Genomic DNA, 72089 nt, shown 5'->3' with positions numbered 1-72089 from the left:
ATCTACCATGATTGTGACTCTCACTGGGTCCACATTTCATTGGTCTTCCTCTCATTATCATCAAAGTTTCAGCTTGCTGTGAACTTACTTGTTTTTCTTTTTTGTTTTTGCACCGATTTTCTTCTTCTAAGACAGCGGCTGCAATTTCATCGAAAACTAGACTGTCTGTATTATTCGTCAGGTTGATGATGAGTTGATCATACGAGTCAGGCAGACTTTGAAGTAGAAGCTCTGCACGTTCAGTCCCCTCTATTTTGCAGCATATTGTTGTAAGTTGCAAAAATAGAGTATTCAAAGTATTGATATGTTTAGTAACCGACATGGACTCTGTCATTCGAAGAGTATACAATCTTTTTTTAAGAAGATTTTATTATGCAAAGACTTGGCCTCATACAACCCTATAGGAGTATTCCATATTGTTTTCGCCAAGTGTAGATCAGCAACTATGTTATTGTCTATGTCATTCCACTTGCTGTCATCAGTAAAATTTGTGGGCCTTCCTTCAATTGCAGCTAAGCAATTGTCCTTTTTTAATATCGCTTTTATTTTTATTTTCCATAATGAGAAATTAGTCCCATTGAATTTTTCAACGTCAAACTTTATTGTACTAGACATTGTTATTTGCTTCACACCCTTCTAGATCATTTCTGAATATTTTTGCGAACAATTATGACAAATTGTATCGTCACTAAAATTTACTATTCACGTGAATAGTATTATTCAACGAATTTACTATTCATGAAAATTTACTATTCACAAATAGTAACTTCGCATAAAATAGACAGAATAATCGAGGGCTCTGATACTACTGTTGGAGGAAGGAAGCACCACACTAAAGTTTGATATGACAATTCATATCAAAATAAATTGGACACGAGAATTTTACGTGGAAACTCTTTTAACTAATAGAGGAGAAAAACCACAGGGTAGAAGAATATCACTAGAAAAATATAGAGTACACTGCTTTCAAATACAAGGAGAAAATAGCAATTAGCACTTCTCTCTTGTAAAAAAAATAACTACTAAAGAGGACACTCAAGACTACAATATTTATCTTGGTGTATAACTCTCTTTGTATTCTTACTCTCTCTTTCTGGGATGCATTAAATAAGGGCTCGAGGCCCTCTATTTATAGGAAATAATAACGCGTTAAATTTATACGCGTTTTTGTTTTTCAAACAACGCGTAATGTTTCTTTTCAAGCAACACGTAATTTCTGCTAACTTTTGAAATTTTCTTTTCAAAAGTTGCATACTGTTTCCTTTTCAAACTTTGAAAAACTTGCATTTGGTAAAAGTTGTGTACTGTTTCCTTTTTGACTTTGAAACAGGAATACTTTGAAAATCTTGCAATATCAAGAGATGAAGGAAAAAAAATGAGAGAAATTAAACAAACTCAATTGGAATTTTTTTCTTGTATATTTCTATAAACTATTGTATACATTGTGTATTTATTTATACTTCTAAAACTAGGGACTGAAAATATAAATTCTATACTGTACAAAGAATGTAAATAAATAAAAATAAATCTGCAAATTATCCTAACTAACTTTGTCTCATTCAAGTGCCATTTTATATTATATGTAGAGTGTATGTTAATTATATTATGTGTCACATTATTGGGATGAAGAGAAAGTAATTCAATTTGTGTGTACCGGAGGCCCAAGTTTGGACCAAGTTTAATATGAGCCCAATAATGTGTAAAGTTCAGAAGCCCAAATGTGTTTGGTCCAAAAATTATTGAACTTGAGTCAACATAAGCTCTTGTGTTATGTCCATCTTTTTCAAAAGCTACTTAGAAGCTTCTTGAACAATGGAAGATATTTCATCAGCCTACCTCAAGTTGGTGTCCGGTGATCGAATACCCAACTTGACAAGAAAATAACGATGAAGGGGACCAGCGAGAGCCTTGGTGAACAGATCTGCAATTTGGGAAGAGGAAGGTAGAAAGGAGAGAGAGATAAGACCACTAAGGAGTTTTTCACGAATGAAGTGACAATCAAACTCGATGTGCTTGGTTCATTCATGAACGGCGGGGTTTTTTGCAATATGTATGGCGGATCTGTTGTGCAGTGTAGGGGAACAGAAAGAGAAGGAGAGACAGTAAGATCTGAGAAAAGACGAACGATCCAAGAGATCTCGTCTACTAAACGATGCATAGAGCGGTATTCATATTCTATTGAGGAAAGAGAAACGACTGGTTATTTCTTGAATTTCTAAGACACTGGTGAGTCACCGAGACTGATGTAGAAGTCGCTGACGGAGCGGCGAGTGTTAGAGCACAAGGCCCAATCGGCATCATGGAACCCAAGGACTTGAAGAGAAGGAGAAGAATTCATAAAGAGGCCCAAGCTTGGATCTTTACGGAGATAGCGAAGGGTATGGAATGTTGCCTGAAGATGACCAGTGTGAGGGTGTTGCATATATTGGCTGAGAGTCTAGACTACAAAAGCAAGATCCGGATGAGTGTGCATGAGAAAGTTGAGTTGACCCAACAGACGACAGTAAATAGTGGGGTTTGGTAGTGGGTCACCGGAAGTTATGGTTAGTTTTAGGGTAGGGTCCATGGGAGTGGAAGCAGGGTGGAAAGGGAGAGTGGGTGTTACATCTCGCACTTTTGCGCATTCGGAAAGAAAAAAAATTGACTTGCAAGGGAAGATGTTATGATTTATTTTATTTAATACCGGTGTAATGTTCAAGGAAAAATTAAGGTAGAAATACGGAGGAAGGCTGAGGGAAACATTTATGTGGAAATTTAAATTTTGGGAATTACATAAGTAAGATTCATAAGTTTGGGTTAAAAAAATAATAATAATGATAGAAGAATTGAGGCCCAACACAAGAAATGGCCCAAGTTTGGAAATTAGTTCATTAACTAAGAAGGCCCATTACCCATATACTATCTATATAGATATATCCTCTAGTTTTTTAGAAACTTCAAGAAGTAGAGAAGCCAAAAGATGACTTAGTAGTCATCTTGTTTCAATTCCTAGAACTTTCAAGAAAGTTGGAGAAAGAAAGAAGGAAAAAAAATAAGAGAGGAAAATCGGCATAGCTAGGGATTTTATCCCTTGAAATCATGTTTCAAAAATTATCTCTTCTAGTATTCCAAGCAAGTTGAAGGCTTTAATCAACATAGAGGGATTGTTGGTACAAGAAGACTATTCATTCTTGCAAGGCACAATTCTAGCCAAGTTGAAGAACTAAGTGGAAAAGGTAAGGTTTCAATCTTGTTTATATGTTATGGATGGTTGGTATATATTGTAGAGTGAAGAAATGGATGAAGTATATGAAAATAAGTGTGTTGGTGTTGGCCGTGTATGTGTGATGTTGTGTAGAGAGAATGGATTAATTTTATGTAGTATGTGGTTGTTGTTGTAAGGTATAGAAATAGATGAAAAATTCATGAAATTATGCATGTAGGTGTGTGGCCAAATATGAGGGTGGTTTGACAAGTTATGGTGAATTGATTCTATTTAGTGTTTTAGTTGTTGTTATGGATTCTCTGTTGCTAATAAAAGCTTAAGGATCCTTATAAAGTTGTAGTAGTTGGAGACTTGTTTTAGAAGTTTGTAAAGTTAATATGATGTTCTTGCATATATGGAAGCTAATGTTGTTAGTATGATGTGGTTAGTGTGTAAATTATTGGGTTGTCGTAATTGAATTTGAAAGAAGGGATTAGATTGTTATTGTTCTTATGGGAGTTGGAAGGTCTTGGAGGAAGTAGTATATTGATTTGGTATTGTTGTTGGTAATTTGACTGAGTTGAATTCTCGGATTGTTGTTGATAAAATTGGCCGAGTTAGATTCTCGATGATAGTGTATTTACAGGAGAAGTGTTGTCAAAATTTCGGTAGACAAAATGTTAGTTTAGGATGAGGTTCTTGGATATATATAGCTAATGTTTGCATTCGTTAACCTTGTTATAGATTTTGGGAAGGCCAAGAGTTAAGTGGGATTGACTAAGGAAGCGGACAAGGTATGTAAGGTTTACCCTTCTTTCTCTTGGCATATTTTGACATAAGTATATAGAGCTACTCTTTATTTTGGCATGAGTTTTATGAAACAAGTATATGACATTTTATACAATTTCAAGGAAGTCCTATTCGTAGAGCCACTAAGATGGCCAATTTTCTTAAGTTTTCAAAGAATATTTTCTCGTGCTTAGATACGTGTATATGATTTCAAAAGTTTTATTTTGATATAATCCATGGTAATTTTCAAAAGGTACTTGCCATGACTCTTATCTTAATTTTTAAATTATAGCTCATTCCGATTATTCTACGAGTCTTGAAAATTGATCCTATGTGCATATGTATATGATTTGGCGCCTTACGAGATTGTGACCTTATTCTAATATTCTCTTAATATTATCCTTTGTTGATAGTCTCATCTTATAATAATTGTTCCTTTAAGGTGAGACAAAGCGACCATGGTTAGTCTATAATACAATCAGAGGTTACCGACTTTCCGTCACTCCGATAGATACAAGGCTTTCATTAAGCTCTCCTGCATGCTGTCTATATGTATATGTATATGTATATGTATATAGGGGATATGGGGAAGGTTCATATGTGGCACTATAGATGCATTGTCACCTGGTCAGTTGGCGTAATTTTCATCCTGGACGCGGGATGCCCGGACGCAGGACATATGTGGGCGATATGACATGTTCTATTTTCTATATATATGAAAAAGAAATGTTTTAAAGAAAATACAAGCATGCATGGTATCCAACCTAAAAAGGCACTCATATGTACAGGTTACTCTCTTATCTGTCTTGTCTTTATGTTCTAAGATTCTATGATAGAGTTGTTCATACCTTATGTTCTTTATTATGCTGATTTTTATGCCTTACATACTCGGTACATTACTCGTATTGATGTCCCTTCTTGTGGATGCTGCATTTCATGCCACACAGGTAGGCAGGTAGATGAGTTCGGTCCTTAGGAGCTCCACCAACAATACATCGAGAGCGCTCCAGTTGTTTCAGAGCTTCAATTTATCGGTACTACTTTTGTGTATATATTTAGGCACGGCAGAAACCAGCCCTCTTTGTGGTCATATGTATCTTGTTTAGAGGCTCGTAGACAAATATGTATAGTTAGATGTTTTGCACCTTTGCCCGTTGTTATATAATATGTTAGCAAAGTCTGTGACACATGGTTATAATTATGCTTTTAACAATGGTATCACTTATTCGGCCCACTCAGTGGTAATAATAGGATACGTTATAGTAGGTGTTCGGAATAACACTTTCAGGTACCCATCGCGGCCCTAGTTGGGTCGTGACAAAGTGGTATCAGAGCAGGCGATCCTAGGGATTTTCTATGAGCCGTGTCCAGTAGAGTCCTGTTTATGGGTGTGAAGCGCACCACACTTATAAACAGGAGGCTGCGGGGCATTTAGGAAATATGATCTTCTTTGTACTGTAGATCGTGCGATAGAGCTATGTTACCAGGTTTCTATGTCCTCCTCTTAATCTTGTGTTATGGTTTCAGTAATGTCGGTGTAGAGGAAAGCTATGGCGGCCCTGATGGGCAAGACGATGGATGGGAGAAGAGTTGAGCGAGAGCCACCAGCGGAGGTAGAAGAAGGCGAGTCTCATAACAAAGCTTTTCCCCAGGCTTCTCATGCTCTCCTCGGGTCGGCAGAGCAAGAAGGAGCTCCAGCTCTAGCCCCAGTACCTCCAGTTTCGTCGCCAACAGCTTTGGGCCAGCAGATAACAGAGACTATTCAGTTGCTGACCTATTTAGTTGCCGCACAAGCTCAACGGCAAAGTAAGGGCCAGGGAGATAGGACGGTGAGTGCGAGAGCCCGAGATTTTATCACCTTGAAACCACCGAAATTTTATGGATCAAAACCAGAGGAAGACCCGCAAGGTTTCATAGATGAGATACTGAGAACACTGAGGATAATACATGCTTCGGATACCGAGTCAGTGGAGTTAGCTTCATATAGATTGCGGGATGTGGCAATCCAGTGGTATAATAATTAGATATCTTCACGGGGAGAAAATGCACCTCCCCCAGTTTGGCAAGAGTTCACGGAAGAATTTCTGCGACATTACTTACCACCGAAGATTCGATGGCCTCGAGCCGATATGTTCTTGAATCTTAAGCAAGGAAATATGAGCGTTTGGGAATATAGCCTCCGTTTTAACTCCTTGGCCAGGTATGCCCCAGCCATAGTGGCTGATATGGGAGATTGTGTACATCGGTTTGTGAGTGGGTTGGGGCCACATTTAGTTAAGGAGTGCTTGACAGCTTCACTCTAGGATGGGATGACTATTGCTCGTATCCAGGCCCACGCCCAAAACCTAGAGGAACAGCATCAACCACAAAGAGGTGAACGCTATTTGGATAGAGTTTCTAGAAAAAGAGGCAAATTTTTCGAAACTAGAAGTGAGTACAGAGGAGGACAGGCACAACAGCATTCCGGGTATTCAGGACAATCAGCGTCTAGCGCACCTCCTCGATTTGCGGATAGAAAATTTGACTGTCCTACCTATTTAGGACAAGAACAGGGTTCTAGAGTTTCAGGGTCCCAGTATATAGCTGATTTTAACAAGACAGGGCAATCCCCACTACGGTGTCCTTGGTGTGGCAGGCCACACGCTGGGCGATGCTACCTAGATACAGGTGCATGTTTTTCCTGTGGTCGGACTGGCTATTTAATGCATGATTGCCCACTAAGGTATGAAAAAGACAGAGCCCAACCCGTCGGATCAGAGTTGGTTTATCATCGACTATGCGCCCTCCTAGACAGACTTCCCAGGCTCCAGCAAGCCGTGGCCGAGGCAAAGGAGGAGGGGCACCCAGCTCATCCGGTCCTCCGCACCGTATATATGCATTGGCAGGACGACAGGATCTTGAACCTTCCTCAGACGCGACTACAGGTACACTACCGGCATTTTTCTATGATATGTATGTAGTAATTGATTTAGGTTCCACTTTATCATATACCGCTCTTTGTATTGTTGAACGTATTGGGAATTGGGAAATCTAGGACAAAAGGTAGTTGTATATATAAGTAAAGGGTGAATACTGGGGATTGCGAAGGCTAAAATGGTAATTAAAGGGAAAAAATGTGTTACGAGAGTGTTTCGAAAGTTGTTATGACCCTAACCTGCTCCAGATTACGTGATAAAGGTCGTGCAGGGGAGTGGAGGCAAATATACTAGTATTAAGACATCGAAATGCATTAAAGTTTCGAGATTAAGCATGCCAAAGTGAGGGCAATTTTAAGATGGGTGACCCCCTGAGAAATGGACTGAAAATTTCATAACTGTAGGTATAGGAGACGAATATGAAATTAGGTTAACCTAATGTAAGTTGGGGTATGTGAAGCGGTTAGAAACCCTGTAGGGGTCATGTAGGCTGAGATAGACTAGACTGGGGAAAAGGAAGGAAGCGCGACATGGCTTCAGATTAAAGTGAGTTAGAATAGCATCTGGAAATATTTATGAGTGAAATAGTAGTATATATATATATGTATACGACATCTCATTCGTGACTAATTGATTGACAAGTGAATCCCAGCAGTCAGTGTTAAGATATATAGAAGGCACTAACCGGACGGAATTCAAGAGGCAGAGTAAAAGACATAGACTGGAAAGTCCTAACACAGTGGTATTTGGGAACAGAAAGAAAGTGGGTAAATAGAGATTAAGGAGCTTTTAAAATGGATGTGTTAAATATTTATATATGACAACTATAAAGGAGACATCCCCGACGTATTATAATACACCATAAGGCCGGTTCAACATTCGGGGATGAATGTTCTAAAGGGTTGGAGGATGTTACATCTCACACTTTTGCGCATTCAAAAAGAAAAAAAATAAAAGAATAAAATCGGCATAGCTAGGGATTTTATCCCTTGAAATCTTGTTCCAAAAATTATCTCTTCTAGTATTCCAAGCAAGTTGAAGGCTCTAATCAACATAGAGGGATTGTTGGGACAAGAAGACTATTCATTCTTGAAAGGCACAATTCTAGCCAAGTTGAAGAACTAAGTGGAAAAGGTAAGGTTTCAATCTTGTTTATATGTTATGGATGGTTGGTATATGTTGTAGAGTGAAGAAATGGATGAAGTATATGAAAATAAGTGTGTTGGTGTTGGTCGTGTATGTGTGATGTTGTGTAGAGAGAATGGATTAATTTTATGTAGTATGTGGTTGTTGTTGTAAGGTATAGAAATGGATGAAAAATTCATGAAAATATGCATGTAGTTGTGTGGCCAAATATGGGGGTGGTTTGACAAGTTATGGTGAATTGATTCTATTTAGTGTTTTAGGTGTTGTTATGGATTCTATGTTGCTAATAAAAGCTTAAGGATCCTCATAAAGTTGTAGTAGTTGGAGACTTGTTTTAGAAGTTTGTAAAGTTAATATGATATTCTTGTATATATGGAAGCTAATGTTGTTAGTATGATATGGTTAGTGTGTAAATTATTGGGTTGTCGTAATTGAATTTGAAAGAAGGGATTAGATTGTTATTGTTCTTATGGGAGTTGGAAGGTCTTGGAGGAAGTAGTATATTGATTTGGTATTGTTGTTGGTAATTTGACTGAGTTGAATTCTCGGATTGTTGTTGATAAAATTGGCCGAGTTAGATTCTCGATGATGGTGTATTTACAGGAGAAGTGTTGTCAAAATTTTGGTAGACAAAGTGTTAGTTTAGGATGAGGTTCTTGGATATCTATAGCTAATGTTTGCATTCGTTAACCTTGTTATAGATTTTGGGAAGGCCAAGAGTTAAGTGGGATTGACTAAGGAAGCGGACAAGGTATGTAAGGTTTACCCTTCTTTTTCTTGGCATGTTTTGACATAAGTATATAGAGCTACTCTTTCTTTTGGCATGGGTTTTATGAAACAAGTATATGACATTTTATACAATTTCAAGGAAGTCCTATTCGTAGAGCCACTAGGATGGTCAATTTTCTTGAGTTTCCAAAGGATATTTTCTCGTGCTTAGATACATGTATATGATTTTAAAAGTTTTATTTTGATATAATCCATGATAATTTTCGAAAGGTACTTGCCATGACTCTTATCTTGATTTTTGAATCACAGCTCATTCTGATTATTCTACGAGTCTTGAAAATTGGTCCTATGTGCATATGTATACGATTTGGCACCTTACGAGATTTTGACCTTAGTCTACATTCTCTTAATATTATCCTTCATTGATAGTCTCATCTTATAATAATTGTTCCTTTAAGGTGAGACAAAGCGACCATGGTTAGTCTATAATACAATCGGAGGTTACCGACCTTCCGTCACTCCGATAGATACATGACTTTCATTGAGCTCTCTTGCATGCTGTCTATATGTATATGTATATGTATATGTATATGTATATAGGGGATATGGGGAAGGTTCATATTTGGTGCTATAGACGCATCGACACCTGGTCAGTTGGCATAATTTTCATCCTGGATGCGGGATGCCCGGACGCGGGACATATGTGGGCGATATGACATGTTCTATTTTCTATGTATATGAAAAATAAATATTTTAAAGAAAAGACAAGCATGCATGGCATCCAACTTAAAAAGGCACTCATATGTACAGGTTACTCTCTTATCTGTCTTGTCTTTATGTTCTAAGATTCTATGATAGGGTTGTTCATACCTTATGTTCTTTATTATGCTGATTTTCATGCCTTACATACTCGGTACATTACTCGTACTGACGTCCCTTCTTGTGGATGTTGCGTTTCATGCCACGCAGGTAGGCAGGCAGATGAGTTCGATCCTTAGGAGCTCCACCAGCAGTACACCGAGAGTACTCCAGTTGTTTCGGAGCTTCAATTTATCGGTACTACTTTTGTCTATATATTTGGGCACAATAGAAACCAACCCTTTTAGTGGTCATATGTATCTTATTTAGAGGCTCGTAGATAGATATGTATAGTTAGATATTTTGCACCTTTGCCCGTTACTGTATAATATGTTAGCAAAGTCTGTGACACATGGTTATAATTATGCTTTTAACAATGGTATCACTCATTCGGCCTACTCAGTAGTAATAATAGGATACATTATAGTAGGTGCTCGGAATAACACTTTCGGGTACCCGTCGCGGCCTTAGTTGGGTCGTGACAGTGGGATATTCTAAAAGAAGATCCATGGCAAATTTCTGTTGAGTCACAAGCAATCCATCTGGTAAGTGCAACAATTTCATACCAAGAAAATAACTGGCAATACCTAAATCTTTGATTTTGAATTCATTGTTGAGAAAAACCTTAAGCTCATTGATTTCTTATGGATTGTTCCGAGTCAGGAGTATATCATCAACATATACTACGAGGATGGTGACAAGATTCCCAGAAGACTTGTAAAAAAGGGAATAGTCATTCAAAGAAGAAATGAAACCCCGAGATCCCAAGGTTAAAGATAACCTTGCATACCACTGGCGTGATGCCTGTTTGAGCCCGTATAGGGATTTCCGTAAATAGACCACATGTGAGGGAGAAGGTGGTGTCATGCCAGGAGCGTAGAGCAGGAATATTTTTTCATCTAATTCGCCGTATAAAAAGGCGATGTTCACGTCCAGTTGAAAAAGTGGCCAGGATTTTTTGACTGCAACTGCAAGTATGCACCGAATTGTGGTTATCTTAACAACAGGTGAGTAAGTTTCTGTATAATCGACCCCTTCTCATTGTATATCACCTCGCACAACTAAACGAGCTTTCAATCATTCCAATTTACTATTTGACTTTAATTTTACCTTGTATACCCATTTGCAGGGTAAAAGTTTCTTACCTGGGGGCAAAAGTACCTCTTCCCATGTAGAATTAGAGATGACAGCTTGAATTTCATCATCCATGGCAAGTTTCCAACCCAGATGGCATATGGCATGTTGGTAAGTCACTAGTTCTGTGATATTCTCAATGGAATGTAAAATTTATTGGTTTTCTGTGCTTAGAAGTGCAAAGGAAAAAGAATGCAGGGGTAAAGTAGATGGATTAGGGGAAATAAATGAAAAAGCATTATAACATATAAAATCAGACAAATGAAAGGGAAAAACAGATTTTCTGATTGTTTTGCGTAAGTCTTCTACTGTAGATGATACATACATTGTAGGAGCAGGAGTACGTGGTGAGGTAGAATGAGAAAGATGTAGTGAAGTATCAGGAGATTGGGCTGAAGAATGAGAGGGACTAGAAATTGATAGAGGGGAAGAATTGCTGGGAGCATCAGATGGCTGAGATGAATTAGAAAAATCAGTAGATGAAGCAAGGGAATAGACAATAGGATCAAGTGGAATGGAAGCATTAGACTTATAAGAACCAGGAAAGAGTTGTGACATAGGCACAGTGTGGGCAAAAGGAAAGATATATTCATAAAACTTTACATCCCTACTAATAATGACTTGTTTGGTAATAAGATTGAGCACTATATACCCTTTTTTTCCAAATGGGTAACCTAGAAATACTCCAGGGATAGTCCTTGGAGATAGTTTGTCTCTATTTACAGACAATGTTGACACAAAAACTAGGCCAACGAAAGTCTTTAAATATGTGTAACTGGGGGGGTTTGTGGAAGAGTTTCTTATATGGTGTGAGATGATTAAGAACAGTAGAAGGGAGAATGTTAATAATGTGTGTGGATGTTAACAGGGCTTCCCCCAGTAGCTTGATTTTAAATGAGATTGATACATAAGTGCCCTACATATCTCTAGAAGGTGCCTGTGTTTCCTCTTAGCTACCCTATTTTGTTGTGGGGTAGCAACACAGGATGTTTGGTGCACAATCCCTTGAGAAGAAAAAAATTCTGTAGGCAAAGTTCCTAACCCCAATTCATAAGCATTGTCTTATCTCACAACCTTAATTTTCTTTTCAAATAGTCTCTCAACATAGGCTAAAAAGAATTTCAAAATTGGGAAAGCATTTGATTTTGTAGACATGAGATAAGTCCAAGTTGTTCTAGAGAAATCATCAACAATAGTAAGGAAGTATTTCTCCCCTTTATAAGTTGGAGTTTTGTAGGGTCCCCATGTGTCTATATAAATCATGTCAAAACAGTCATGTGAAGTAATACTACTGGTAGGAAATGGTAGCTTGGATTGTCTAGCCATAGGACATACATCATAGGAAAAATCATGGTACTTGGACTGTTGCAAATTTATACCATGGATATTTTTCAATGAAGCATAAGATAAATGACCTAATCTAAAATGCCAAAGTTTGTTAGAAGAAGTGTTTGTTGAATTTAAACTTCATTAATGGAAATAGGAGTACAATCATTTGAAATAGTACTTGGTAAGCTAGGCAAAGACTCAACACTAGAAACTGCAGGACTATTGGCAGAAAATGAACTAGATTTGCTATTTAAAGAGATTGGGGGTTTAGAAAGAGTGGATATAGATGTAGATGTGTTATTCTTCAGTAAATATAGACCTCTAACAGCTTCACCAAAAATCTGTCTCCTCTGCATTGTATGTCCCTGTATAAAACACCTTATTTTAGTGAAAAGAATTTCTAATTCAGTTTCCTGCACAAACTAACTAACAGAGAACAGATTATGCTTAAAAGAAGGCACATAGACAAATAAAATAAGGTAATATGTTCTATTAGACTAATATCTCCAATATATTTGACTGTGACCTTGTAAGAATTTGGTAAAGTGACAGAAATAGGACTGGGCAGTGATTTGAAATTGTAAAAAAATATTTTATCAAAATTCATATGATGTGAGGCCCCTATATCTATTATCCAGGGGCTTGATTGGAATTTTAAGAGAAAGGAAGTGTAGGCTATAAAAAAAGCAGAAATACCAGACATATTTGCACTATGTTGTTCCTCTGTACCAGCTCCATTCTGTATTGATCTGAACATATGAATGAGCTATTCACATTGCTCCTTAGAAAAATCCTGAATATTAAAACCAGTAGTTTTCTTGTGCCCATTTATTCTAGCTCCCTGAACATCACTAATAATGGCATTTCTTTCTTGTAAAGTAGGAATAGGTCCTGAACTCATGTCCTTAACCGCAATTGCTGCATTTGCTCTAGCATTGTTGAAAGACCTATTTTGCTTGTTTGTAAATTTGAAATCTGGGGGTACCCTATTAATCTGTAGCAGCCTTGTCTAGTATGATTTGTCTTCTTACAATAGGTGCAGAACAAGTTGTTACCAGAACTTGTATTCTGAAAATTCCTGAGATTAGAGGACTGTTGGTAAAAAGGCTGTGGGTTCTCCTTCTTAGAATTAAAGTTCCTGGGATCATTCCATTTGTTGGCACTAAAAGCAGATGATTTAGGTGTAGAGAAGTTTTTGAAATGCACCTTCCTTTGTGATTATTGATTTAGCAAGATTGAGTAAGCCTGACTTGTGTTGGGCAGTGGTTTCATCATTAGTATATTTGCCCTAATTGTTGAATATGCTTCATTCAAACCCATGAGAAATTGCATGAGTTTGATGTCCTCATTCATTTTGTGATTATGCTCTTTTGCTCCACACTTGCAATCACAGGTACAATTCATAAAAGTGTTGAGAACTCTCTGTTGATCCCATAGATTTTTTAATTTGTTGAAATAGTTTGCAACATCACTTGTTCCTTGTGCAATGTTGTTTAAGTCCCTCTGTATTTGAAATAATTTTGAACCATCTGGCTGACCATATCTCTCCTCCAATTCATTCCACAGATCTGAAGTTGTCTGTGAATATAATAAACTTTCTGAAATATCTTTCGTCAAAAAGTTTAACAACCATGCAATGACATGGTCATTGCATCTTCTCCATTAGTCAAAAAGGGGTGAGTTTACATCTGGAATTTCAGATTTTTCATTTATAAAACTTAATTTGTTTTTGGCTGATAGTGAAATCAACATTCCCCTTTTCCAGTTGCCATAACTTGATCCATCAAAACTCACATTCAAGAAATTCATTCCGGGTGAATCTGATGGGTTCAAGTAATAGGGGTGATTGGGAGGAACAACATCAGATGTTTTCTTAGCAGATCCACTCGAGATCTGACTGGATGAAGAGTTTTCTCCCATTTTTGAAGTTGAAAAGAGAGAAAAAAATGAAGAACAGATCTATATTTTAGAGCTGCTCTGATACCATGAAGGAAAAAAATGAGAGAAACTAAACAAACTCGATTGGAAATTTTTTCTTGTATATTTCTGTAAACTATTGTATACATTGTGTATTTATTTATACTACTAAAATTAGAGACTGAAAATATAAATTCTATACTATACAAGGAATGTAAATAAATAAAAATAAATCTGCAAATTATCCTAACTAACTTTGTCTCATTCAAGTGCCATTTTATATTATATGTAGAGTGTATGCTAATTATACTATGTGTCACATTATTGGAATGAAGAGAAAGTAATTCAGTTTGTGTGTACCGGAGGCCCAAGTTTGGATCAAGTTTAATATGAGCCCAATAATGTGTAAAGTTCAAAAGCCCAAATGTGTTTGGTCCAAAAATTGTTGAACTTGAGTCAACATAAACTCTTGTGTTTTGTCCATCTTTTTCAAAAGCTACTTAGAAGCTTCTTGAACAATGAAAGATATTTCATCAAGAGGAAAGATTCAAATAATTTGGATCTCGATTTGAAATATCCATTGTGGCAAGGCATTCATTTTCCAGCAAAAAATGACCAAATTTGGAGACTGCATTGCCCTTAACCACAATTATAAGTTTGGAGGTGGTGGTGGCTGCTTATCATTAGGGGTTAAGGTGCTTACATCTCCACCATGACCGTAACTCTACCACAGTACCACCGCCCTCGCTTCCACTATGAATATCAAAATGCTCATCACAAACACCGATTTATCCACCATATTTGAACTGAAATCCGACATTAATTCTACTAATTGCCTCATTAATCCGGCTTGTACTACTCTAATTTTGTTCAACTTCACCATAGATAGGCAGAAAAGTGCCGGATTCTAGAAGGTTCACTAGCGGAGGTTTTGTGCCGGACCTTCCAATTGCGGTTTTGTTCTCTTCAGTCTGAGCAGATCGCATGCTGGATTCTCTTTACAGTGGAATTGCCCATTTTCTAAGCTTAAACTAACAGTTTGATTGCTATAGTTACCCAAAATGGCACTTTTGACCGTTAGCTAACATGTCGAAAAATCAAAATAAATATGATATTTAATTTAAGGCATAATATATAAATATATTTTATTAATTTAATTTTAATTGACATCTAAGCCATTTAAATTTGGGGGTATATAAATAGATATTTAAACATGTATAAAATTGAATAAATAGACACATTCGTCTTATGCCACATAGGATACTTGTTCAACTTTTTATAAGTTTAAGCGCTTACTTGTGCACTTCCAACGTTAGAGGACAGACTTGGGTACCACGTAAGATGAATGTGTCTATTTGTTTAATTTTATACAAGTTTAAATGCTTATTTGTGCACATTTAAAGTTGGAGGATATAGATCTCAGGTGAAGCCAAGTTGAAGGCCTTCCAAGCTAAGGCCAAAAAAAGAGTGATCCCAAAAGCAGTGGTTAAGTCAGAATTTTGGATTCAAAATATGAAAAGTAAACACACAAAGAAGTCAGGGGGATTCAATATCTGTTATATGTATATAAATTATAAAAAATAATTTTAATTATGTGTAAACCATGTAATTTTTTGCCAAAGAAGATTTGAATGAACCCTTGGGTCCTTACTAGCTCTGCTCCTCCACATAATAAGGGAGTTCAAAAGTGTCACGTGCTTAAAAATTATAGGACTTGTGGACCCCCCCCCCCCCCTTACACACACAATTTGTAGTGCTGGATTAATCAACCACCTTATCCTTTTGGCTTTTGAGATGTGCATTTTCTTATGAACAATTTGAGCCTTCACATTGAACAAAATAGTTCAATGACTAGCCAGTCCTGAAGAAACCAAGCCCCGTCGACTAGGCAACAAGAGTTGGTTATGCCTAAGAGTTGGTTATGAAATAGCCTTTTGGTCGGCTTTCTAGCATTTTAATTCTATAGAGACTTTGAATGTACAGAACAAACTGTTCTTCTGTAAAAGTTGCAGGTAAATGTGATTTTACTTTAATACTCTAACTGTAAGCTTTTGGTTTTCCTTTGATGATGAAAATGAAACTATAGACCTAAAATGAATAACAATTAGTGTAGTTTTAATATTGCCACTCATACCTAATCCTTCAAAAATGCACTATTTTGAAGGATTCAACATGCACTCACCAACATTTTTGATGAGTTAGAGCAACATAACACTTGGATGAGTCGCTTCACACTATTTAATATTGTACCACTTAACTTGATGTCTTATTGGTTTAGATAACGGTGTAGCATTTTTATAAATCGATAATCAATAACATTCATAATCAAAACGAACCGACCGATAAACAACCCTAACAATCAGAGCAAGTTTCAAGTCTCACAGCACACATCAAGAAAGAAAGTACTCCTAACTTGTATGGCCTCAATTTGAACTGATTTGTTGCAGATCTCAAATTAAGCGAGTATATATCTATTCTCTTATAGCTTAAACTACAGAAAAGACTACAACAACATATTCAGTGAAATCTCACAAATGGGGTATGGCGAGGGTAAAGTGTACACAGACCTTACCTCTACTTTGTGGAGGTAGAGAGACCGTTTACGGAAGATCTTCGGCTCAAGTGGAACAAATAAAAGGAGTTAAAACTAGAGAAAAGACTCTTCACACAATTCATTAGATATAAATGGAGAAAGAAAAGCTACAGCAATTTTCCTCCTTTTGAAAGATACAAAGGAAAAGCCTAACTAACAAGAAATTTCTTTAATACCTCCTAAATGAGATTGTATTATTCCCACCACTGTGTTCAGGCCACACAATACAAAAAGGCCCTTGAGATTAACTTGTACACCACTTGTCAGCGTCAACTTATAGCACTCATCGACATGAATGGATTTTGGGCAATCATATCTCATATTTATTCTACTTTCAGAACAATCTTCATGAACTCATAAACGAAATAACTTATGGCAGCTGATGGCAAAACCTGAAGAGCAAAATAAAAAAACGCATTTTGTTACCATAATTTTACTTAACAAGTAAAACTAGAAGATCAAAGGAACTTTTCTAAACAGACAAAACAAAACAAATGTATCACAATGTTAGCACAAGAGAACTACCAACCATATCTTGACCAGCAGACCACCCAAGGTCATGCCATGCCCTTGGGTGCATATCCAAGGACTTTTTATTGAAACAGGGTCCTATATATCTATTCCAATTTCCTTATGATAGAACTACAGTAAACAAGAGATTGTTTGTTTGATGTACCTGTAATAAGCTGGGAGTCAATCCTGCATAGAGGGCAGGAATACCACCTTGCTCAAATATCTTCAAGCTAGTTGCCAATGCACTCATCTTGGTGGCCCGGACCTGCATTTGAAGCTGTCTCCTCACAACTTCAAATGGGTATGTAGCGGCTTCAGAACAAGCACCAGCAATTGCTCCATATACCAAAGTTCTAACTGTACCCAATTCCAGTTGATCTAATGCATTTAGATCTTCACCTTGTTTCATATTTTGTAGCCTTTTCCTCCCTTCTGGTGAATGCAAATAAGCTGATTTTAGTATATCATAAACACCATAAAAAACCGCGCCTGAAGGTGCCATGCTTATGATGGAAGGAACTAGGCCCTTGTAAAGAGAGAAGAATCCCTCAGTGTGAATCATGTGGCTGAAAGCATCAATTAAGCCTCCCAATGCTTCTCCCCCAGGTGCTACCATTACTGTCCTAATCTGGAATATTGACATTTCCAAAGTTTAAAAAAAATGAAACACGGTCAGATTATCGTCGAACGGGTAGGACTTGAGGTATTTCTTGAATGTTGCCATAAAGAAGAGAGAGACAAGGACTAGTGTTTTGTATAATATAGGACTCGCAGAAGAAAGGTTATAGCACATGATTAAAAGTCATGCAGCGTGCTAATATATTAAAGCTAGAGCAATAAAATGATTCTATTTACCAACGCATCAAAAATATTTTCAAATGATTAAATTAGCAGTATTTGTTACAGATGAACTGAATCTTCAATGACATTCACCACAGCTGCTTCACTCGACATAGTCTCTAACAATTATGCTACTGGCTTTTCTTTTAAGTTTAATTAAGCCCCCAAATCATATTCTGACTTTGCTAGTTCCTCTTAGTTCATTCAGATCAGTGACATAGAGTCAAAGCAATCAGCATGACCATGAAAGGAAAACCGAGAAAATTTTGATCACTACGCAGAGGGTGCCACTAGAAGAAAATAATTTGTCAAGCTAAGCAACCTGAAAATGTCAAATGGGCAAAGTAAATTTTCAAAAGCCCATATCAACTTGCATTATTTTTCAAAGCATACAACCAAGGAAATCCAAGAGCTAGCTTCACCATATAACAGGACAATAAAGATAGTTTCGCGTCTAGCACCAACTTCCAAGCTACTTTAACAGTTTAACTTCCCTTCCCTGATTTAGTAGTACAGAAACAGATACATATCCAACTCAGCGGAGTTCAACTCATTATGCTTTTAAAAAGAAATCAAGAAGCAAAACAGGTTGACTATACTAAAATATATCTCACAGTGTCCATAGGTATGCAGAGCACAGTGGCTGTAATTCCTGCAGCAGCACCAGCAACAAATCTTTCGAGATTAGTTGCCTCCTCATTACCAGTTAAGTTAAGGAGATGATCCCTGTATTTTTCATACGAATAGAAGTTGATAGCCTTAAACGGTGCCGTGCGTAGAATATTGACAAAATTCCCTTTCCAAAATCCCTTGATGCCTTGAGTGGCTGCAATCGTCTTGATGAGCTCCAAAAGATGCTTTTGCTCACCACGAACTATATACTCCAGCTTTAATCTCTCAAGAGGAGCAACAAAAGTTCTGAAACAAAAACAAGTCAGAAAAACAAAAGTCATTCACAAATAATCAACATATTACAGGTTATATGCAGTTTGTAGGGAACATAATCCATTCAATTCCACTAAAGTACAAGGCTTCAAGAAAGTATAACTAAGACTCACATTGCAAAATTCAAAGTCACAACAAGGAATAAGGAGAGGGGCTTCATAGAAACTTTCATTCTAAAGGAAAGCGAAGAACCAACAAAAGAAGCATTTTGAGCATATAAACATGTTTTGTTTCGAATGCATCAAACTTATTCCGCTAAGATATGACATCACATTGATCCATTTTACAAGCAAAAAGTAGATATATGCCCGGCTCAAGTAACAAGAATCTAACTCTATATTTCAACATTCATGTTTAAATCCTTCCTAGCAATGGATATCCTTTACACTCAACTCTTTCCATGAGGCTTCTAGAGTTTTTGTTACTTTGCAGTAGGTTTAGGTGGACAAAATGGAAGGAAAGAAATCACAGATACTTTGGAGGCAAAAAGGAGAGTATTTGTAAGGTTTTGACTTGGCAAGGAGTTTAATAAAGTAAACAAGACTTTTGAATCTTGTGGTCTTAAACTAAAGATATGTAAAAAAGCTCCAAAATGACCTTTAATCTTATGGTCTTAAACATGCCATGTGGAAAGTTACAATTAAAGAGCTACCAAAACGCCAAGAATACATACACCATGTAGGGAGGGAGTACATGTTTAACTCTTTTAGAGCACCCAAAAAAGATGTGTCCTAGTAATCAATGAAGTGAGAGCAGAATTATGAGATCTCAAGTTCAAATCCCAGCAGAGACAAGAACACTAGCTGATTTCTTTCCATCTGCCTAAGCCTTGGTGGACAGAGTTACCTAGTAACTCTTGCTAGTGGAAGGTAGCAGGTATCAAAAAAATATATTTATCTCTTTAGGCTTTTTTTATGTAAAAACGAAAATGTACAAGAAGCAGATAGGATGACTAATTTCCTTAGTTCTATTCACATGCAGCTATTGTACTAACATGCATATTGCAAATGGAAGTACTACTCATCATTGCTCTCTCTGGACCCTATTCTTTAATAAAATTTTCAGTGCAATTTCAATGTTACTTTGCAGTAGATTCTAGTTTTGTTTGTGTATAAAAGATTTGATGTACACTACTTGATTTAGTCAGAAGAAAAAGGAAACATACAAGAAGAGCCAAAATTCTTTTGCAGAATATTTATTCTTTACAGTAGATGATAAGTTGGGAAAACGAAGAGAGAGCTATAGAAGATTCATATAACCAAGCCTAACTAACTTGGGTTTGAGGCAGTGTTGATTGACCTGACATTGGGGAAGCAACCCCTTCTTAATCAATATTATTATTTATTATTAATAAGAAAGGAGGCTCCAACATATTCAAATAACAAAGTGAGACCCTAGGTTAGGTATTTTCTCCTTTTCCAAGTATTCACACTTCATGATTCTTATTAATTAATAAACAAACATATTAAACGGATTTCTAAGCTTAATGTTATACCATATAGCAATAATTACAGTATAATGTTTAACAGCTCATGGCTTTACACAGAGAAAAGATCAACCGGGCAGTATTCATATCTAAGCAATTCAATAATTCTTCTATTAAGTAGGATAAGAATCTTCAATTGTTTGTTTTCTATTTTCTTTTGTTAAATAAATAAATAAGGTAAGGTTAGGAACAAGAGGTCATGGATTCAAGTCATAGAAATAGCCTCAATGTAGCGTACAATAGACCCAATGTAATCCGGTCTTTCCCCATGCATAGCGGGAGCTTAGTGCACCGGCTGTCCTCTTTTAAGTATCAACTGATCTAATCCCTTTGAATCCCAATTAAGCCAAGAATAAATATACCACGTAGTTATCCATCCAAGTTAAATGACAGAAAAATCACCATCAAATAGTCCAAGCATGTCCATGACAAACCAATTGATCCTCAAATAATTAAATAATTTGAATTTTCAAATGGACACTATTTTCTCCATGCCATCAAATTTTACCTCACCACAATGAAGCATTTTGAATAAGAAATGAGCTGAATAGAGCAAAATAGAATAGCGGATTCAAATAGATGACTTCAACTAGTTTATAGTTGAGTCTTCATTGATTGATACAAATAGGCATTCCAAATATCTTGACTTCAACAATACAAAATCATACCAAAACCAACAACAACTAACGGATATATATAGCTGACTTCAACTAGTTTATCGTTGAGGCTTAGTATATTGATACAAAAAGGCATTTCAATCATCTTGACTTCAACAATATATAGCTGACTTCAACTAGTTTATCGTTGAGGCTAGTTGATTTATACAAAAAAAAAGTCATTTCAAATATTCTTGACTGAAAGCAATACAAAATCATGCCAACAACAAAATCTAGCCTTAATCACAAGTTCACAACTTAAATCCGTTATAAGTTAATTATACCAATCTTCTATATCCATTCGGCTCTATTAAGGCTCATTCATTATAGCAATATTAAGCAAATATGTTTGTTAACAAGCAAGAAATTACAAGCAAGAAATTACTGATCAAAACCAATTCAAAACTGAAAAAAAGTGCTCATTTTTTAACCTTGAGACAGCTGCAGCAACAGCTCCAGCCCATAGATGCTTAGTAGTATTCAAAGCTGCCCCTCCACCGGTTAGCACTTTCTTCTCCTCATCCACCTTTTCAACTTGCCGCCGACACACTAGCATTTCACTTTCCGCCGCCGTTTCACCGGAATCCTCCTGAAACCCTTCATTCCCACCGCCGTTAATTGACACCGTCACCGACAAAAACCGTCCGCCGGTGCCGCGAACCTCCAATCCCAACCCTCTGCGCCGATTCTCCCAAGAACACAAACTCTGGTTCCCAATCAACGACACGAATGATCTCGGAGCCGAATCTTCTAGAAACAACCCACCATTCAACCCGATCGAATTCAAACACAGATCACTACTGCTCAAACTCGAAATCCGAACCCGACCCGGATCCGATGGAATCACCATTTTCACAGCTACTTTCACACTGTAGCACCAAAATGGAATTTGAGAAAAAGGGGATATTTAAAAGAGAAGAAAACAATGGAAAATGAGAACAATGGAGGAAACAAATGCATTGATTCCATCGTCATGAAGAAGGGGGAAAAAAAAATTCCTTTTTTACTGTACAAGTTCTTCAACTTTTATTTTTATTTTTGATTGGAAATTTGTGACACAATACCAGAAAAGGAAAAAAGAATGTTATTTTAATGTTTTCATGAATTGATGGTTTATAGTGACAGATAACTGTTGATGTATATTGTTTTGTTTTGGTTATAGTGACAGATAACTGTTAGGCCAAAACGGAAACAATACGTGTGTGATGGACTTGGATCGTAACAAATGTTACGGTCGAATTTCATCAAATTGTTTTGTTGTGTATGTAACATCATGATGGAGGATGGGTCTCAAAGAACGACCTAGCATATGAAGAAGTAGTGCATATGAAATGTTAAGCGAGTTACACGTTAAAATGAGAAAAAAACGTAAGGAATTTAATAAGATATAACACAAGTTCACATGATATGCGTGCTTCTAAATGATGGAGTAATATAAGAAACAAATATGTGAGGCTTGTTGGTCAAAACTGACAATATTTGACGTGAATTTCGATAGTGACATCATATTAGTTTGTTTAAAAAAAAATCTATATTTGAAAATTTTAAATTTTAAGCTTTAAATTACTCTTAGTGAGAAATTTTTGGAGCCATTTAATCACATGTTTAAGATGACAAATTTTAAAAATCTTAAGAATATTATTTTCTTTTTAAAATATTATTTCAAATCAAATTATGTGACAAATTAAAACACAGAGGAATATTTAAAAATAAGATCACATTGAACACATTGACTTAGCTAAAACTTTAAATTGTGATTGTCTTTATTAGTAGGTGTGTGGATAATATTTATAAAAATGTATTTGAAGTTGAAAAGAAATTTGGAAGTTATTCAGTTGCAATTAGTATAAACTTCTTAGAGTAATATTTATCAAGTTAGGCTCTAATAAATGGCATCTCAACAATTACAAGGCCACTAACATTAAACATGGATTGTAATGAACTAGTAAGTATTTCTCTGTTTTTAATTAGAGATTTTAGATTTGAGATTTGGATATTTAGAATATTTTATCTATTAATATAAAATTTTTCGATGCAAATTTAAATTTAATCAAATTCTAAATATCAATTAAAAAACTTAAAAGAAAATATTAACTTGTTATATGGGGAAAAATGTTACATTTTGGAGAACTTTTTAGAAGTTCCTTATATCAACTTGCTGAAGACTTGCAAGAGAATATGCTAAGATAATTCTATTTAAATAACATATTCCTTGTGCGATCTCAATTTCCAAGAACAAGAGCAACTATTGCCTGTGAGGAACTTGTGGAAATAATAAAGAATATGTCATCATAGTTCTTAGCAATAGAATTTCTCTCTCACACACACACATATATATGAAAGTCTATAAAGTTTTTAACAAATATTAGATTTGAACTCATAATTTCAACAGTACAATAAATTCAGTGCGAAAAATCTTAGATTAAACTGGAAATAATAAAGAATATGGCATCATAGTTCTTAGCAGTAGAGTTTCATATATATATATATATATATATATATATATATATATATAAGTCTACTAATTTTTCAACAAATATTAGATTTGAACTCATAATTTCAACAGTACAATAAATTCAGTGTGAAAAGTCTTAGATTAAACTCATTAAGTTAAAATCCCAGGCACGCCTATGTTTGCACCCGTCCGCTATTTCAGTTTATACTAAGGAACTTGAGCTTGTGTAGACACAAGGTGGCATCACAACAAATTGAAATGATACTACAAATACCATTTCATCATACTATATACTCTGCTCACGTAATAGGAAAAAGTGAAAAAGATTCCTGAACTAGGAATCGCATCACATAGTATATAATCACAAGTTTTAGTAGTAACAACAGAATTGTCAGCTACGTCACCATCAGAATTGAAAGAACTTGTTGTACAACATGAATAAAAACCCAAAATTGTTCCAAACCTCATAATGATCTAACAAAATGAGCTAATTGAACATCTACATATATAATGATAATAATTTGATGCAACTGTCCAACTTCTTATCTCTCTCTTGTTAAGTACAAAATCTAGCATGCACAACCTCCACCCTGCTGCTCTGCGTGAGATGAACTTGTGGTAGGCTTCAAATTCACATCCACCATATCTTCTTGCTTCGTGGACGAAAGGGCTTCCATTCCTGGTAAAGCAGCAGCAATCTTTCGGAACAGAGGCTGTAATATTCAATCACATAATAGGGTCATCATCAGTTAAATAACTATGAAAAGCATGATGTTATGTGCAAATACTAAGTGATGAAGAGGAGACTGTACCTTGATATTGAATCCAGCTTTAGCACTAGTTTCTATAAACATTACATTGAATTCACGAGCCTTGGTTTCACCTTCTTCGATGGATACTTGTCTGTTTAAACATCATCGTCCCAATCAGAGAAAGAACGGAAAATATTGACATCAATATTATAGCGGAGTTAATCCAATTTCCCCTTTACAATAATCTTTTTTAAAAACCGGTTTTGTTTTTCTGAAAGAAAATAGGAAGAGAGAAGTGAATTAGCAAGACTGCAAGAGCACATGCCCAAAACAAAGTGTCGGCTCAAACTCTCTCCAGCTACAAGCTCTCTACAAGAATGAACAAAATTGGAGGTCCTTGACTCTTCAAATATAATATTCAAGGGTAGTATAGTCTGCTCTTTTTATTGCTTGTACAACTTTCTCTAAACAAGGAATTTCTATGGAGTCCTAGTCAGCTAAAGGCACAATGGCCTTTGGTTTTGAATCCGACTAAGGTGTGAGCAAGTGTATCTTCTTTGGGATCCATCACCATATCCTTTTTCTTTAGCTATTACACTAGCCTTCTAATCGGCAAAGGTGGAATTTGCTTTTGCTTTAGTTGTTGTCGTAGAGCAATGTTCTGTTCTTTCAGTTGTGTACATAGCCGCATACAAATACGGATGCTGAGAGCAAAACTCTAGACATGATTATGAATCCTAAAGAAACTAGAAGCTAAAAGGTTTACTAGGACTAACCAGAAACAAAGAAGTACATGGTACGGATCATGCCAATGTTAAATAAAACAGGAAAACGTAAACCACGGAAAAAGGTACAGCATAGATAAGTGGTCAAAGCAATTATCAAAAGAAATAAATCGATGAAAGAAGCAATGACTGCAAACCCCCACCTTTTCTCAACAAGATCAGTTTTGTTCCCAACAAGAACGATTATGACATCAGTTCCCCGTTCAGTACGTACTTCCTCAATCCACTTTGAAGTGTTTAGAAATGATTGACGGTCTGCCAATGCAATGATTTATCAGAAAAACATGTGATGGAACATAAAAGATAAATGAATAATCAAAGACAAACACCATACTACATTGGATAACCAATAGACTGACTTCCTTAGAAACTTCTACTCCCAGCTTGCTCAACAATCTTAATATTGTCGAGTAGGTCACAAAAGGCACAGATATATGTAGAAACATTGTATAAAGAATATTCAATCAATTACTCACTGGCAACATCAAACACAATTACAGCGACCGAAGAATCTCTAATGTAACTCGGAATAAGACTCCTAAATCTCTCTTGACCAGCAGTATCCCTGTACACATGAAGATACTACATTTATAAAAGAATAAAATGAAAGGTCAATAAACAAATAAGATCAGTCAGTGAGATGATTATAATCCCAGGTGCAACAGCATATAACAAAATCGCTTCAGAAAGTTAATAATTCCTACAGGACTTCAATTCTATTTGAGGAACAGATTACTTTCTGTACTCGTTTGTATAACGTTTTGCCAGTAATAGGGAAAACTAACCTCTGTCCTAGCTCTAGGTACAGAAGTTTGAATAGGCATGGTCTGATAACATTTCATCTCAACTGTACCAGTTATCATTTCATCTTAAAGAATTACATTTCTAGCATAATCAAAAGATTTTTTTGCTCCAAGACTTATAAAAACACCATATCCTAGATAATCCAGATTCTCAATTGTGACATGTATGAACATAAAAAAAGTCACCTTATACAGTATCCATGAAATCTTCAAGCATAATTAAAATTATTCGTCTCTCAAAGGGCAGCCCGGTGCACTTAAGCTCCCTCTATGCGCAGGGTCCGGGGAAGGGCCCGACCACAAGGGTTTATTGTACGCAGCCTTGCATTTCTGCCAGAGGCTGTTTCCAAGGCTTGAACCCGTGACCTTCTGGTCACATGGCAGCAACTTTACCAGTTACTCCAAGACTCCCCTTCTTAAAATTATTCGCCTATGTTTCTCCTAAACCCCAAATGATAGTAAGCAAGAATCAATGATAGAATTTTGTAAACTTGTTTGTTGTTTAAATGTGGCAATAAAGGTTATTGTAGCTAACTATACAATTCTCAGTTCCCTTTCACATTATCAAGCAGTATATTCTTAGGCAACAAATCCGAAAACAAAAGGTTGCAATTTTAGCCAAGCAAAAAAAGAAAATAACAGAATATGATATCCATCATATCAAACAAATAAATTTAGAAAGGCGGTCTACCAGAGCTGCAAGCGAACTGTTCGATCTTCAAGGTACATTGTCTTCGACAAAAAATCAATACCAATGGTAGCCTGAACATTTAGAAACACGATAAGCAAGAGGGCGATACTAAGTCAATTGATCAAAACTTCAATTTCCCAAATTACTTATTGCAACGCAAATTTTTTCATTTAACTGAAAACAAAGAAGGACATGAGAACTGAAAGTCAACAGCGATAGGACTCAAGATCCAACAATTGTCTTTTAAAAGAGCAAAAGAAATTACTCAAAATTTGACAAAAATGAGAAACTGGCAAAGCATTATCTACGGAATTCTCACTAACAACTATTATGCCTTAGTGTCAACCAAGTTAGGATCTGCTATATGAATTCTCACTGACCATGTTACTCCATTTAAACTCATCTGAGGTCAATATTATACAATTGATCGACATAAACGATTGTAGAAAACCAAAAAGTTTTTGTGTTGGAACTTCTAAAATATAGAATCAACTCCACCCATGTGTGCTTTGTTATAGACACCCTAAGCCCAGATCAAAAGGAGAGTCGTTTTAGTTTGATAACTACCGAACCAATAGAGTGGAATTTATACAGAGGATAGGGACAGAGAGCTACAATATTAGGTACAGGTTCTGAACAATCCAATAGCTTTTGCTTAGATCCTCTATTTGTACAAGGAAATCCATTAAATAGGCATAAATATTTAATTACGAAGCCAATAACTAAAACGAGTTATGAAATCTGTAGCAAGTTCAGCACCCATAACTTCAATTACGGGCTCCGCCTCTGAAGATAAAATGTCAATATCCAAATACATATAGAGGATCCATAGAATCAACCCCAACTAATTTGTAATCCAATCTAGTTTGATTGATAGAATGTCAAAATCATAACAAAAACACAATAAAAAAGATATAATCTTAACCATGATTTCGAAAAATATTGAGAATCAAATATTTATCGCAATAAAAAAAAAGAGAAAAAGGAATTTGTCATTGAAACTTAAGTGATTGACTATATGATCCAATGTAGAAAAGAAAAAAAAAGACAAGGAAATACCAAAAAAGGAAAAATTTATCGAGGATTTGATAAAATTGAAACAGTAAGGAATATAAAATTAAACATTGATAGCCTACGAATGAATTAACCTAAATAGCCGTACATCCACCGATTAAACCAAAAATAGCCTATAAACCGACTAGAAAAAGTAATCAGTAAATTCATCTGGCTATTTGTGCATAGATCCTTAAAAATAAATATATTGTAATGTGGAATGAGGATGAACCTGGTAGGTTGTGTCGAATTTATCGTACATGAAGCGAGTAATGATGCTGGTTTTTCCAACAGATTGATCTCCCAAAAACACAAGCTTGTACTTTGCTAATGGCGATACGGCCGCCATTATTATTCAATTTTCTTCTTCTTCACTCTCTCGAAGATTTGAGATCTGGATCGGTGGAATGAGGCAAGAGAGAGAGAGAGAGAAAGAGAAGAGAGAAAATTGAGGAAGAAAACAGGCAACAAAGGAAGGAAGAGAGAGAGATCAACGTTTTTGAAATGTCAATTTGTAGAATACATACCACTACGAGAAGAAACCGCCAATTTAACGCGATGGACATTTCCTTCCCACGGAAAATGTGTTAAAAGACATTTTTGCCCTTCAATGACCTATACGTGTTTGTGTTTTCGTTTAAATCTTATGATTTTAACTTTATCGAATATTGAAATTGAAAAACTTAATAAATATAGAAGGAGAAACTAATTTTGAGACAAACCCAAAAAGAATAGTATGACACATGAATAGGGAGGGAGGGAGTATATTTCTCAAGGGAAATTGTTTCAAATTTAGGGTGTGTTTGGTATTGAGTATTATACTTTTCAGAAAATATTTTTTAATTTTCTCATATTTAATTGGTTGTTTTTGAAAAAAAAAATTCTCTAGGAAAATAATTTTTTAAAAAAAAATGAGGAAAACAACTTCCCTAAGAAATTAAGCAGCGAAAACAAATTACAAATGGCATTCCACATTGATTGTGTCTTCCTCACCCTCCAACACCTTATTTTTTTAAATCCCTGTAAACCTCATCCCCACGATCCCCCACACCTACTCGCGCCCCTACCTCTCATAATATTAAACTAAATTATATATAGATGCTTTTCGCATAATATTTTTTACTTTTATATGAAACACAAATAAATAAATTAAAAACCTACTTATTTTTTTTAGGTAGTGCGCTTAAGTATTATCCATTTTTGAAGCTAATTGATTTGACAGATAAATTATTACACATTCTTTATCGAATTTCGACTTCTATAACTACCGTCATATTGTCTAAATCGACATTCGACCAACACCCTTTGTGGGTCTAGGTTATCGCATAATTTGACACTATAATTCGAACTTCTCATTCATCCCAACCCACATCACTAGTTCTGCTTATAAGAAATGGGCCACTTGGAGCTTTTAATTCCGTGGTGCGGCTCAAAAAGCAGTCGCACCAAACACATCCTTACTCTTAAAATATTCAATTTCTATTGCACTTGTCTTTTGTTTACTTTCGATCCATCGAAGCTTGTATCGTTGGTTTGGTCTCATTTTTGTCTCTCCCTCAAATTGGTGGATATATATATATATATATATATATATATATATATATATATCGTACGCAATAATTATTGGCATAATACATAAATAAGTTATTTAACTTGCTTTTAGCTGATATCTATATTCTTAGTTTTTGAGTGTGCACATATAAACACTTAAATTTGCATAAAATTGAATAAGTAGACACATGTGTCCTATGTTGCATAGTACGCATATGATGCCACGTAGAACACAAAATTATCATGTAGGACGCCACATAGGTTAAATGAGTATACAAGTTTAAGTATTTATTTGTGCACATCAAAAGTTAAAGGACATAAATGTCAGGTAAGGCCAAATTAAAAGGCACATTTATGTATTATGTCATAATTATTTAAAGCATGATCCTAAATAATTAAAAATGTCCAAATATACCCTTATGCAACTTCCACCATATAAGTCGAATCGATCGGACCGAACTCTCTCACGATGAAAGACAGTTAGTTAAAGACGATAGTTAAGACAAAAAAAAAAATACTATTGTTAGGACTTTCATGAATCAAAATGTAACAAGAATATATAAAATAAAGGCATAAGTCCTTAATTTGATCTCATTTCATATTTATGTCCTCAAATTTTGGTGTGCACAAATAGACACTTAAATTTGTATAAAATTGAACAAGTAAACACATGAGTCTTACGTGACATAATACATGTAAGACACCACGTAAGACAAAAATTATCATGTAGGATGTCACATATGACATGTATGTCTATTTATTCAATTTTATATAAGTTTAAGTGTCTACTTGTGCACAACTAAAGTTTGAGGGCATGAATGTGAGTTAAGACCAAGTTAAAGGCCATATTTGTGTATTATGCCTAAAATAAACTGCAAACGTTAAAAGAGTCAACCTACTTATTTAAATAGCATTCTATCCGTCTCAATTTATCTGTCTTCATTACCTTATTTGACAACTCTTTAATTAATTCCAACTTTTCATCCGACTTGTTTGAGATCACAAAATTAAAAAATATTTTGGTACATTCTACGTATCTTTAGTTTAAGACTAGAAAATTGAAAAAGTCTTTTTGTTGTTGTTGAATTCAATGTCAAGTCAAAATCGCATAAACAAATTGAAACGGAAGAAATATAGTTTAATATAAAATGGAATTTAGTCAAATTTATTAGGGACTATTATTTGAAATAGTTCTATATTGACAAGAAGGTTAAGACAAATGGGGCAGCAGATGTTTAGCTGTTAATTTATTCTTCATATTTTCACTTGATTCTCTGTTTAAACTATGTCTTAGTTGTAGATTAGTTACCACATTCTTTTATTAAAATAGATATATTGGTATAGTTATGAGCACATTAAGCAAGAAGGCTTAACATAATATGTGTCAATTTTGTTACGGGGATAACATAATTACTAATCCCAATTATAAATGTAGATTATTTTGCAAATCACAAATGCAATTTTAGACTTTTCCAAATGAAAAAAAGAAGTGTGTTGCACGTCAAAAGGTGAAGGAAATGATCGAGGATTTGTTTTTTTAGATATGCAAGGCATTACTTTGCATGGTTACTAATCAATCAATTAGAGATATGCCTACCACCAAAAGTCAAACTGATATTAATTTATTTAAGAGGTTAAACTTAATAATTATATATGATATACATTTCAAATTATATTATCATCTTTATGAACCTTTTTGAAATCTCAAATTTTATGGACTTCAGCAAAATTCACTTTGCTTCATCTTTAATTTATGTTTCATGTTATGTTTATCGAACGCAAAGACTTCACTTGATGAAGGATGGTTTGGATCTTTTTATGTTGTTTTCAAAATAAACTTTATAATATGCGCTTTTAAATTTAGTCAAAAATAGACCTCTCAATATGCGCCTTTAAATTTAGTCAAACTTTAATATAACTACTGAACATCAAATTAATAGAAAAACTTCCGTTTATTAAGAGGCAGCATTTGGCAAAACTACCTCATGGTTATGCTTTAAAATTCATATACTATAACTGTAGGTCCAAGATAAAAGAAATATTTTTTAAAAAAATGAATGTTAATGTATCCTTAGAGCATAAAAACGAAGGTTAAAGTCATACTGCGCCAATTAAAATTTTGTAACATTACACTATTATGTCATCGAAAGGATATCTTTAGTACTCTTTCTTTAAATGTGGGATTTAATCTTAATTAGAAATAAAATATGTTAATGGATATTTATCCTATATCTAGCAGTGAATGGTAGACTTGCGACTAAAGACAGACTTGCTAAATAAGGAGTCACACACTTTCCCTTGTGCACTTTGTGTCAATAGATGAATGAAGATCTGGACCACTTATTTTTTTAATGCGTGTATATTGCAGAGGTGTGGAGTAATATACTGAAATGGCAAGGAGTAAGTTGAGGTACAATGAGCTGCCCAGATGAGGTTCAATGGGCTACTAAAGCTATGAAGGGCAAGAGTACGTAGTACAACACGTATATAAACTGACATTGACAAGCACAGTTTATAGCATAATGGAGCGCAACAATAGGATATTCAAGCAAAAGCAACAATCTACTAGTGCACTAAATAGGCACGCATATCATTTAGGAAACACAAGAGAGAAGAAGAAGGTATCCTAGCATAGCTACTAAATTGCAGCATCTTAATATGTATATATAGAATAGCTCGTTGACTTGATGAGTAAACTTAGCAAAGTGGAGCTTTGTGTCCATATCTGTTATATTTTTTTTGGCATAATACATAAATCACAAATAGGCACTTTAACTATTTATTTTTTAAATAAAAAAATACGTGAATCCAACAATCAAAATGCGTGATATACAAATGCTTCCACGTGGATTTTTGAGCCAGTCAGTGGCTGCCACGTAATTAAAAAAATTACATGTATTTTATAATTAAAAAAGGAAATTAAAGAAAAGGGATTCATTAAGGGTAAAATTGTCATTTATGCTTTTTTTATTGTGGTGGGTCTCAAAAATTACACTTGACGCGCTTGATTTTGCATCTCGATCACGCATTTTGTCAGGTTGGATTCGCATATTTTTTTGTTTAAGAAATGAATAGTTAAAATGTCTGTTTGTGCACTATGAAAGTTGGAGGTCATACTTAAAATTTGAAGCCAAATTTATGAGTCAATTTATGTATTATGCCCTTTTTTTTTGTTCTATAACGTTTACTTGCTAAATAAAATTTTACTTACCAAAAAAATATATATGTTACCTGCTATAACTAATAATTAAAGGTCATTATGCCTTTAATTATTTAAGTTCATTTTTCAATAGCAATTGTAAAAGTAATTGTTTATGAATTTCTCCCTTTAAATCATATTAAATGGACCAAAATAAAAGTCTAATTGGTCTTAATCTATTTAGCTGGATTTATACCAAATGAACTCATCCATAGGCTTCAAGCCCAAGAGCCCATTAAACTTTGTTAGAGAAGGCTAGTATGAATCAAATAATACTTTCTCCATATTGAAACTCTAGAGATTGTACCATACATTGTATTTTAAAGTTAAATACTATTTATTCCGTCTCAATTTATGTAATGGTGTTTGATTTGTTACGATATTTACAACTAAAAGGAAAGATTTTGAAACTTGTAATCTAAAATAAATTTTAAATTTTTGTGTGGCTATGAATCATCTCATAATGGTAAAATGAAAATTTTAAAATTTCATTGTTACTACATATAGAAAGGGTCTCATGTTTAAACCCCAACACAGACAAAAATACTACTACATGATTTCTTTCCATTTTTTCTAACCTTGGAGGTTGCAAATATACTCTAGAATTAGTCTATGTGAGTGCAAGCTGGCTCGAACACCACGATTATCAAAAAAACAAAAATATAATAAGGAGTTATTCTTTTTGGACTGACTAAAAAGGGAAGAATGACACATAAATTGAGACAAAGGAAGTTCAATTTTGTTACTTCCTTCATCTTAATTTATGTGGGGATATTTGACTAGATAGAAAATGTAAGAGAAAAAGAAAAACTTTTGGAATTTGTAGTTAAAACGGAAAAGGACCTAAAATGCCATCGAACTACTGGAAATTGTACAAAAATACCCCTCATCCATCTATTGGGCCTAAAATACCCTTAACATCCACTTTTAGGTCCAAAAATGACCTTTTGTTTAATGGAAAAGAGCATTTTAGGCCCAATAGATGGATTAAGGGTATTTTTGTATCATTTCTAATAGTTCGAGGGCATTTAGGCTCTTTAATCATAATTTTAATTAAATAATTTGAATATTTTTTTTAAACACGTGGCGATCATCTATTGTTTATAATTTAATTATTTAAAATTAATTATAAATCAAAATTTATTTAACAGAACTTTAATTAAATAATTTGAATAATTTTTTTTAAACACGTGGAGGCCATCTATTGTTTAAAATTTAATTATTTAAAATTAATTATGAATCCAAAATTTATTTAACAGAATTTTAATTAAATAATTTAAATAATTTTTTAAACGAGTGGCGTCCATCTCTTGGTTATAATTTAATTAATTAAAATTAATTATAAATCAAAATTTATTTAACAGAATTTTAATTAAATAATAATTTTTTAAACATGTGGCGGCCATCTAGTGGTTAGAATTTAATTATTTAAAATTAATTATAAATCAAAATTTTATTTAACAGAATTTTAATTAAATAATTTGAATAATTTTTTTAAAAATGTGACGGTCATTTATTGGTTACAATTTAATTATTTAAAATTAATTATAAATTAAAATTTATTTAACAGAATTTTAATTATGAAAAAAGGCCTAAAATATCCTCGAACTATTGAAAATGATACAAAAATGCCCTCATCCATCTATTGGGCCTAGAATTCTCTTTTCCGTTAAAGAAAATGTTATTTTTAGACTTAAAGGTGGATGTCAAAGGCATTTTGGGCCCAATAGATGGATGAGGGGTATTTTTGTACCATTTTCAATAGTTCGAGGGTATTTTAGGCTCTTTTCCGTAGTTAAAATAAGTCAGAATTTTTGTAGCTATAATTATCTCATTAAAAAAAGGTAAAATAAGAAGTTTAAAATTAAATATAAAAATATTAATTAAAAAAAAAAGAGAATGTCACATATATTGATGTGGAGGGGTATAATACTCTTTTGTCTTTAGTTTTCTCATGCAAGCAATTTACTGTCAATTACAATCCCATAAAATACTCATCCTTTTGCTAGCACACCTAAAAACATATAATTAGTTGACAACAACTAAGATACCTAGTAGGAGACCATGTCACTATAAGTATTAAGTAGACTTGTAATAATATCTTGTGTTAAACATTAGAATAAATAAATATAAAGTCCTCATAAGATAAATTCCTTATGTTAATGCTTGAGGAAGAGGATCTTTTCGAAATTTTAAAGGAATCCGTTACTCAAACATAAGAAAGGAGGCTTATCACTTTTTTAAAGACACGCTTCAATCTGTTAACGATCAACGCCATGCCTTTCAACGAAATATTTTTGAAGGAAATTTTTGCTTTTTTTTTTTTTTTTTTTTTTACAGAATTTGACTTTTCGGGGTAAATTGATACTAGTGAGAGATCTTACAATTACTTGACAGATACTCTGTGCCAATAACATTGATAACTTATGTCCACTAATTTACAATAAGCTCTAATTACATTCACATATTTGGTCTTGTCACAATCCCCAGATAGTACAATGGATTTTATCTTAGATTTGGACAAGTACAAGAAAATCATGCTTCTTTTTTTATAATAGTGGTGGTCAGACTAGTTATTGGCATACCTTTGCTATTCGATCAGAGCGGCTGAAAGGTAATTAAGGTAAATGAAGTTCTTTTTTTTTTTTTTAACATCACCCCATTAAAAGGATCAATAATGTTTTTATTTATTATTCAATGTGACTCAAATTCTCAATTTATTAATTAATAGTGGAGATACTCAACCACTAAAGCAAAACTCACTTGTCAATAAATAAAGTCATTATCTTAATTCCCAAATATTAAAGGTCCTACAAATATAAATTACAATATTATGAATATATAAACATATAATATATGTAACAATTATTAATAAAAGATTTTAAATTTTAACATCTTAATTCCAATTCATTTTTTCTGAATTAGCTTTTTTGGTCATGTTTGGTTGATCCATAACATCATTGATCAAGTTTTTATGTGTGTCCATCTTTTTTAACTGATTGAAAAATTTATGAGGACAAGTAACACAAGTTTCGATACTAGGTGGATAAAAACCCGATCGCTCTTATATTCTTCTCCACTCAAATATCATATTTTTGTCTATGAAAAAAGATTGAAATAATGACGCGTGGCTAATCCAAACACACATTGTGTGTTCTTACTATTAGACCAAAGCGCCGGGAACTTCTTTTATGTCTCATTATTGCGTAGATTTTAATTACAAAAATATTTTAAGGCCGTCTTCTAATATATTTTTACTTTAGCTAGGTCAATAATTACGTTGAACCCCTCATATACCAATGAAATCTCTCACTAACAAAAGTATGAATTATTAGAACTAATAATAAGAAATAACTTTTTTTTTATTTCTGCTAAAATTTAAACGCTAATATTTTGTGATTTTCACATCACTTTACTAATCATTAGGTGATATTCCAAGAAATGAGAAGGTACATACATGTCTTTCAACAATTATATCGTTTAATAAATAAAATATCTTTTTCGTTATAGCCACAAAATGATTACTTGGTCAAATAAATATTTACGTGGTATTATTTGAATTAGACCTGTCAAAAGATAATATTCTATTTTCTGGTCCTCCCAGATGTTACTGAATTGTCCCTAACTAAAAACACCAGCAATGTTTATGACCCTATAACATTAAATGGAATTAAATTTAGCTACCCACCAACTTAATTATATTCTACTTCTAGCCACAAACTCCATTCTCACATTTATTCAAAATTGTCCCTCACTTATTATAAGTGAATTCAAAATTTAAAGTTATTGAGTTCAGAATAAATAAGCGTTTGGACATAAACATGTTCTTAAAATTTTTGAAATTAAAGTTGAAAATTGAAATTATGCTTGAACATGTATTTCACTGGAAAAAAAGTTGAATTTTGTGGGTGGAGAAAAAAAGAATTCAATAGTTTTTCAAATTTAAAAAACTCATCTTCAAAAAATCATTCCAATGTGTAACCAAATAATATTTTCGAAAAAAGTTTTTTTGTCCAAAATTCTTTTTTACATATAAGGGCGGAATTAGGGGAACACAAGGGGTTCATCCGGACCCCCTTTGCTAGATAATTTATTTAATTACTTTGTAATTCTGTTAGTGAAAATCATAATACATATTATTTACATTGCATATATAAAGGTGGAGTTGAAAGCAATAAATTCAGTCGAACCCGTAAAATCCTCTCCCTCTAACACATATTCCTTTTAATGTCATGATGGATTTTCTTTCATGACTTAGTATAGAGTAAAGACAACTCACAATGCAGAAGTTGATTCTTCATAATGGGCAGGAGAACACTGGAGATCATCATGAGTCTAATGAAAGTTACCAAGTTCATGATCAACGTATAGTTGTCCCAACTATGCTCAAAGCAATTGCTGATGGCTTTATCAAGAAAGAAAAGTCATGGTAATAACTCTTAACATCACAAGCCAATAATTTCAATGTTTCTTTTGTTCTGAATTATGTCGGTCAAACTCTTCAAAAATGTTGTCCTTCAGAAACACTTCTCTAGTCTCTACCTCCATAAGGTAGATTTAAGGTTTGCGTACACTCTATCTCTCTAGACCTCACTTGTGGGGTTTCATTGGGTATGTTGTTGTTTGTTTGTTGGACTCTTCAAAAATATTGTCGCACTTGTGTTGGATACTCTAGAAATGCATTATTTTTCGAGGATCCGACATGAATCTAGACTGTATATTTGAAGAGTCCGAATAACATAGATTTCAATGGTGATGTCCGGGCCAACTTAGGCGCTCACCTTTACTTTCGTTGGATACATGTTATCTTTCACCAGTTTAGGTGTGAGGAATTCTTGATCTATTAGTATGGTGCTCGAACTCTTGCAAAATGTTGTCGTATCCACGTTGGATTTTTCAAAATAAATTACTACAATTCAACACACATTCGATGTTTTTGAATTGTCCGAGCAACATACTCACTTCCAACGATGGTGTTTGGATCAGCTTATACACTCACCTCGACTTTCACCGGATACATGTTATTTCTAAACAGTATAGGTACGAGGTTATTGCAGGGAATCTTAGTAGCTCAGTTAGTTGACTACCTGAACATTCACTTTTATTGGTGAGGGTTCGATTCCCCACCTTGTAATCCCCTCCCCGATTTCTCCTTCCTCTGCAGGAAATCTTAGTAACTCAGTTAGTTGACTACCTGAGCATTTCAAATTTGATTCAATTCATTTCTCATACTTTAAAGACTTGAGAGATTTGAACTATGAGCTTATTGTGTTATGCAGGTTTGCCACTTCTCAGCTTCCAAGTGATTTATCAATTCGAGTTGAAGACATCACCTTCTATGTTCACAAGGTAAGTAACAAATTAACAGATTTAATTGCAGTTTTGTGTTACAAGTTTGTTGGTATTGAGAAACGAAAAAAAACAATTATTTATCATAAGAAAATTACTGGTAAGCAATTTAATAAGTTGAATTAGTAACCTGAAAAATATGACAAGTTACCTGTTACAAACATGTTAAAACACATTAATAGTGAAAAAATTATTTACAATATACGTGTATATAAGTTAAATCCAATCATTAATTACACGAGAGATCTTTAAGGGTGCTAATACAGTAACCTGATGTTAGTTACTCCCTCTGTTTCGATTGAAGTGTCTTACTTTATTTTTTAGTATCACTTTCTATATTTGGTAAAATCTCTAATTGCAACATCTTACTTGATGTGTTTAAAACTACGACATTCAGACATAGATCACAAGATTTAAAAAAAATCTTTCTTATTTTTTTGATCCACTCCTAATCAAACTAAGACACTTAAAATTGAAATGAAGCAAGTATTACATAGCTTCAATATTAAACTTACGGAGGTATTTATTGTAGTATTAAACTTATTCTTGTAGTTTCTTGCTTTTGATGATATCTATTATCTTCTGTTGTTTATTATATTTCGATTATTGCACTATTTTGTTGTTGTTACTGTTCCTTTTCTGAATGCTCTGCACTGCTTTCCTTTATTAGTTGTTATGTTTTATTCACTGTCGGTTTTTTGCTTTTCATAACTACTTTGATTTGTTGAACTTGAGGCAGAGGGTCCTTCGAAAACATCCTCTCTACCTCCACGAGGTAGGGGTAAGATCTGCATACACTTTACTCTCTCCAAACCCCACTATGGAATTTCACTGATATGTTGTAGTTGTTGTAATAATTAATAAGTTAATTCAAGTTTGTGTAATCTTGAAACAGTATCCAATTATTGCAAGGTGTGGCTACCTAAATCAAATTGATCTTCATGAGCCTCAAAATTCAAATTTAGGTTATGACATCAAGCTTGAAAAGTTTCCAGATGGATCAGAAACTTTTGAGACAATTCTAAAATTCTGTTATGGCTTGCCAATAAGTCTGAATCCAGCAAATGTAGCAGCACTGAGATGTGGATCAGAATATTTAGAAATGACAGAAGCAATGGAAGAAGGAAACTTGATTTCGAAAACAGAAGCTTTCTTCACATTTGTAGCCCTTTCATCGTGGAATGACACAATCGCGGTCCTAAAATCATGTGAAACGCTCTCTCCGTGGGCAGATAATTTACAGATTGTGAGAAGGTGTTGTGACTCAATTGCCTGGAAGATGTTTAGAGAAAATTCAACAGCAAGGGAAATCATAACGAACCAAGGAACCTGGTGGTTCGATGATGTTGCTACTCTCCGTATTGATTTCTTCTTGAGGATCATTACAGCAGTGAGGGTAAAAGGGATCAAACCTGAGATCATTGGTTCGTGCATCATGAACTACGGAGAGAAGTGGTTGCTTAGCATGTATGACGAGACAACGAGAGGAATGGATTGTACAAATGGTACTAATAGAAGGAACGATTCGCAATGGAGTATCACGAGTGGGAGGATTGGGGAAACGAGCATTGGACAGAATAAGGAACAGAGAACAATTATAGAGAGTTTAATTAGTATATTACCTCCTCAGAAGGAAACTGTTTCTTGCAAGTTCCTTTTAAGGTTGTTAAAGTTGTCAATTGTGTATGCTGCATCACCAGCTCTGATTTCCGAGCTCGAGAAAAGAATAGGGATGGTGCTTGAAAACGCCAGCATGAATGACCTCTTGATACCTACATATGCAGTAGGTGAACAAACAAAAAAGTGAGTTTCTATCACTCTCACGTTTCAACTTTCAATTTTCATCAAAATATTAGCCTGAAGCGAGATGCAAAACATGTTGAGTGCTTCATGTCGCTTAGAGGATGCTTCAGTATCGTCATCAAGGCTCTATGGCATACTTTTCCTAGTCAATGAGCTTAATCCTGAAGAGACGACACTAGACAAATGACAACTTATTTTATCATTGTTCTTTTTTTCGATTCCTTTATCCATATACTCTCTGTTTCAATTTGTTTGTTTTACTTTCCCTTTTAGTCCCTTTCAAAACAAATGTTAAAACCACAGATTAAAGGGCATTTTGGTACATTTTACATATCTTTAGTTTAAGACCACAAAGAGTCAGAAGTTTCTTTACTTTCTTAAATTTTGTATCAAGTCAAAACCGGACAAACAAATTGAAACGGATGGAGTATTTGTTATTCGGACTTATAATTATTAGTCTTGGACTACATATACATATTTGTATTTCTTCTCCATTAAAGCTCACATTTTATTTGCGCTTAAAGCCTCAACGGACAAAGGATTTTGCAGTTTTCGCCTTTGATAACACTGCTCTTAACCAGTTCCATTAAATACAGTTCAAATGAAGAACAGACAATCCATAACATAGATGTGGTGCAGAGGATTTTGGATTATTTCCTGATGTATGAACAGCAAAAATTGCAGCAACAAGAACTGAAGTCGATGACATTGAATATCAGTAAACTGTTTGACAGCTACCTAGCTGAAATCGCGAGAGATCCCAATGTATCTATCACTAAGTTCAGAGTTTTAGCTGAATCAATTCCTCGACATGCTCGAATGTGTCATGATGGACTCTACAGAGCTATTGATACATACCTTAAGGTTATTTTAGCTTATGCAATCAAACTATCTAGCACTTTATTTTGATTTTATAATCAAAAAAAGTAAGGTACAATGAAGCTTTATATCTTCTACAGACTCATCCTTCCCTGTCTGAACCTGAACGACGAAGGCTATGCAAGATCATGGACTGCGGAAAATTGTCACTTGATGGATGCATGCACGCTGCACAAAACGAAAGGTTACCTATGAGAATCATTATCCAGGTAAAATCTACCTTCGCAAAGAGATTCAATGTGTGTTAACCTATGCTCAGACTCCTTAAAAATGTCATCAGGTGCGTGTTGGATCCTCCAAAAGTAGTGCATTTTTGGAGGATTTAACATGTTGATGCAACATTTTTAGTGAGTCCGAGCATCATAGATGTTAAACCATTTAATGAATATCACAAGTTAAACGTACTATCTAAAATCTATCTCAGAACATTTAGTTAAAACAATTGGCCTTCTTTTCTAATTCTGTCTTCATAAGTATAAATACCATAGCTTCCGTGATATCTCATCATACTCGTGCCTTCTGTACATTGCGATACTAAACTGATACAGATCTTGAAAATTGCTGTTATTATATATAACGTGCACAAACATTCAGTATCCGAGCAATATATAAGATCTCGAGGACAATGTGGAATCCAGGATCCCCCATAGCCAATGAGTGTAACATGTTGAAGGTAAAAAGGGGATTTTTATTGAAATTACACTAGAAAATAATGATCAATCAAAGCATTGAAGCCTTGCATGGATTTTAAAAACCAAGAGAAAAGGAGTTCCATCACCTAATGTTGAGAATGAACAACAGCATACCCAAACCTTACCCCTACCTTTGCAAATGAATACTCCTATTTAGAAAACTGACAAATTCGATAGCTAATTTGATAATCAATTAATTAGCAACAATAGCTAAATTGCCACAAAATATGTTTTTTTAGAGGCAATTAGAACTCTTTGTAAATGTCTCTAAAGCCAATAGCGACATTGGATCCAATGACAATTAACGTATGCCGCCGATTAAGGCTTTAGCACTCTTCGTTAATGTACATATTTATTAATATTGTCGCTAAAAGCTATATATGTTGTAGTGAATTTACAATGTGCACTACTAAAAAGATAGGAATTAACGACTGACAAACTTCATAGCTAAACAACAAAATCCATTAGTAATCCTATTGAGCGATAGATTAGGGACGGAATATTAAAAAGATTATGTTAGCTATGAGCTATTTCGCGACAGATTAACATAAAACCTTATAGACATGATGATATATATTTCTGAATTTCGAAGAGAACAATGCAGGTTTTGCTGTCGGAGCAAGTGAAGATGAGGGCTGCAGTACAGGGTAAGGATATTATAGAGAGTGATGATAACTTGGACAGGGAAAATAGGTGGTCATCAACGAAGAACGAGGTGAAGTCCCTTAGAGAAGAGCTCGAAAACGTGAAGATGCAAATGGCTGAGCTTCAGAGGGACTACACTGAGCTGCAACAAGAATACGCAAAGACGAACAACAAGCATAAAAGTTCGTGGACATCCGGATGGAGGAAGATGAAAAAGTCTGCTCTTTTCATTAAAAAAATGATGGAGGATGACACTCAAGAGGACGAGCACAGAGTTAAACCAGGCCGCAGAAGACAATCCATATCTTAAGTGCAAAATTTATACTTGTTTTTATGTATTTGGATACATATTGGCATAGATGGAGTTTGGATACATATTGCAGTCTGTATTGCTCAGAATCTTCAAAAATATTGCCGCACCAGCAGTGGATCCTTCAAAAATGCACTATTTTTGGAGGATCTGACATGCACCTGTCGATATTTTTGAAGAGTCCGAGTAATTTATATAATAACATCTTGCTGGTAAAAAATGTGCAATCTTGATTATCTATAGTGAGAAATTGAATTGCAATACATAGCAACCTTTCTATTTCATATCACAATTTAGTCTCTTCTATGGTACATTTTACCATTACCTTTAAGAGAATTCACTGGCATGCTCTATAGCACACACAACATTAGCTTACTAATGAAATATTTGAATAAACTAAAGGAAAAAGGGTTAAAAATTGGACTTAAATTTGTCCTTCTTCCACCTAATGGAACTCAATTTCCCTTGTTATTTATTAACGGGTTAAAATACCTCTCCTTTCACCTATTGGAACACAATTGCCCGATTGGGAATTTGGAATTAAGGTGTAGAAAATTCCATCTGCGTCACCTGATTAATAAATATATACAATTTGCGTATTTAAAAAACGTAGCTATAATTATTGTATGAGTCGGAAGAACTGTATCAGACGGGTATCAACTGTAAGACCTGTATTCAGACGGAGTGAAGAGTTGTATTCAGGCGACGGATATTAACTGTAACAGAAAGGTATCAGTTGTATCAAGCGAGTATTAGTTATATCAACAGAATATTTCTCTCCTATTAAGTCATGTGAAGATGCAGAATAAAAAAGAATTCATGTATTTCATACTATATCAACACGCGTGTGTCAAAACGCAAAATGTAGCTATCTTTTGTAATTTTTTGAAATTGTAGCTATGTATCATAAATACAGTGTAAATATTTGTCGCGTCACATAATTTTTCAATAAAAAGAACCCTTACATTAATTCGGTTAATTCTCTCCTCCATAAACAATTTATTCTCCCCAACCATAAATAGAAAAGAATGTTTTTTCTTGTTATTCAAAGGCATAATACATAAATTTGACCTTTAACTTAGTCTCAACTGACATTTATGTTCTCTAGCTTTGAATGTGCATAAGTAGGCACTAAAACTTATATAAAGTTGAACAAGTAGACATATCCATCCTACATGACATAATATGTATCCTACATGGTATAATACAAATCAACTCGAGTGTATCTCATATGAATTGTCATGTAGGACGCATGTGTTCAACTTTATTCAAGTTTAAATGTCTACTTGTGTACATCTAAATTTGGATGACATTGATGTCAAGCTAAAGGGTGCGTTCATGTATTATGCTCCCCCATCTTCCACTCCGCCTTGAAGAGTAACTAGGACCAATTTAGTCACCTTTGAATGTTCCAATTGAACACTATCCATTTTTGATTATTCTCAAAGGATAAGATTATTCTCTTTACCAAACATATGCAGATCTAATCACGATATTATATTTAAGAAGAACTTAATCAAATGAAGAAAGTGACTTCCATTTTTTGGGGTAAAAACTTCAATGGAAGATTTCTGAGAAGAAGTGTCTTCTACAAATACTGAAGCAAGTTTTCTCATTTTTCTTTTGATAATCGTGGTGGTCTCTTCGTGGTGTCGAGACCAGCTTTTGCACACCTTGACTAATTTCACGAGATACTTATCCCCTTGAAACCATTTTTTCCATAAGTCATAATATAGTTCATGTGTTATATACATGCGATAGTATTGTGACTATTAAAATAAATATGAATAATCTTGATAAAAGGGTGTGCTATTGATTATGTTTTGCTTCAGGGATCCAACTCTGGGGAAAGCTCTTCAAATACTGTCCTGTGAATAGTCTGAGAAGTTTGCCACAAGCAAGCAGGAGGACTGTTACTCCCTTTTGGTAAAGTGAATTACACTTAGATCAGTTGTGGTGAGATGGTCGTAGTCCCTTCACATTTAACCAGATGTCTCGAATTCTAAGGATAGGAAAAAAAAAACTGTTGGAAGCGCTGCCCCCAAAATGGGTCCCACAACGCATCCAAATTTAGTAAAGCTTCAATACGAATACCGGACACCAGTTAGAAAACCAAAAAGAAGTGAATTACATTTCTGAATGATACAAGACGAGCTTCCCAAATTCAGGATAAAGGAAGTTAACAGCGAATTTCCACATAGCTTTTTTACTCATTCGGTGTTAACCGTCTCTATGTATCTAATTAACACAAACAAATATAATCTGAGAAGACGATATAATAGAAAATCATCTTTCTTTTTACACCCAAATACAAGCTCAAACTAAACTTCATCTAGCGGCTTCAAACAGTTTAGCTGGTAATCCGCGCACCACTTGTCTTCCTAACTTCTCAGAAAGGCCGACTGCTCATATAGAAGGAGTTTCCACCCAGAGATTCATCCAATTTCCGCTACTCAATGAGGTATCATGCTGAGAATATCCATATAAATCAAATGCAGATATATCTACTAGTAAAGCAACATATTTTTACTCAAATGTTCCAGTTCTGAGGTAGAGTTGAACTCCTCTAAAAGTACTTATCAACTCTAAGCACTCTTTTCCTGTTAGATGAGTAGAATCGATTGTGCATTTTGTCAAATGTTGAAGAAATATTCATGGAGTCATAATACGGTGTATTCAAGATTCACATTTGCTTCTTTTTAACACGATATGGGTATTTTTGGTATATGCTTATGCTAATCATAACCAATGGAAGTGCCACGAGGCAGTATGGTGAAGGAAGTCTTCCATCGAAGATGAACTGGAGCAAAGCAGTGACAAGAAGTGCAGACACAATGACAAATCCCTGCGCACAATTAAAGACATGCAGTAAGAAATAACATTGACAAGAAAATGTATGGTAATGGAACATTTACAAAAAATATAGCATGATATACTCTTTTAAGAAGACGTATATGGAGGAAAGGAGAAGTGATGATTTGCTCTTCAGCAGCACAGAACTTATATGAACTTGTCTTATAATAGGCCCGACAAATTTGGAAAAAAAATAGACCATACAGTTAACTGTTTCACTCCACCATGAACTATCAAGAGAACATATTATGAATAAGCAAATGAAAATAACCTAGGACTCCACTTTGTGTCATAGTAATGTAACCTAGCTACAAATGCCTCAAATAAATCAAGGGGAAAGGCACAAGAAGGCGAAGCTTTAACAGAATAGCAAAAAGAGAAAAAAGAAAAATTTCAAGCCCATTCAATTTCCGCACAGCTTGTAAAGCATAAGAAGCTTAGTAAACACTTACCTTCCTAACACCACCAGCATATGAAGTCACCAGACCCACAAGAATTCCACCAACGGCATTTAAAACAACAGGGATCTGGAACAAAAAAGTGGAGGTAAGACACAAAATCATGAGTTTTACCTATATAGATCTGACTCCTTTTCCAAAACAAACAAGAAAATGAAAATGAATCCAGGTCAGCTTGATTTCTTATAGTCATTCCAGTTCATCTTGATCTTTTCTAATCATTCTAGCTCATCTTGATTTTTTTGATAAATAAAAATTATGCATATGACAACAACACGTCCGGAAAATTAATAGAATATATCCCCAGATAGGAAACTAAAAAGGTTTTTTCAGGAAACCTTCATATTCACGGCGGTACCTGTTCCTGCACATTTTGAGTACTTGCAATACCAATTTAACAAGCTTCCATGAATAAAATATAGAAAAGAAATTGCATATTGACAAAGCTGATTTACCAAAGTTAATGCAGTCCATCCATAGAAGAATCCATGCTGTCTAATAGCTTCTCCATCTGGAGATTTGGAAGTACTACTTATCAAGCAGAGACTCCCAATAATGGACATCTCAACAGTCATCAGGTAAGATGAGTGTTTCTTAACCTGTAATAGAAGAAAAGCATATCAAAATGGAGGAAATGCAAAAGACCCTTTCATAAAATAACAGTGTTAGTGTTTACTTGCCTGAGATGCCCATTGACACAAGGCAGATGCCATACCAGAAAGCACAGATGCAACCAAAACTGGTACAATTCCATAAAATAAAATCTCATCAGGGTTACTACTACTGGAAGCTTTGCTGGAGCCTTCACCAACACTTAAAAGGACAGCTGCCATGATTAACAAGAAAAGAGCCCCAATTTGTTGAATGGATTGCTTCTGCCTGAGAAAAAAAAGAAGAAGGATTTTGGGGCAACAAGGCTCACAGGAATCACCTGACACAATTAATGTAACTAAGAAGAACACTTGCAGGATATTGCAGCTACAAACTGTTCATTGCTAAATTGTTAGAGAATTAAAATTAAAACAAGAGATGGTTGTACCAACACAGAGATCTCGAATGTCACAAAATTTTAATTTAAATAATAAATGTTGCAACTAACCAGCTAAGTGAATCAGATGATGTAAGAACACTTGTATGAAAACAGAGAACGTGTAAGAGAAAAGTTCTTATGAAAACATAGAATATTTACCAGATCTGTTTGACAACAATAAATATTACCATTTCAGGTACCATCTGAGATACTAAAGGGTCATTTGGTTTGCAAACAAGTTAATCCGGGATTATAATACAGGGATCAGCTAATGACAAGATTATTCAGTGGAAATATTTTTTTTGGTAGATGTTTGGTTGATTGGACTAAAAATGGGATATAGCTTGGATAAACTTTAATTTTCAATTCTAACCTTGGCTTTCTTTAAAGTCTTTTGGAGAACGGCAAATATGTCATTTTTTTAAAAAAATCTCCCAAGATTACTTATTATCCCATATAGAATGTGGTATAAAAATAATATCACAATTATGGTGTAATTTATCTCAAGATAGCTAATCCCGGAAGTAAATATTCTACCTAGCATGGGATAGAATAAAGCGCAGTCCAGGGCACGAAGCATCCGGCATTCACACAGAGTCTGCAGATGGCCGCATCCCAAGAAGGGGGGGGGGTATAATATAGACAGTCTATCCTAACACCAGCATCAGTGGTTGATCCTAGACTCGAACTTGTGACCTATAGGTCACAAATCCCATGTTTTATCCCTGGGATTATAATCCCTTATCCTTGTTACCAAATGACCCTATCAGCCCAAGCACTAGTACGGTTGCTAAAGGTAACCAAAACATACACTTGGTCAATAATCTTTTCTAAGCAAGTCTAAGACAAAGTGGTAATGATCAGTACTGTCAACAGATAGAAAACATTTCGGATCAACACACTAAATTGCACGGTCACCGACAAAAGCATACCTCAAAATTATGTAAGTAAACAAAGCTGTGAAGAACAGTTTTGTTTGGTTCAAGATTGAAAACGTGAGTGAATCAAGATTTTTATATGAGATCTGCAATAAGCTGTTTTGTAGTGCATAGATAGCAGCCGGCAGTCCAGATGCAGTCAAAGAGCCAAATAAGGTCCACTCCCTGTAAATTTTCTTCAAAGTGCCTTCTTTTGCCATGAGAACAAGAGCACAAATAACCTGAAAAGTTGGAAGGTATATGCAAGTAAATATGTGCAACCATGGAGTAAAACACAATTAAGAGAAAAAATTATTCACCTTGACTACTTCACATGTCAAAACAGATGAAGTAACTATCACTTCACGCCTGTGGGAAGAACAGAACAAGAAAACTGTTGTCATAATAGTATAAATCTTAACAAGAAAGCATTTATCACCAAACAATTTATGTGAAAGAATAGGCATATAACATTTCCTTTACCAAGATAGTGTGGCAAAATAAGCATAATAAGAAACTTCTTTGAGACAAGAAGGAAACAAGGAAAAGGGTAGAAACCAGGCAACCCATAGGGGCTTATCTTAATTTGAGTTTGTTTTTCATTTATATATCCTACTTTTATCTATGGTTGTAACCTGCAAACAAAGAAATCTATGATTACTCTTTAGATATATTTCTCATTCTCCATCTTCATCTCTCTGCTGCTGAAGCAAAATCCCATTGTGGGTTTTCTTCTATTTGGCCTAAAGTTCTCACAGTCAACAAACCTCTGTCGTTGCAGCCCCGCAGCACCTCCACCAGCAGTGCCCCTCAACTTGCGCTCACAGCTCACTACTTATTCTTCTTCTTTCTTTTTCTTTTCTTTCCTTTTGCTTGTTTTCCAACGAATACCTCCAGATCTGTTCAGATTTGGCCTAGATCTATTGATTTCCGGCGTCGTCTCGCGGTTTTTCATTTTCCGGTGTGAACAGTGTTTCCGGTGTGAACAGTAATTCCGGCGTGAACAGTGATTCCGGTTTGAACAGTGTTCCCGGTGTGAACAGTGTTTCCGTCGTAAATCAGGTTCTTTTCAACTGGAGTTGGTACCTCCGGTTTATCTATATTTTTGTTCATACACTTATCGTTGCATTTTGCTAACTTTAGATTTTTGAATAATTTATTAATTCCTACATATTTTCGTGGCTTTAGATAGTGATGGTAGATTAAGGTCATGTTCTCATTCAGGGACGGGGTCGGGGACGAGGGTAAGGAGGGGTAAGTGGGTTAAAGGAGCGTCTAGACTGAGAGTTGGTTCTTGGAATATTGGAACGTTAACGGGCAAATCCATAGAGCTAGTTAAAATTCTAAAGAAGAGAAAGATTAATATAGCTTGTGTCCAAGAGACCAAATGGGTAGGTTCTAAAGCTAGGGAGGTAGACGGGTATAAGCTTTGGTTTTCAGGTAGATCAAAATATAGGAATGGGGTAGGCATTTTAGTAGACAATGATCTAAGGGATCAGGTAGTGGAGGTTAGGAGAGTCAACGATAGGATGATGTCGATTAAGGTGGTCGTTGAAGGGAGCACATTCAACATTATTAGTGCTTATGCGCCACAAGCGGGCTTAAGAGAGGAGGATAAGAGGCGCTTTTGGGAGGATTTGGACGAGTTAGTAGGAGGTATACCACCTACTGAGAAGCTTTTCGTGGGAGGGGATTTCAATGGTCACATCGGGTCTATTTCAGGAGGGTATGATGATGTGCATGGAGGATTTGGCTACGGGGTCAAAAATGTAGGAGGCCTTTCACTTTTGGAATTCGCAAGAGCTTTTGGGTTGGTCATAGCCAATTCGAGTTTCCCAAAGAAGGAAGACCACTTGGTAACATTCCATAGTTCGGTGGCTAAGACTCAGATAGACTTTTTACTCCTGAGGAAGGTCGATAGAGGTCTGTGCAAAGACTGTAAGGTCATTCCGATAGACAACCTTACAACCCGACATAAGCTTTTGGTGATGGATTTAGGGATCAAGATGACGAGGAATAAGAGGGTCGGGGATGATCGATCTAGGATCAGATGGAGGAGTTTGACCACTGCTAATGCCCTGGAGATGGGAGAGAAGTTGAAGGCCATGGGGGCCTGGGATAGTAATGGGGATGCGACCAGTATGTGGGATAGGACGGCTAGTTGTATTAGGACTGTGGCAAGGGAAGTGTTGGGAGTCTCGACTGGTAGTCGTAGTCGGCATCGAGGAGACTGGTGGTGGAATGGAGAAGTGCAAGAAAAGGTGGAAGCAAAGAAGATGGCGTACGCAAAGTTGATAGAAAGCATAGATGAGGTGGAGAAGTGGACGAATAGGGAACTTTATAAAATAGCGAGAAAGGAGGCGAAGTCGGCGGTTTCAACGGCAAAAACAACAGCTTTTGAACGCCTTTATGCTGAATTAGAAGAGAAAGGTGGGGATAGAAAATTGTTCAGGCTAGCCAGGGCGCGGGAGAGAAGGGCACGCGATGTGGACCAAGTGAAGTGCATTAAGGACGAGCATGGAAAAGTATTGGTAGACGAGACCCTCATTAAACAGAGATGGCAGTCCTATTTCCATAAACTCTTGAATGAGGAAGGGGACAGAGACTTTGTGTTGGGAGATTTAGAACATACAGAGAGGCGTTGCAATTTTGGGTATTGCAGGAGTATTAAGGTCGAGGAGGTTAAGAGTGTCGTTCGTAGGATGCGCTGGGGAAGAGCAACCGGACCTGACGAGATTCCTGGGGAATTTTGGAAGAGCACGGGTTCGGTAGGTTTGGAGTGGTTGACTAGGTTATTTAATGTCATCTTTAAAACAGCAACGATGCCCGAAGAATGGAGGTCGAGCATAATGATCCCTCTATACAAAAACAAAGGGGATATCCAGAGTTGCAACAACTATAGAGGTATTAAGCTACTAAGCCATACTATGAAACTGTGGGAAAGAGTGGTAGAGATGAGGGTGAGGAGAGACGTGTCTATTTCAGAGAACCAGTTTGGATTTATGCCGGGACGCTCAACTACAGAAGCCATCCATCTTATGAGGAGACTGGTGGAGCAGCATAGGGAGAGAAAGAGGGACTTGCATATGGTATTCATCGACCTAGAAAAGGCTTATGATAAAGTCCCAAGAGAAATACTATGGACATGTTTGAAGGCTAAAGGTGTACCTATGGCATACATTAGGGTGATCAAGGACATGTACGAGGGAGCCAAAACCAGGGTAAGGACAGTAGGAGGGGACTCAGAGCACTTCCCAGTGGTGATGGGGTTGCATCAAGGATCAGCTCTTAGTCCTTTTTTATTTGCCTTGGTGATAGATGGATTGACGCGACAAATTCAAGGTGCGGTGCCATGGTGTATGCTTTTCGCGGATGACATAGTCCTGATCGATGAGACTCGCCGCGGAGTTAACGCTAAGCTGGAGGATTGGAGACATACCTTGGAGTCTAAAGGGTTTAAGTTGAGTAGGACAAAGACAGAGTACTTAGAGTGCAAGTTCAGTGAGACACCTCAGGAGGTTGACGTTGAAGTTAGGCTTGGTGCTCAGGCCATCCAAAAGAGAAGTAGTTGCAAGTATCTTGGGTCTATCATGCAAGGCAGCGGAGAGATTGACGATGATGTCACACATCGTATTGGGGTAGGGTGGATGAAATGGAGGCTCGCTTCCGGAGTGCTATGTGACAAGAATGTGCCACCAAAACTTAAGGGCAAGTTCTACAAAGTGGTGGTTAGACCGGCTATGCTGTATGGGGCGGAGTGTTGGCCAGTTAAGACTTCTCATATTCAAAAGATGAAAGTTGCTGAGATGAGAATGCTGAGATGGATGTGTGGGCACACCAGGAGCGACAGGATTAGAAATGAGGCTATTCGGGACAAGGTAGGAGTGGCCTCGGTGGAAGACAAGATGCGGGAAATACGACTGAGATGGTATGGACATGTGAAGAGGAGACAAAACAGATGCCCCAGTGCGGAGGTGTGAGAGGCTGGCCATGGATGGTTACAGAAGAGGTAGGGGTAGGCCGAAGAAGTATTGGGGAGAGGTGATTAGACAGGACATGGCGCAGTTACAGCTTACGGAGGACATGACCTTAGATAGGAGGATGTGGAGGACCCACATTAGGATAGAAGGCTAGTTCATAGTCTCGTTATTCTTCTCTATTCATAGGTGTAGTAGTGCATTACGATCTCTTGCGCTTTGACTTCTGATCTCTGTTATTTCTGTTATTATTTATTACTTTCTATGCTTTGATTACTCAATTTTACCTGTGACGCTTTCATTATTTATTTAATCGTTATTTGTTATTAGTATTTATTTATTTGTATTTATTTGTTATCTATTCGTTATTTGTTTGTTGTTTTTCTCATAAAGCTTTTAATTTTCTATTCTTATCTAACATTTTTTATGCATTTATGCTTTTACTGAGCCGAGGGTCTCCAGGAAACAGCCGTCCTAACTTGGTAGGAGTAAGGTCTGCGTACATTCTACCCTCCCCAGACCCCATGTTGTGGGATTTCACTGGGTTGTTGTTGTTGTTGTTGTATATCCTACTTTTATCTAAGAAATTGATATCATTCTTGCACACAGCTTTACTTGCTCATCGAGCCATCCCAATTGGATCCCTAGCTATGGAATTGATCCCAAATCTTCATAGGGTTGAGCCAGCTCGAAGCTCCTGGGACTAGAAAAGCTAAACCAGTTCTAGGCACCTATTCGGGGCTGATTCGATATAACTGGGGCTGGGAGTAACATCACAACCAAGACAATTCTCTTCTAATTTTATAAACCTTAGTTTTATTTACACCAACGTGATATTTGATGAATTGCCTTTGACCTTCTGGCATATTAAAAAGAAAGACATGGTACATGATATGGTAAGTCGGTAACCATTCTATAATCTACTGTTGGTTCAGAAAGTCCTTTTCGTCAAGATAAGTTGCAACAAAGAAGGAAGAAGTATGCTAGCTGGACCTAAGTGAGAAGTGCTCATGAGTCATGTGCTAGAAGTATTGAGTCAAACCAGAAAGAAGAACCCAATATTTAAGAGGAGTTCAACTCCCAACAAGAATTCAACCAGAAAGATTATGAAGAATGGTGCAAGCAGAACAAGACCAACAAAATTTATATTTTTGTATATATCGTATTTTATTTGATAAGTCAATAAATGAACACCCAGTGTCAACAGTATGTACAAGTTGTTCATATGACAGTCTGGGTCATATGTACAAGTTGTTCATATGACAGTCTGGGTCATCAATAGGTATATATGAGTTTCCCGACTATGTGTACAATATTGTATTCTTTCTTTACACCAAAAATACAAGTGAAATAAGAATGACCTTTTGACTCAACGTCATTATTTATAATTTGAAACAATCTTCTGTTTCTTTCATTTCATGAACAACAAAATGAACATAGTGATGATATTCCCCATGCTACTTCCTTTCACTGCCAATTTTCTGTTGTCTCCAAGCTGGTGATAGATTCCTCTACTATTGTTGATAACAACCACTATATGTTATACAATGGGAATGCAAAGGTCCACAGTTTCGTAACCTGCCTAATCGTCTCCAAAGTCTTTGAACATGCAACACCACGTCACAAATATCATTCTCCTCTTTCTCAAGTTAACAGATGGCGTCTCGTACAGCACACCAAGCAAAAAAAGCAACTTTTACTTGAGACTTAGAGCCCAATTTTTTTTCACACCACAACTTACCTACCAACCTGCCAACTCCATGTAATACAATTTAACCATAAAATACTTCGCTCCCAACTCCCACCCCATATTATCAATTCTCCGTCCTTTTCCCAATCACTTTTTTTCATAAGGTAAGTTCCCTCCTTCCCCATCATATATTTCTCAGAAAAGATTCTCAATCTCCTCTTGATCCCAAGTTGGATGGCCCTCCTAATGCTAATATCTAAAGATGATCCCCTAATTATCCATTCTTAACGATCGCATACCTTAGCATCACTCTTGTTTATCAATCCGTATATAACTGTGCAGTGGACTCTCAAAAGGTACCCACCCATCAACCATAAATGCTTCCAAAACCTTTGCCTATTTGACAACAACATGGACAGTCTTATATTAGTAAGACTCACTCCCAATGGAGCTTTCGGCATTCAAACATAGTCCTACACACCTAGCCTAAACCCATTGTTTAGCTAGTACTATAAATAGGAGTAATGTGGAGTTTCTATCTTGGATGATATGTTTATGTGACGCTTCATGGAGACCTTTATAATTTTTGAAGAACTCCTTCGATTACTAGTAATATTCTTCCCTTATCTTCGCGTATTTATGGGTCAATTGTTACGAACAAATTGAATAGTGTTACATTACAATATGCTCAAACAAATAATGCTTAAAATACAATACAAGCACAACTATATCAAAAAAATAATTGCACACTTCACACTTGAATTGAGATATACAAATATGTTCATAGAATTAAATTGCATTTTACGAAGAAAAAAAAAACTGAAAAATCAGATTTAAAAAAATTAAACTGAAGAAAGTATAATTTGAACCTGACAAAGCGCTTGGATATGAGCGGTTGAGCACCGTACTGTAAGGTGAGAAGCAGGGAATAAAACCACACTTTGCCGCTGGTTTTTGCCGTCGTCGGGTTCTCGGAGTTCGCATTTTTGGATACCGTTGCAGCCATAACGGGTCAAACCGAAAATGTGTACACGAATCGGGTCTGCTTCTATCGGATCCTTAGCCAATGAGTGGTGGTGATGTACAAATGGTCAGGCTTTGCGTAAAGCTTTTCTCTACTGTTTTTGGCTATGGCGTCGGGAAGGTTATACGACGTCGTTTTGTAAAGGTGACTTTGAAACTGACACTACTTTTTGAGTCCTCTATAATTGTTAAAATAATTACAAAAAAAGAGAGACTTTTCTTTGCCTAAGGAAGGAATATTCCAATTGAATTTGGAAAAGATATATGTATTAATTTTTTGGATTTTTTTTCATTTTTGGTATTAACACCAATATTCTTTTTTCATTTGAGGAAAATAATTTGAGCATTTTACCTTTCAAAAGGAACTTTTTGGTGATAAATCAAAATTAATGACAAATATTTTCAAGTTCTTAAAGTAAAAAAGAGAATGTCTATGGGTGTATTTAGTATGAAGGAATTTTTTTATGGAAATGTTTTACTGAAAATAAGTGAGTTTTTTATTTGATTTTTAAAAGTTAAAGGCTTTTAAATTTGAAGTTTATTAAAATATGTTTTAGCCCCTTTCTCCTACCCTTTAAAAGACTATTTTTTTAAATTTATTTATGTAATTTTTTACGAAGCTTTCATTTATGAGAGCAATAGAATTAAGTTTTTGGAAATTCATAAATGAATTTTTTTTTATGAAGAAGTTGTTTTGTTGTGAGTTTCAGTTATCTTTACTTTTGTCAAAAACACGACACAAATACAAACAATTCTCTAAACTATAAACTTAAAACAATCTAAAATAAATAAGAGGGAAATAAATAATTACAGATCAAAATAAAATTCTAATCTATAATAATTAAAGCAAATAATGACGACGGGTCGAAAACTAAAGCCTAGTGAACCATTGAAAACCTTAAATTCCAAAACCCAATTTGCACAAGCCTAATACGACTTATCCTTATTGTAATTTAAAATTCACATGGTAATTAGATTGTTGATCACGCCTTGAATTTTTTCTCTTTTTAATATGATCTTTATTGATCGTAGCAGCAACTTGACAATCGATGAGAGTTCGATAATCAACTTCTCTATACCCCTGATGTTTACATCTCTTATAATATGTCAAATAATCATATTTGATTTTTTGTCATAAGCTTGTAATGTCGTCAGTGATTAAATTTTTGAATTATACATTTTGGATTCATGAACAGAATACAATATAAAGTGGGATACATATTTATTTCTATTTTAAACTTGGTTTTCTGAAGGGAAATGTGTCATTTTGGCGTTTAAGCTATAAATTATTGTTATCCTATATATCTAGAGTGTGGACAAAAATAACATGATCATATAGTAATGGAAATAATCTCGGGATTTCTAATCTCTCAATAAAAAATTCTAGGGATAAACTAATCCTATTAGTGAAGGAATTCAATGAGGGTAATGCTGAAGAGATTAGGCCAATAATTGAAGATAGTAATGGTGTGAGGTTTGCAACCATAAGATGTTACTGGTAATTTGCTTCTAATCATTTTATAGTACTAAATAAAATTAAAGTGGAACAAAGAAACGTTTCTGAAAATACCCTTGATGAAGCATGCATGTCGATAGACTGCTGCCTGCTTCAGCTGCTGAAACTCCCTCTTATATAATAAGAGAATACATACATTTAATAGATACACAGAATTCTCAATGTTTGTTCAAATATTTAGAGAGGGACAGAAAAGAAATAACTTGAGGTACTTATGGAAAACATATAGTTGCCTAAGCCTTCTTGCCATTAATGCGAGCCTACAATATATTCTTTGTTTGATGTATTGCAAAATCTATGGAAAAGATATAAACCAACTGCATTTTATAAACTCCTTCAGTGCAATGTCTCAACTGACTAGTCAGCACCTCTTCTGGCCTTGTTATGAACATCAACAGATGTTGCAGAGTTGTCAATTAGGTGTCTTTAAAGGCCCGAAAACTTGTAAATCAGAAACAAGTCCAGCAAAAGAACCAGCAGCTGCAGCAATTGAGATAACAAGGCAAGCTCCACTAAAGTAGTTGAAGGCAAATCCACCTTCCACTCCATTTGAGAATATTCTTTTCCACAATGTACATTTCTAGCGGGAAGTAGACTGTGTTTGGTAAATATAGGGAAAAAATAATTGTTGGGAAACAATAAATACTTCACAATAATAATATAACTTATTATTTAGCAAAATAGAAGTACTAAAAATTAAATAGATCTTTCTATTTAATTTATTTTAATATCAAAACAATATATGAATATTTAGATAAATGGAGGTCACGAGTTCAAGCCTTGGAAACACCCTATGGAAGAAATGCAAGGTAAGGCTGCGTACAATAGACTCTTGTGGTCGGGCCCTTTCCCGAACCCTGCGCATAGCGGGAGCTTTAGTGGACCGGACTGCCCTTTTTTTTACTACTTCAATAATATTATAAGTAATATATATAAAAATAATACTTGAATCGTGCTAGGCATTATCATAAGAAACTATTTCAGCAGTGTGAAATATTTTTTCAGGATTAAACAAGACTTCTCTAATTAATTAGAGGATACAGGAATCAACAAAATATAATATTACAAAATTAAGCAAGTCGGAAGAGGGAGTTAGAATTTGGCTAAGTACTACACCTTCTCTACTTCTATGTCCTCAAGAGTTCAACTAATTTAAAGATGAGTGTAGTAGTGAGAGATGAGGCAATGGAATACACTACACCAACAAAACTTGGAGCCAAAGAAAATTAGAAAATGTGGACAAAGAAAAATCATATACTTAGTCATTAAGTAGAGACTTAAGTGTATTTGTCATTTTGATGACATAAGCGTTTGAGTCCTAATTAATATGACTCAAATTATTTTAAAATATCCAACAATCTTGCATAATTTTAAAATAAGTTTGAAATAAAAAACAAGACTTGCTTAATTTTGTATGATCAAAATGCTATAGGTTTGGTGTCTTTTGGACTATGAACCAAACTTAAATTGACAAAATTTAACTTACAGGAGTATAAAATTTCTATGAACCAATAATTCTTATTGTAAGTCAGAGATTCTACCAATTACATTTTAATCCTCATATTTTGTTGTTCAACGCGGTTTTGCGCCAATAAGCCATGCACGTGCTTGGTTTTTCATGAGAGCTCTAGAGACTAGGCCAAGGTCTCATCGGAGCGGCCTCACTCCACTTCTCATATAGGTGAATTCATCAAGTGTATACTGCTCTAAAATACATCATCCTTAAGGACTATGAATTCATTAAGAGTTAATAACTCATCCCTCATAATTAGTAGCAGTTCAAGCACTCTCAGTTTGTGCGCAGTGTCAGTATTGATTTGTTATGGCCCATATGAACCTACTTCATGGAATCTTCAATCACATAGGTTGGGTTACCATCTCTCTATTGACAATCATATTGACCTTAATCCCATCTCTTTCGAGGTTTGAAGAATTAATTTTCTTTCCACGGGTTTAGTCAGAGAATCGGCCGAATTCAATTCTGACGTCACATAATCAATGGATATTATTCCATCTCTTAGCAGCTGCTTAACGACATCATGTCTCAATTTCATGTGTCTACTCTTATAATTATAAGATTTATTCTTCGCAATAGCAATTGCGGCTTGGCAATCATAATGCATAGACACAAGAGGGAATACATCCTTTATCAAACGGATATTTGCTAAGAAATTTCTTAGCCACTCAGCCTCAGAACCAGCTAGCTCTAGACCGACAAACTCTAACTCCATAGTAGATCTAGCAATGATCGTTTGTTTAGCTGATTTTCATAATATTGCACTACCACCTAAGGTAAACACATATCCATTAGTGAATTTTGTCTCATCTGAATCAGAGATCCAGTTTGCATCACAATACCCTTCTAATGTAGAAGGAAATCTACTATACAGGATACCGTAATTCATAGTTCCTCTCAAATATTTCATTAGTCTCATTAGTGTAGACCAATGATCTTTATTGGGATTATGAGTATATCTACTTAGTCTACACACAATATAGGTTATATCAAGCCTAGTAAAATTCATTAAGTGCATCAGACTCCCAACAATCTGAGCATATTTAGACTGAGCAACTAGGTCATCTTTGTTCTTTTTCAATTGAGAGTTAGCATCATAAAAAGTGGTTACAGGTGTAACATCAAAATATTCAAACTGATTAAGAAGTCTCTCCACATAATGTTCTTGTGACAACAATATACCATTTTCACTCCTTATAACTTTAATTCTCAATATCATATTTACTTCACCCAGATCTTTCATATCAAAATTAATAGACAAAAATAATTTGGTACTCTATACAATATTTAAAGTTGTACCAAATATAAGCATGTCATCAACATATAAGCATATCATTGTCTACCATTTTAGTATAAACATATTTATCCACTTCAACTGAAGAAAAATCGTCTCTCATTAAGACTTGATCAAATTTTTCATGCCACTTCTTAGGAGCTTGTGTAAGGGCATAAAGAGATTTAATTAATTTACAAACTTTATTTTCTTGTCCAGGAATAATATATCCTTCAGGTTGAACCATATAAATTTCTTCTTCTAGATCACCATTTAGAAATTTTGTTTTTACATTCATTTGATGAATAAAAAGCTTATGAATTGATGCTAAGGCAATTAAAATTCGAATAAAAGAGATTCTAGTTATTGGTGAAAAAGTATCAAAATAATCAATATTTTGTTTTTGAGAAAATCTTTTTTCTACTAACCGAGCTTTATATTTATCTATAGATCCATTAGGATTAAGTTTCTTTTTGAAAATTCATTAACAACTAATAGGTTTTGCACCAGGAGGTAAATCAGTCAAAATTCATGTATTATTTTTCATAATTGAATCAATTTCAATTTTTATTGCCTCTTTTCAGAATTTAGCATCAGAAGAAGATATAGTTTCAGAAGAATTTAATGGTTCTATGTCTACAAGAAAAAATTGAAAATCATTTCCGTAAGGAAAATATTCTTTCTTACGCCTTTTACTCCTTCTAAGTTCCTCAATACTAGAAATAGACTCACTATTTCTTTCAACAGGTGCATGAGAAATTTTATCACATAGTAAAAAATATGTTCAAAGAATTCAACATTCTTTGTTTCAATAATAGTATTGCAATCAAGCACATCACTTTTAAAACTTCTTGGTCGTGAATATCTGAACTGGTTGTTTGTTGTTTAAGAATTCTTGTTAAGGCAGTTCATACCATCCATACATAGTGTTTTGATCTAAGATTTTAATTCTTTCGTATTTCAGCAGTAACATATTCTTCCATGGAGCTAAGGTCCAAAATATGGAAGAAGCAAGCGTTTCCACGACTCTACCACCCAGTCAATTCTGTTCCACTTAATCCCATGGCCACATATCTTTTCGGCTAAGGAATAGGAAATCTTTCTCCTGTTACATGAATCCAATTTTCATTTCATCCGGGAAAAGTCATCTATTGAAATCCTCGAATTGTTTCTGCTAGACCAACATATTTCCCTGGAGAACCAGTAAATACTTCTGCTACGAAAAAGGGTTGTGATAAGAAACGCTCAATTTTTTGCGCTCTTGCTACGAGTAAACGATTCTCTTCGGATAATTCGTCCAAAAACAAGAAATCTATATGCATCACTATGTTCAACATATCCAATAAACATGCAATCAGCTGTTTTAGAGCCTATTTTCCTCTTTTTAGGTTCATGCAATAGAACCTTAGCAAGACACCCCCATACTTTTAAATATTTCAAATTAGGTTTATAACCTTTCCACAATTCATAAGGTATTTTTTCAGTTCTTTTATGAGGAATCCTATTTTGTAGGTGACATGTAGATAATATAGCTTCACCCCACAAATTATTAAGTGCATTAGAACTAATTAACATTGAGTTCATCATTTCCTTCAAAGTTCTATTTTTCCTATCAGCTACTTCATTAGATTCTGGTGAGTAAGGCGGGGTTACTTCATGAATAATTCCTTCCTTTCACAAAAAATATTTAAAGATAAATATTCTCTACCTCTATCAGATCTAATTCCCTTGATTTTTCTACTAAGTTGATTTTCAACTTTAGTTTTATAAGAAATAAAAGCATTAAAAGCATCATCTTTATTTCTAAGTAAATATAATTTAGTAAATCTAGAAAAATTATGAATAAAAGTCACATAATATCTTTTAACACTTCTTGTCATTGTTTGTTTTAAATCACCCAAATCAGTGTGAATTAAAGACAATAATTCGGTTTTTCTATTTACTGAAAAATATGACTTTTTTGTAATTTTAATTTCAGCATATATTTCACACTTATTAATATTATTTGAATCTAAACCAGTTATCAAACCAAGTGATTGCATATACTTTATATAAGAGATATTAACATGTCCTAATTTAGCATGCCATAAAGAAATAGATTCAATCATGTAAGCAGAAGTAGATGCCTTTTCATTCACTACATCACAAACATTGAGTACAAAAAGTCCCTGGTTACAATAGCCTTTCCCCATTAACACATTATTTTTTGTCAATATGATCTTATCAGATTCAAATGACACTTTCACTCCAGTTTTATTAAGCAAGACTACGGAAATCAGGTTTGCCCGCATTGTAGGAATATGTAGCACATCCATAAGGGCTTAAGTTTTTTCCGAAGTGAGCTTCAAGAGAACTTTACCCTTACCCAAGACTTTAGTTGTTCTTGAGTCTCCAAGGTAGACCACTTCACTTGTAACATTCCCTAAAACGTTGGATGTGGTGTTTCAATTCTCGATAAAAATGATACTGCTTCTATATTTCGGGCATAAATTTTCATATTATAGTTCAAATTAGGTGATTCAAATTTTTGAATAACTCCAACGGCATTACCTACAACTTTCATGAGACTATATCTTAAGATTTGGAGGATAAATAGGTCACATAAATTAATTTTTACAAAATATGGTGTTGTGATGAAATAGAGTATTTGTAGAAGAAAAATCATATCTTACGGTAGGATTCTCCAAATTGGTTGATTCTTGAATGACATGCAATTATACTTCTAGATCTACAATTCATTTGAAGACACCAAATTCTAATTAAGAAGTTATCTTGTTCAAACTCAGCTCCGAAAAAGGGTATTTCATAAAAGAAGGTTCATCTCACCAACCATGAAAAGATCTAGATCCATTTAACATCACCCGTGACATCAGTAGTCCTCCATTTGACATTATCAATGAGATCACAATCCTCTATTGAATTTTCAAGATCATCCTTCATAATTATTTTTATTTATTGTTAGGTACCTCCTCCGCACCTATAAATATCCACCTTATTTCCTCATTTTATTCATCAAGCTTTCTCAAGCAACTGTTCTCTCTATACACTTCTTACTCATTCTCAAATATAGTTTTAGTTTTTAGTAATGTAGAAATACTATTCCGGTGATTCTTATACTCCAGATAGTACACAAAATGCTTTGACGAGGAGAAAAGGCTAGGGGTTCAAGAGTGGTCATTGAGTTCTTCAATTCAGAGTAAAGCTTCGAATTCCAGGTATGTAAGGCTATTCATAGCATTGGATTGAGTTCGTCCATGCGTCCAATATTTAAATTCATCGTAATTGAGTTATAGTTGAGTTTTACCCAAATATTGAATTCTAAATGAATTAATTCTTCTTCTATTGAGTTAGATATATTTATGCATTGAGATTATTATTATTTTTATCTCTCATATTATTAGAAATATTGTTCGTGGCTACTTTTCCATGAACCTTAGATAATTTGATGTTCATGAATGTTTTTACACGTGTTTGAGTAATACTATATATGTATTTTATTGAGTTTTGAAAGAAAAAAAGAATTGAGTTTAAATGAATTTGAGTAAATGATGTTTTGAGTAAGGTGTTTTGATGAAATGTAAATAATGTTTTGAAGTGTAATGAGATGAGTTTGATGTTTTAAATAAAATTCAATAAGACTAGATGATGATGTTAATATGAGCATATAATTTAGGAGTAGTATTGAGCACCGAGTTGGGTAAGAATTTAATTGACTCAAACCTCAGAACTACGTAGCCAGTGTAGGATGGAGGCCATACCTCTTAAGTCCCAAAAAGAGGATTAGAGATTTTTTGAAGATGAATCCGCCATAAGGATTAGAGATTTTTTGAAGATGAACCCTCCAGTCTTTACAGGGTCTAAGGTTGAGGAGGATCCTCAAAATTTCATTGATGAGATATGGAAGATCTTGAAAGCGATGCATACTACCGAGATTGAGGGTGTTGAGTTGGTTTCCTACCAGCTCAAGGATGTGGCAAACGTGTGGTATGACCAGTGGGAGCAGAGTGCGAGGATGCTAGACCTGCAGTTTGGGATGAATTTGAAAGCGCTTTCCTTAACCATTTCTTTCCCCAAGAGCTACGAGAAGAAAAAGTTGATGAGTTTTTGAACCTCAAGCAGGAGAGCATGACTGTAAAAGAGTATAGTTTGAAGTTTATTCAGTTGTCCAAATATGCCCTAGAAATGATTCCTCATATGAGGTCCAAGATGAGGAAGTTTGTCTTTGGCCTAGGCAAACATGTAAAGAAAGAATGTAAGGCAATGCTAATAATTTCTGACATGGATTTTTCTAGATTGATGGTGTATGCTCAGCAGGTTGAGGATGACAAGAAAAAGGACCGAGAGGAACACTTAAGCAAGAAGACTAAGTCTGCTAGGCATGAGAATGAGCAGAAGTAAGGGAAGAGTAACAAGTCCTTTTTTCAGAAGGGGTCTTCTAATTATGCACCTTCCTCAACAAGTGTTTTTACACCTAATCAAAGATTGCTGAGTCACCAGAACTTCCGAGCTCAGGGTTCTCAGTCCCAATTAAGTGCGACTCAAGGTTCTAGAGGAAATCCACCATGTGCTAGATATGGAAAGCTCTATTTGGGAGAGTGTCATGTGGGCACCAATGCTTGCTACGGATGTGGAAAGACAGGTCACTTCCAGAATGAGTGTCCTTCAAAGAGACAGGGAAATGGAAGTAGTAGAGCTCAGTTTTCTTCTACAACTCCGCAGAATAGAGGTAATCAGAGAGGTGAAGCTTCAAGTGCAGGTCGGGGAACAAACCGTCTGTATGTTATGGGTAAGAATACGGTTTAGCAGAGACCAATCATATACAATCCAATCCAATCATGTACAATCCAATTCAATCCAATCATATACAATTCGATCCAATCCAATCATATACAATTCAATCCAATTCAATCATATACAATTCGATCCAATCCAATCATATACAATCCGATTCAATCCAATCACATACATCCAATCCAATCAAATCATACAGAATCCGATTCAATCCAATCAAATCATACAGAATCCGATTCAATCCAATCACATACCATCCAATCCAATTCAATCATATATAATCCAATCCAATCATATATCATCAACTCAACGAATAAAGTAAAGGACTCAACTCAATAGACATATGAATTAGAATTTAGCAATGTTTTACAATTCAATTCAATCATCTACAATCTCAATCAAACCAATCATAGCATGCACAATCCACTCAATTTTGGAGTTTCTCTTATTCCACAACTATCATTTATGAGCCAGTGATAGTACAACAAATCAATGTTATTTCCACGTCTATTCATACCTTGCTAGAGTAGGAATGAATCAATAATTATTGATCCATAACCAATCAAGTCCTATCATGTCAGGACAGTAATTTGGGAAACATCCAACTTTAACGGTTTAATCCTCTTCTACGTTTGGCGACGTAGTTATTGGGTTCGAGTTATTACTTACTCTTACCCAATTCAGTGCTCGATACTCCTTCCAAGACTCAATGCTCATAAAACTCTATCCAATCAGTTCAATCTAGTCATTTCGACAAGTCTCATTGGACCTTTCTCAAAACTCAATCAATCTGGACTCATTGGACCTTTTTTCAAAACTCAATCAATTTCAATCATCACTTCATTCAATTAGACAATCGTTTCAAGACTCATTCATGATTCCGAGTCAACAATTATTAGTGTTTTCATTTAAGACATGCTTTCAACTCAATCATGTAGTCCCATCACTCTTCCTCGGAATGATTATTTATGTCGAGGAAATATTCATGTTTCAAAGTAATAAAATTCTTAAAGACATCAACTTGACTTCTGCTGAATGCATCCTCTTTTAAGACATTCAAAATCATGCTTTCAAACTCAATCAATGCAGTAAATATTAAATGCATTTAAAATATAATTTTAACTCCTCAACTTAATCTCAAAATAGACGTTTTAATGTAAAAATACTCAACTTGTTTATACTCAAATATTCATGCTCAAAATAATAATTAAGAGACTTCTCAAACTCAACTCATGCTTAAATTCTTTCTAAATCAAAGATGAAAATAATCATTCTTTAAACTAAAAATAGTGCATAAATAATTTATGCAAAATCGTTCACAAATCATTTTTAAAACTCATTCTCAAACAATAATTTATAGTCAAAATCCTCATAAGACTCCAATCAAATCGAATTATGCAAATTATATTGTAGTCACATTAGACTCCAATCTACTCCATCTCAAAACATCATCATCAACATTACCTCTTCATCAATTATTTTACTTTTAAAAAAATAAACATCATTTACATCATCATCAAACATCTTGCTCCAAAATTCTCATTTAACTCTATGTTCAATTTCATCAAACTCATTAAAATATGCATCATCTCACTTTGAAAGCAATACTTTATTTATACATAGAAACCATCAATCTCAACCTCAAGACAAATTATGACAAAAATGAAATGTCATCTTGAGTTCATGTGAATGAATACATGAAGCATTTATCAATTTCTCAACTCATCAACATCAGCATAACAAAATCAAGTTAGTAGATATAAAAACTCATTAGGACATGGATCTATCAAGAAAACTCAATTCATATGAACTTTCAATTCAAAAAAAGATGTAGGGCACATGAGTGAATTCAAACCATGTTATGAGCAGCCTTACATACCTGGAATGGAGATTATCTCACCGAAAATCAAAGACCTAGCTTGAAGATCTTGAATCCTAGTTCTTCTTCTCCTTACACATCTGTTCTCTCAAAAGCTCTAGGGGTGAATGAGAAGAAAACAACCCTAGGATACTGATAAGGGGCGGATTTTAGCCATAAAATATAGTGGGTTAGGTTGGAAAATATGGGGAAAATACCAAAAAGCCCCTAAAAACAATGAAAACTGGAAGAAATTTGAACTAGGGTGGAACAAGTTCGCGTCGCGCAGTTGTTCCCCCATAGTTCATTTTTTTCGAAATGTTAAGTTGAAGCAAAATTGGCCAAGTCCGTGATGCGGACTGATCTGATTAACTAGACATAACTTTTTACTCCGAACTCCAAAAAATACAATCTTGGGGGCGTTGGAAAGAAGACTCAAATAAATTTAATTTGATAGGTCATGGGACACCTAATTCATTATATTCTAGGAGATATGGTTGTTTGAAATTGACCCTTATACAGACTCATTCGAAAACTTAGCTGATAGAAATTCTTTAGACTTGGCTTGGTGTTAGAGATCCCTTATGACCCTAAATTACATCTAATACACTTAAAATACTTAGGAATTGATCCTAACTCATATATACAATTAGAAGTCATTCAGTTCGAATCTATACGCATATGAAGAATGGTTCGAGTCTTAGCGAAAACAAAATTGGGGTGTTACAACCCTTTTCTTTGTCATTTTTTATTCTCTTCCTGCATTGTGCGGCATGGTAACCTGGTTTTCCACAAGTAAAACAAGAGCCTTTCTATTTTTAAAAATTGGGATTATAAGACTTGTAACCTTGAGACTTATTATCATACATTTTGTTGTTGTTGCATTGACTTTGTACTAAATTTGCCTTGAACGCTAGTTCCTTTGCTTTGAATGACTCCTTTTTGTTGGTGTCTTCAATTAAAATGTGAGTCAATATTTCCTCAACAGTGAAATTTGTCTGCTTGTGCTTTAAGTTATTTTTGTAATCATTCCATAAGTCGGGCAATTTTTGAATCAACACCCCAAAGATAATTTTTTTTGGTAGAATGATCCCTTCAGCCTTCAAGTCTTCAAGCAATTTTTGATATTCATTGATTTGAATTTTCATCTCCTTCTCGTTGCTCATCTGCCATTGGTAAAAGCTTTCGACCACAAACTTTTATTTGGTAGCATCTTCAGCAGTGAACTTTTTAATTAAGGCTTTCCAAATGACTTTTGCTTCTTTGCAACTACAATATACCTCAAACAGTTCATTAGAAATAGTTTGTAATATAGTATGACGACAAACCTTATTGGCATATTGCCAGCTTTTGAAATTTTCATTAGAAATAGGGGTAGCATCAACATTGGTAGTGTCAGAAATAGTTTCTGAAGTAGTATTATTTGCCATAGTTTCTTAGATTGTTGGTAAATATAGGGAAATAATAATTGTTGGGAAACAATAAAAACTTCTCAATAATAATATAACTTATTATTTAGCAAAATAGAAGTACTGAAAATTAAATAGATCTTTCTATTTAATTTATTTTAATATCAAAACAATAGTATGAATATTTAGATAAATACTACTACAATAATATTATAAGTAATATATATATATATATATATAAATAATACTTGAGTCGTGTTAGGCACTGTCCTAAGAAACTATTTCAACAGTGTGAAATATTTTTTCGGGATTAAACAAGTCTTCTCTAATTAATTAGAGGATACATGAATCAACAAAATATAATACTACAAAATTAAGCAAGTCGGAAGAGGGAGTTAGAAATTAACTAAGTACTACACCTTCTCTACTTCTACGTCCTCAAGACTTCAACTAATTTAAAGATGAGTGTAGGCGGTGAGAGATGAGGCAATGAAATACACTACACTAACAAAACTTGGAGTCAAAGGAAATTAGAACATGTGGACGAAGGAAAATCATATAATTAGTCATTAAGTAGAGACTTAAGTGTATTTGTCATCTTGATGACATAAGCGCTTAAGTCATAATTAATATGATTCAAATTATTTTAGATGGTGTTAAAGACAAATGTTGAAATCATATATCTTTAAATACAAACGTGGGATTCAACATATTGATTATAACAATTATTAGTAGTAAAATGTTTCTTATGTTATTATATAATACTCCGTATAAATTATATCATGTGGCTAAGAAACCCAATAGGTGGACATTAAATTGTTGTACATTTTCCGTTGAAGAAAACCATCAGACACATAATTATGAACTACTTAACTGCCTAATTTCCTTAGCCAGATTGCACCTTGCACTATTCAGTTTATTCACAATTCAACATGGTCTTGTTTATGCTTAGGTTATTTTTCCCCCCACTTTTTTCTTCTCTTCCTTTTATTTCAGTTTTTTATTTTTTATTTGAATTTATATGATATATATCTTACTCTAATTCTGTCAGTTTTTCTTTTGCTGTGTGAGCAACCAATATTATTAACGGAAAGAAAACATGTAGTGTATTTGAAGTTATATCTATATATTGAATTTTTAAGAGAAGTTTCTTAATGAATTGCAGGAACCTTATGGATCAAATCATGAACTCTTTCAAATCCTTGATTATTTTGAGGTACATCAATTGCATTCATGAGAAATACATTATTCTTATTATGCATAAAGTTTGGATCATTTAAAGACATCTATATTGATTTTGTATCTTATACATATATTGAAAACCTATAGTGAATTTTAGTCCTTTGGTGATTATCATCTAGAAAACCAATCATAATTGAAGAAATTTATTTCGTAACATTCGGTGAACTTATTGACTATATTTAGGATCTTCAATTTTTTTTTATCAAGTTTATTAAAATTCTGATTCATCTATCACATTTTTTACCAATGTATATTTTGAAAATAACTTTTACAAATTTCTTATTTTCTATTTTGGTTTTTTAATTTATCAAAGTCACTATAAGCCTCCCAAATTCCAATAAGGGAGATGCCTAGAAATGGATATCTTGGGCATTTGAAATTTTTGTTATTTTCAAAACGTTTTGAAATTTTATATTTGTGTTTATGCGATTATTGGTTAGAAAATGATTTATACTATTATTTATGTTAAAATTACCTTTATTGGATTAAATGTAACTATTCGATCACGTGGATAAGTATCAATTTTATTCCTACAAGGATTGCTATATTTCTTAGTAATTTCAACTAAAAAAACATACAAAATAGTAAATTATTCTTTAGAATACAAAAATGCATTGCATTAGGACCACACAAAATTTTGGTAATACGCTAAATTCTCAAGAAAATTATCTGGCCCAATCAAAGGTTGTCGAAAATGGACACAATTTTACATTTATTTTTTGTATTTTTTGTTTTTTGCTTAATGCATTACCTTCTGGCAAAAGTAATTTTCAATAATAACGCTTTTAAATTAATTTACCTTTGAGTTTTTAAAGAATTAAGTTGGTTTGTCGAAAAAGAGCTAGGAAGACCGAGCATACCAAGAAGCTCTGTTTCTATAATCATAAGATCGCATCTTATAGTGAACATTAAGGCTGTACGGTAAATTAATAAACCGCACCAAACTGATAAATCGAATTAAATTGAAAAAAAAAACTGACTAGTGGTTTGGTTTGACTTGGTTTGGTGTTTGGAAAAAAAACCCGACCATTATAGGGTTGGTTTGGTTTTAAATAAAAAAAGTCAAATCGAACCCAAACCGACCCGATTATAGATATACTACTTTTAAATTATGTTATACATAAAAATATTTATTAAAATTGTAATTTATAAATATTTTTTTAAAATTTTTCATAATTTTGTTTTCTTTCTTACATTTAGATTTGGACTTGAGAAGTCCATCTAAATAATATACAAAAAAAACTCATCTTATAAAGTTATATTATAAAGTTAAAACTTCAAACAATGTTCTGCCTCCATCTTATATGTTGATATTTTGTACTAAAACTCTTTTTAAGAAGCACAGCTCTGTGCTTTTTATTAGATACTACGAAAAACCCGAGAAACCCGAAAAAACTCGAAAAAACCGAGAAAAATTGATATCGAAAAACCCGACTTTTATTGGTTTTGTTTGGTTTATAGATTTAATAACCCGACACAAATAGTTTGATTTGGTTTGTAAAAAATCCAAACCAACTCGGTCCATGAACATGTAAGTTTGCGATTCAATAAAATATTCCATATATTCTTTTAAAGATAATTTGCGCTTAAAAATTTCAATTATAGTGTATTCTTTGCATGAATTTTATTTATTTGTTATGTTTTTGCTTCTTTTGTTTTCCACTAATCTGCTCTAACAAAGTTTTTTTTTTTTTTTACTTTCTAAGAATTAGATAGTACTCTATTGGATGATTCTTCTTATTTGCTTAGTTTTATCGATTTCAAAATTAATTGGCTTCTTCGAATTTTAAGCATATATCAATATTATTTAAACACTATAATAATGTTATTTATTTGCCTAATTAAATTAGTTACTTATTCAATAATTAATCATTTAGTGCTCAACAAAGAAATCATTCAAACGGAATGATTGTTCATCAATTTTAGCTTGTACTTTTTTATTTTAATTTTTCTATTCATTACACCGTGTTTTAAACAAAACTCACATCATATATCCTATTTGCTTGAGACACATGTACAATGCATGTGTTCAATAACTAAATCAAAATATTATATATTCAATTAATTAATTATTAAGTATTTACATATTTTCTTTTACCTTTTTCTGGTATTACCTCTTTTATTTTTCATATCTAAGTCAATTAATTTAAAAGGACATAAATAATCTATTTAAGAAATATTAAAGCAGCCCCTGCCTGCCTTCATTGCAGTATTAATCATTTTGGAGTATCCAGACGGTTTTCCCATCATAATTCTTTTTTGGAATACCAAGTACCACATTATCAAAGTCGTTGCAATATTATCAAAGAATTAATATTCATTATGACCGCTTTTACCTGGGTGATTTTATTCCTTTTCTTTCATTTATGTGCTATATTGAATATCCTAAAAGACATGATATTAGAGTAGAAATTCATCAATATATTTGTTGGGGGAGGAAGCACCGAAGCTAAAGTTTGATATGACAATTAATATGAAAATAAATTGGACACGAGAATTTTACGTGGAAACCCCTCTAACAGATAGAAGGGAAAAACCACGGGGTAGAAGGATCTCACTATTAAAATATGGAGTACACTGCTCTCAAATACAAGGAGAAAACAACAATTAACACTTCTCTCTTGTAAAAGGAACAACTACTAAAGAGGAAACTCAAGACTACAATATTTATCTTGATGTATAACCCTCTTTGTATTTTTACTCTCTCTTTCTGGGATGATCTAAATGAGGGCAAGAGGTCCTCTATTTATAGGAGAAGAAAACGCGTAAGAAAATTACGCGTTAATTTTCTACACGTTATTTTTTCTTTTATGTCAACTTTTTGCTTTTCAACAATTGTTGCATACACGTTTTGATAGTTTTCAAAAAGGGAGGCAACAATTGTTGACCCTTTGTTTTCCTTTTATTCTCCCACTTGAAGATTTAATTGAGAATCAATTAAGTTTTCACACCATCCTTTCTACCCAATTACTGCAATGTTACATTTCTGCTAGGCCAATAGAAGATCGACACCATATGAACTTGTTACTATTGATTGGCTTCGTAAACATATCTGCTAGGTTATCATTAGTGTGAATTTTTTGAATATCCACACTTCCTTCTTCCAAGACAACGGCTGCAATTTCATCGAAAACTAGATTGTCTGTATTGTTCGTCAGGTTGATGATGAGTTGATCATACGAGTCAGGCAGACTTTGAAGTAGAAACTCCGCACGTTCAGTTTCCTCTATTTTGCAATCCATTGTTGTAAGTTGCGAAAATAGAGTATTCAAAGTATTGATATGTTCAGTAACCGACATGGACTCTGCCATTCGAAGAGTATAAAATCTTCTTTTTAAGAAGATTTTATTATACAAAGACTTGGCCTCATACAACCCTGTAAGAGTATCCCATATTTCTTTCGCCGTTCATTTTTCCGCCACACTAGACAACACTTGATCAGCTAGTGCCAAGTATAGATCAGCAACTGCGTTGCTGTCTATATCATTCCGCTTGCTGTCATCAGTAAAATCTGTGGGCCTGCCTTCAATTGCAGCCAAGCAATTGTGCTTTCTCAGTATCGCTTTTATTTTTATTTTTCACAATGAGAAATTAGTCTCATTGAATTTCTCAACGTCAAACTTTGTTGTAATCGATATTATTATTTACTTCACACCCTTCTAGATCATTTCTGAATATTTTTGCGAACAATCGTGACAAACTGTACCGTCATCGAAATTTTATTCAAGTGAATAATACTATTCACCGAATTTTACTATTCACAAAAATTTACTATTTATGAATAGTACCTTCGCATAAAACAGACAAAATAACCAAGGGCTCTGATACCACTGTTTGGGGGAGGAAGCACCGCAACTAAAGTTTGATATGACAATTATTATGAAAATAAATTGGACACGAGAATTTTACGTGGAAACCCCTCTAACAGATAGAAGGGAAAAACCATGGGGTAGAAGGATCTCACTATTAAAATATGAGTACACTGCTCTCAAATACAAGGAGAAAACAACAATTAACACTTCTCTCTTGTAAAAGGAACAACTACTAAAGAGGAAACTCAAGACTACAATATTTATCTTGGTATATAACTCTCTTTGTATTTTTACTCTCTCTTTCTAGGATGATCTAAATGAGGGCAAGAGGTCCTCTATTTATAGGAGAAGAAAACGCGTAAGAAAATTACGCGTTAATTTTCTACGCGCTGTTTTTTCTTTTCTGTCAACTTTTTGCTTTTCAACAATTACTGCATACACGTTTTAATAGTTTTCAAAATGGAAGGCAACAATTGTTACCCTTTTTGGGCAGCAATTGTTGACCCTTTGTTTTCCTTTCAATATTTATATCATTAGAGATTATATTATCTTGCTTAGATTTACATACTCCTTGCTAGATTGAAAATACACCATTCCATTGCGATAATTTTTTTAATTAACAAAATTTAAATGGTAAAATTAATATTTTTTATTGTAGAATAATATGATTAGGGGACACACGTGCAACACACGTTTTCAGAGACTAGTGTATATATAAGGAAA

General features: G+C 34.4%; 5 protein-coding genes across 5 annotated transcripts; 1 reads left to right on the top strand and 4 right to left on the bottom strand.

Moving 5' to 3' along the window:
- Positions 1–16649: 16649 nt before the first annotated feature.
- On the bottom strand, positions 16650–22224 carry LOC129880807 (probable mitochondrial adenine nucleotide transporter BTL3). The gene is made up of 4 exons (XM_055955008.1): positions 21466–22224; positions 18562–18865; positions 17271–17735; positions 16650–16986 (listed from the first exon to the last, which is right to left on the bottom strand). The coding sequence occupies exons 1-4, from the start codon at positions 21882–21884 to the stop codon at positions 16918–16920; spliced, it is 1257 nt and encodes a 418-aa protein (XP_055810983.1). The 5' UTR covers positions 21885–22224; the 3' UTR covers positions 16650–16917.
- A 1572-nt stretch (positions 22225–23796) lies between these two features.
- Positions 23797–28090, bottom strand: LOC129880806 (ras-related protein RABH1e). The gene is made up of 6 exons (XM_055955007.1): positions 27806–28090; positions 26521–26591; positions 25503–25591; positions 25170–25281; positions 24302–24392; positions 23797–24202 (listed from the first exon to the last, which is right to left on the bottom strand). The coding sequence occupies exons 1-6, from the start codon at positions 27920–27922 to the stop codon at positions 24059–24061; spliced, it is 624 nt and encodes a 207-aa protein (XP_055810982.1). The 5' UTR covers positions 27923–28090; the 3' UTR covers positions 23797–24058.
- An 8280-nt stretch (positions 28091–36370) lies between these two features.
- On the top strand, positions 36371–42281 carry LOC129877434 (BTB/POZ domain-containing protein DOT3). The gene is made up of 6 exons (XM_055952935.1): positions 36371–36752; positions 37603–37672; positions 38568–39475; positions 40072–40339; positions 40435–40563; positions 41651–42281. Exons 1-6 carry the CDS (start codon positions 36604–36606, stop codon positions 41999–42001), a joined length of 1875 nt encoding a protein of 624 aa, XP_055808910.1. The 5' UTR covers positions 36371–36603; the 3' UTR covers positions 42002–42281.
- Positions 42282–44105: 1824 nt separating this feature from the next.
- LOC129880805 (UDP-N-acetylglucosamine transporter ROCK1) lies at positions 44106–54150 on the bottom strand. The gene is made up of 7 exons (XM_055955006.1): positions 53796–54150; positions 47580–47628; positions 47275–47501; positions 45993–46191; positions 45768–45911; positions 45307–45381; positions 44106–44846 (listed from the first exon to the last, which is right to left on the bottom strand). Exons 1-7 carry the CDS (start codon positions 53930–53932, stop codon positions 44685–44687), a joined length of 993 nt encoding a protein of 330 aa, XP_055810981.1. The 5' UTR covers positions 53933–54150; the 3' UTR covers positions 44106–44684.
- A 1727-nt stretch (positions 54151–55877) lies between these two features.
- LOC129873336 (uncharacterized) lies at positions 55878–57696 on the bottom strand. Its single transcript, XM_055948417.1, has 2 exons — positions 57368–57696; positions 55878–56025 (listed from the first exon to the last, which is right to left on the bottom strand). Exons 1-2 carry the CDS (start codon positions 57694–57696, stop codon positions 55878–55880), a joined length of 477 nt encoding a protein of 158 aa, XP_055804392.1.
- Positions 57697–72089: the final 14393 nt, after the last annotated feature.

The sequence above is a fragment of the Solanum dulcamara genome, chromosome 2 (genome assembly GCF_947179165.1).
Source record: "Solanum dulcamara chromosome 2, daSolDulc1.2, whole genome shotgun sequence".
In the NCBI taxonomy this organism is placed as follows: Eukaryota; Viridiplantae; Streptophyta; class Magnoliopsida; order Solanales; family Solanaceae; genus Solanum; species Solanum dulcamara.
Note: the sequence above shows the minus strand (reverse complement) of the source record. Positions and strands in the feature narration are given on the sequence as shown.

Coding starts and splice junctions, on each gene's coding strand:
- LOC129880807 (XM_055955008.1), bottom strand. CDS start 21,884: ATGGTGATTCCATCGGATCCGGGTCGGGTTCGGATTTCGAGTTTGAGC. Junction 17,736..18,561: donor TCTGCATACCTATGGACACT/GTGAGATATATT, acceptor TCAATATTCCAG/ATTAGGACAGTAATGGTAGC. Junction 16,987..17,270: donor TGACTCCCAGCTTATTACAG/GTACATCAAACA, acceptor TTTGCTCTTCAG/GTTTTGCCATCAGCTGCCAT.
- LOC129880806 (XM_055955007.1), bottom strand. CDS start 27,922: ATGGCGGCCGTATCGCCATTAGCAAAGTACAAGCTTGTGTTTTTGGGA. Junction 25,592..26,520: donor ACAGTTCGCTTGCAGCTCTG/GTAGACCGCCTT, acceptor TCATGTGTACAG/GGATACTGCTGGTCAAGAGA. Junction 24,393..25,169: donor ACTGATCTTGTTGAGAAAAG/GTGGGGGTTTGC, acceptor ATGTTTAAACAG/ACAAGTATCCATCGAAGAAG.
- LOC129877434 (XM_055952935.1), top strand. CDS start 36,604: ATGCAGAAGTTGATTCTTCATAATGGGCAGGAGAACACTGGAGATCAT. Junction 37,673..38,567: donor TCACCTTCTATGTTCACAAG/GTAAGTAACAAA, acceptor ATCTTGAAACAG/TATCCAATTATTGCAAGGTG. Junction 40,340..40,434: donor CTATTGATACATACCTTAAG/GTTATTTTAGCT, acceptor TATCTTCTACAG/ACTCATCCTTCCCTGTCTGA.
- LOC129880805 (XM_055955006.1), bottom strand. CDS start 53,932: ATGGCTGCAACGGTATCCAAAAATGCGAACTCCGAGAACCCGACGACG. Junction 47,502..47,579: donor TGACATGTGAAGTAGTCAAG/GTGAATAATTTT, acceptor CCAACTTTTCAG/GTTATTTGTGCTCTTGTTCT. Junction 46,192..47,274: donor TTTACTTACATAATTTTGAG/GTATGCTTTTGT, acceptor TTTTTTTCTCAG/GCAGAAGCAATCCATTCAAC.
- LOC129873336 (XM_055948417.1), bottom strand. CDS start 57,696: ATGGAGTTAGAGTTTGTCGGTCTAGAGCTAGCTGGTTCTGAGGCTGAG. Junction 56,026..57,367: donor TCGAAAGAGATGGGATTAAG/GTCAATATGATT, acceptor ATTGTGGAAAAG/AATATTCTCAAATGGAGTGG.